This window comes from Haliotis asinina, chromosome 2 (assembly GCF_037392515.1).
Source record: "Haliotis asinina isolate JCU_RB_2024 chromosome 2, JCU_Hal_asi_v2, whole genome shotgun sequence".
Taxonomy (NCBI): domain Eukaryota; kingdom Metazoa; phylum Mollusca; class Gastropoda; order Lepetellida; family Haliotidae; genus Haliotis; species Haliotis asinina.
Genome location: NC_090281.1, coordinates 4,916,609 through 4,988,697, shown reverse-complemented (window position 1 = coordinate 4,988,697; position 72,089 = coordinate 4,916,609). Strand labels below are relative to the sequence as shown.

General features: G+C 40.8%; 3 protein-coding genes across 4 annotated transcripts in view; all 3 read left to right on the top strand.

Annotated features, from left to right (window-relative positions):
- Window positions 1-6,887, top strand: part of LOC137272213 (ornithine decarboxylase-like) — an 11,377-nt gene extending 4,490 nt beyond the window's left edge. Inside the window, exons 5-10 of the mRNA XM_067804572.1 lie at window positions 78-215; window positions 2,445-2,610; window positions 3,092-3,233; window positions 4,041-4,147; window positions 4,404-4,621; window positions 6,199-6,887. Of these exons, the coding sequence (XP_067660673.1) occupies window positions 78-215; window positions 2,445-2,610; window positions 3,092-3,233; window positions 4,041-4,147; window positions 4,404-4,621; window positions 6,199-6,253 (826 nt within the window). The 3' untranslated portion in view covers window positions 6,254-6,887. The remainder of the gene's footprint in view (window positions 1-77; window positions 216-2,444; window positions 2,611-3,091; window positions 3,234-4,040; window positions 4,148-4,403; window positions 4,622-6,198) is intronic.
- Window positions 6,888-19,853: 12,966 nt separating this feature from the next.
- On the top strand, window positions 19,854-33,379 carry LOC137273164 (ornithine decarboxylase-like). The gene is made up of 11 exons (XM_067805652.1): window positions 19,854-20,004; window positions 21,753-21,851; window positions 22,265-22,367; window positions 23,848-23,924; window positions 24,349-24,521; window positions 25,499-25,636; window positions 26,099-26,264; window positions 28,710-28,851; window positions 30,594-30,700; window positions 30,943-31,160; window positions 31,954-33,379. The coding sequence occupies exons 2-11, from the start codon at window positions 21,771-21,773 to the stop codon at window positions 32,024-32,026; spliced, it is 1,278 nt and encodes a 425-aa protein (XP_067661753.1). The 5' UTR covers window positions 19,854-20,004; window positions 21,753-21,770; the 3' UTR covers window positions 32,027-33,379.
- Window positions 33,380-37,661: 4,282 nt separating this feature from the next.
- Window positions 37,662-50,650, top strand: LOC137273163 (ornithine decarboxylase-like). Of its 2 annotated transcripts, none has more exons than XM_067805650.1 (11): window positions 37,662-37,825; window positions 40,262-40,361; window positions 40,573-40,675; window positions 41,271-41,347; window positions 41,777-41,949; window positions 43,766-43,903; window positions 44,232-44,397; window positions 46,923-47,064; window positions 48,261-48,367; window positions 48,910-49,127; window positions 49,507-50,650. In XM_067805650.1, exons 2-11 carry the CDS (start codon window positions 40,281-40,283, stop codon window positions 49,619-49,621), a joined length of 1,320 nt encoding a protein of 439 aa, XP_067661751.1. In that variant the 5' UTR covers window positions 37,662-37,825; window positions 40,262-40,280; the 3' UTR covers window positions 49,622-50,650. The 2 variants fall into 2 exon arrangements, with proteins under 2 accessions (XP_067661751.1, XP_067661752.1); XM_067805651.1 differs by having other exon boundaries at window positions 37,769-37,825; window positions 40,266-40,361.
- The last annotated feature ends 21,439 nt before the right edge of the window (window positions 50,651-72,089 follow it).

Genomic DNA, 72,089 nt, shown 5'->3' with positions numbered 1-72,089 from the left:
TTAACCATAAAGTATATGGGCTCATGTGTTATGTCAGGTGACTGGTTCATCTTCCCTGATGTTTTGTACATGTTTAGATTACTGCTGAGAATTAAGAGTTCCGACAAATATGAAGTGGAGCACCACCTGAGCGTCCAGTATGGGTGTGAGGAAAACGAAGTCCACCATCTCCTCAGGAAAGCCAAGAGTCTGCGACTGAATGTGGTGGGAGTCAGGTACATCCGGGCGCTCACCTTTCTAAAGCTTGTCACATATATTCACTTGAAGGGTGGAGATGACATGCTAGCCAAGGCGTTAATGTTGTCGCTCTTTAAAGATATATAGTCTGGTTCATAATTATTGAGAATTTTTCTTCTTACTTTGAGCTATCCTAACACCTCAACTGATTCACTGATACTTAAAACTAAGTAATGGTATAAGGGAGGTAACTCATCTTGGCCTACTGAGTATAGTACAATTAGAGTTACCTCCCCTGAATTTGTAGCAGACGTCATTTTCCTCAGCACTGTCAACAATGTCTGCTGAAGATAAAAGAAGGTTGATTTTTGAGTTGTGTAATCAAGGAATTGATGATGTAAATACATTGGCAGAGAGAACAGGAACTCCTCTTTCTACTGTGTATAGGATTAGGAAGAATTTTAAAGAGGGAAAGGATTTGGGGCACCAGAAAGGAGCAGGGAGACCCAGAAAATTAGACTTCTCAGATCGCGTCCGGCTGGGAATTTTAGCGTCTAAAAAGCAAAGGGCAAGCATCTCCAACATCAGGTATGAAATGATAGAAAGGGGATCAACAGTTGTATCAAAATCTACAGTTAGAAGAAATTTGATTGATCTTAGATGGGAGAAAAAGACTGGAATTCCTTCTCCTCTCATGAAACAAGAACATAAAGACAGGCGTGTTGAGTGGTGTTTGGCACATGAAAACTTTGACTGGGAAAATGTGATTTTTACTGATGAAAGCTCAATATGGGTATATCCGAATAATGTGAAAATATGGACAAAGTCTGCGTCAGCACCGTTGTATCGACGACCTAAATACAGCCCAAAGTTTCATGTATGGGGAGGGATATCCTTATTAGGAACGACCCCGCTGTGTGTGTTTGAGGGAAATCTGACAAGTCAACGCTACACTAACATATTAGATAATTTTCTCCTTCCAAGTGCACATGTGTTTTATGGAAATGACTGGATTTTGCAGCAACATAATGATCCTAAACACACCGCAGAACATGCCAAGCAGTGGTTTCAGGAGAAAAATGTGACTGCATTACCATTTCCTGCATATAGTCCTGACTTAAATCCCATTGAGAACATTTGGGGGATGATGAAGGAATGTGTGAATCAAAAGGGGTTGACAAAAATTGAAGACATGAAGAGAGAAGTGGTCCGATACTGGGACAGCATAACTCACGAGACACCAACCTCTCTGATAGGAAGTATGCCTACCCGTCTTAGACTGTGCCGTGAAGCTCAAGGAGACTTGATAAAATATTAAATTGTTACCTACACAACATGAAAAGGTCAGTTCACATTCACAATGCATTCAATTTTATCTGATTTGTTCTCGTTTAATAATATGAAATGCTTTAGCTATTCTCAATAATTTTGAACCATACTGTATATGCCAATTCTTGGTTTTACTCAGTAGCCGAACGGGCCAGGACTGTCGGATTTATGTCAAGTACAATTATGTTGCGAGTTTTTTATCCACTTTTTGAATATCAGTGTTTCCAGTTTGTCTCCCGTCTCCTTTCCATTTCCGTATAAGATAGCTGTTGTTTGAGAAAGACTGATAATGATGGAAAACAAGATGTTTGCAAAATGGCGAACGCAACCTACTCTACCAAATCTACAAACCAACTGTTCTCCGGAAAACACAAAAAAAATATGGTACCAGTCAAAATAAGGAATCGGGCCAGACATCATGGCACTGTTGGATCAGATTTGGAAATATCCTCCATTTGCCGGTCATAAATCCGTTTTAGAGCTGTTCTTGGATTACATAACCTTGATCAAACAACGTTTAAGCAAAAGTCATGCGACCCATTTGAAGAACCTGTCCGACTGCACCCAAGTGTGTGAAAACTAGAGACTTAAGGACCGAAGTGCTGGAATAATCCATGTCAGTAGTTGATCATCGCTAAAGTCTTGAAGGTTTTGAAGAGTGTTTGTCACTCGGTGTCGTTAAGCATAGGTATTAAGCTGAATCGACGACGCAATTTCTATTTCAACTGAGTAGGTTAGTGGATTGAAGTGAGCCTATTTTTCAATGTCATGTCATGGACATAACTCATCCCTAAGTTAAAACTTCATAGCTTTGATTTGATAATCCGAGAGAATATTCTTGACATGGTTGGAAATATGCCAAAGTAAAACACATCAATCATGAACGTTTACATATAAACATGATATAACTCAGCATAGTTCATTTTCACTGCATGCAGTTTCCATGTTGGAAGTGGCGTAGTGGACGGCCGTGTTTTCATTGACGCTGTAGAGAGAGCTGACAGAGTGTTCCGCATCGCTTCTGAACTCAGCATCTCCATGAATGTCTTGGATGTTGGAGGGGGCATCTTTGGACATAAGACACCTCCGGTGGAATTTGAAGAGGTAACGTTACGGTACAACTCAGAGTGTACGGTTCCTTACAATCTACCCGAATTACCTTTCCTGATTTTGGAAAAGGTGTTACCCGTGAAGTACCTGGTTAGAATTGGTCCTGAACAACCCATGCCCGTCAAAAGATTCGACTAACGAGATCGGGTGATCAGGCTTGCTGATTTGGTTCAACTTGACACACGTCATTGCATCCCAGTTGCGTAGAGTGTGGCGTTTAAACAACAAAGCAACACGCAAGAAATGAACATTTTGTAATAAATAACGTCATCAAATATAAGGCACCACGAGGAGTGTTTAACAACCAGGAGTCATTTAAACATTTGAAAAAGGTTGTTTCATAGGTTTGTCAGTCAAATGGATGTTTTGTGTCTGTCTAGCAAAACGTGTGAACTCCCAAACACGACTTGCTAAATAATAAGTTGTTATAAATTCTGTAATGACTCACTGGTGCACTTGTGTGTATTGTATGCAGGTTGCAAGACATCTAAACAAGGGCCTAGATGAGTACTTTCCTGAAAAAAGAGGAGTTCAGATCATAGCGGAGCCTGGTCGCTACTTTGTGACTTCATGTGCGACCTTGGTCCTATCAGTTATAGGAAGGAAGATGAGGCATGGTTGGTATAACACTATTGAACACGGTTAACTAAAGAGGTCGGTTTTGGGTGGCAGCTAAAGTTCACACATTGAAGCGAGCATAAGTATCCATGCAGGTTTTTACCTGAAATTTCGTTTTGAAAGGTCACGGATTTACATAAGGCGGACTTGTCACGTTTTCTCAGTCATAGGTGAGTACTTGTAAACTTGATAATCGTTTCCATTAAACAAACATACCTAACCGTGAGCTGTTAAGGTATTCATTAAGAGGTTAGAGAATAACTGTCATACATCATAAGTTGTAAGCTGCTGGTGTACGCCTCTCTGAAGCAGTATCACCCGAGCCGGTTCACGATATCGTTTTAATTTATGTTAAAGATCACTACTGACTCTTTGACGTAAAGAAAATGGCGTCTGCCTCTAGACAGTATGTACATATTCTCTTGTATAAGGGCCCGAGGCCTTTTGTGCAATAAACTTTTTGAGTAGACATGACTGGATGTCAGTAAAACATATTCTGACACGATTAAAACTGCTACAAAAATAGTTACGTATGTTCAGGTTAAGTGTGCAAACGACTCAGTGTAAACAAAACTAGTTTAAATAAAACAGGGAAGGTGCGTAAAATAAAGCAGTACAAAGTGACCTTAAAAACAGCAACAGTTATCTCGGTTGACAGTTTGGCGATTACTGTTGCAGCGGTTAATAGTTTTTGTCCGTTGTCACCTCCTTGGAGGATTGACACGGAAACTTGTAAAAGCGTCATTGACCAATGAAATTAAAGTATTTCACATAGAGGTAAGATAATAATGCGTGTCTCACTTCAGGTGGAGATGAAGACGAGTACATTTACTTCGTGAACGACAGCGTATTTGGAACCTTCAACAGAACCTTCAAACGATGCTGCAGGGCTGAATCACCATCGCTCCTAAATGTAGGAATATAACACTGTTTAGAAAACCTTGTTATCAGAAAAAAAATCGTCTATAAAATGAAATGCACAATACATTTCATAACCAATGTAAAACTGAGTCATCCAGCACAAATAGGAAACCCCTTTGTATAGGCGACAGTGAAAAGGTCAGGACATGTGTACAGTGAAGCGACTGAACATGCACCACACACTCACATGTACGACAACACATACACATACACATACAGCAGCTACTTCCTCAGTATTTCTGTTCCAGGCTCCACGGACTGCAGTTACCTTCAAATCTACTGTCTACGGACAGACGTGTGCAGGTGATGACATCCTCTTCGAGGAGTGTCACTTACCAGAGCTTGAAATCGGAGACCAGTTGTTTGTGGAGAATGTTGGTGCTTACCCAATGTCAATTAATAAAGCCGGGTCATTTAATGGAATGCCACAACCAATACCAATATATGTCTGCAACAGAGGAGCATGGTAAGGTGTAGTTTTAAACAATGAACTAATGAACCAGTGAGCTTCTTTTGTTATATAAACACATTTCAGCAAGACTTGACATATAAGGTGTATAGAACCTAGGCATTTGTAAGGAACCAACCATATGGTGACTGTACATATAGTATGACCAGAAATTATTAAGGATTTTAAGCTTTGTAAATTATTTTTCACTCATTACTCGCGTATTCGATGTAAATATTAGCAGAACAAAACTCAAGATTCAAAGACCGATGAACAGTTAGTATTTTGTCAAGTCACCATGGGCTGCAATGTATGTTCAGTAGGGCGGGGAATATTACTGATCAAAGGAGTTAGTAAGTTGTGGTCCAACCTGTCCCGATTTTGGACCACCTCTCCCTTCACTTCAGCAGTATTTGTCAGATTTTTCTTATTGATACTTGAGTCCCCAAACACGTTTTGTTGGATTTAGGCCAGGGGTATTGCCTGGCCAAACTAATAATGTCATATTTTGGGTCCGAAAACAGGCCTGTGAATGCTGTGAACGACGTTTTGGGTCGTTGTACTGCTGGAAAATCCGAAAATGAACACATGAGTAGATGGAAGTAAATGTCCCTGGAGAATATCTGTGTACCGCTTACTGTTCATATTCCCTTCAAATACACAGAGGGGCATTGCCCATAACACAGATATTCCAACTCAAACGTTAAATTTCGGACTGTACTTTGGGCGCTGATACATTTTTTTTTTACTTTGTTTGGTCCAGAATTTGCTGTAGTGAAACAACCACACAGAACTTCCATCTGAGAAAATCACATTGTAAGCACCACTGTAATCACCAGTTCAAACTTCGCTTCTTTTGTTCAGTTTCATGATCGGTGATGGAATTCCACGACTTTTCTGCCAACCCACATGCATTGCATGCAGCTGTGTTCGAACGGCCTCCCTACAGACAGCCGCCGTTACTCTATCAGTCATTTCCACCCTTAAGTTTTCTAAACTCCTCCGTTTGTTTAAGAAACAAGGACACCAAGCCGCCTCCTGTCTACTTGAAAACACTTTAGCTGATCTTATGTCCTACTTATAACACTCTGATATCAACTTCCGCTTCTCTAAATCATTCATGCTGGGCATCACTGAAAATGTCGTCGGCCAACAAGTGAACAAAGGGGGATAACTCTTCACAATCTAGTGAAAAAGGATTAACGCAGTTGTAGGAGTTGTCTCAAATGAAACCAAGCACTTGATAGCTGGTCAAGGTTGTTTATACTAGAAATCCTAAAATTCTGAATAATTTCTGGTCATACTGTACTTTCATCAATGCATATACATGTACTTAAAATTCCATATGTGTCGTCCAATATCGTGCAAGGGGCGGTGGAGTAGTCTGTATTACGTTTTCCCGTCACAATGAAGACCTATCTTCGATTCCCCACAATTTGTGTCTGGTATCACCCGCCATGATAGTGCTGACATTTTGCAATAAAGCAGATTTGTCAGTGCTACTTATAGCCATGGGAAACTGTACATACTCATACATAAACAAAATGTGAGTCCCTTCTCCTTGAATAATGATAGTCTTACTTGATTACTACCAGGATTTGCCACACCGAGAGCAGAAAGCGAGAGAGGTCCGTTAACAAGCGTGTGTGACACAACTTGGAAAAGAACTTTCGAAGTTGAGGAAGAAACATGGAATTACCTTGATTGTTCGCTCATAACAAATTGCGTTTTCGTATAATATTGCTCTTAGTAATTCTAGAGTTTTCCCAGCTAATAATTTCTTATTGTCACAACGTTTTGCTTTCGTTGTTAGAACGTTATTCTGTGGACTTCATTTACAACGTTGAGGCCTGGCCTTGTGATACGTCATTTTTACGTCGCCATAATGTCCAAGTTATTTTATGCTGCAGTATTTTGTAATATTTTCATCATCGTCGTAACGTTTGATTTACCGTTCGTAGTTGATTAATGTTCCTAGTAATTAACAGTACATGAGAAACAAAGCAGACATTCACTTCAATGTTTATTCGTCAAGTTGCAGATTGTTTTGGACGTGTATTCTGAAGCTGTAGCTGAATAGCGAAGACAGAATCTCAAAGTGAAAAGTTTAACATATACAGTATGGTTCAAAATTATTGAGAATAGCTAAAGCATTTCATATTATTAAACGAGAACAAATCAGATAAAATTGAATGCATTGTGAATGTGAACTGACCTTTTCATGTTGTGTAGGTAACAATTTAATATTTTATCAAGTCTCCTTGAGCTTCACGGCACAGTCTAAGACGGGTAGGCATACTTCCTATCAGAGAGGTTGGTGTCTCGTGAGTTATGCTGTCCCAGTATCGGACCACTTCTCTCTTCATGTCTTCAATTTTTGTCAACCCCTTTTGATTCACACATTCCTTCATCATCCCCCAAATGTTCTCAATGGGATTTAAGTCAGGACTATATGCAGGAAATGGTAATGCAGTCACATTTTTCTCCTGAAACCACTGCTTGGCATGTTCTGCGGTGTGTTTAGGATCATTATGTTGCTGCAAAATCCAGTCATTTCCATAAAACACATGTGCACTTGGAAGGAGAAAATTATCTAATATGTTAGTGTAGCGTTGACTTGTCAGATTTCCCTCAAACACACACAGCGGGGTCGTTCCTAATAAGGATATCCCTCCCCATACATGAAACTTTGGGCTGTATTTAGGTCGTCGATACAACGGTGCTGACGCAGACTTTTCACATTATTCGGATATACCCATATTGAGCTTTCATCAGTAAAAATCACATTTTCCCAGTCAAAGTTTTCATGTGCCAAACACCACTCAACACGCCTGTCTTTATGTTCTTGTTTCATGAGAGGAGAAGGAATTCCAGTCTTTTTCTCCCATCCAAGATCAATCAAATTTCTTCTAACATTAGATTTTGATACAACTGTTGATCCTCTTTCTATCATTTCATACCTAATGTTGGAGATGCTTGCCCTTTGCTTTTTAGACGCTAAAATTCCCAGCCGGACGCGATCTGAGAAGTCCAATTTTCTGGGTCTCCCTGCTCCTTTCTGGTGCCCAAAATCCTTTCCCTCTTTAAAATTCTTCCTACTCCTATACACAGTAGAAAGAGGAGTTCCTGTTCTCTCTGCCAATGTATTTACATCATCAATTCCTTGATTACACAACTCAAAGATCAACCTTCTTTTATCTTCAGCAGACATTGTTGACAGTGCTGAGGAAAATGACGTCTGCTACAAATTCAGGGGAGGTATCTCTAATTGTACTATACTCAGTAGGCCAAGATGAGTTACCTCCCTTATACCATTACTTAGTTTTAAGTATCAGTGAATCAGTTGAGGTGTTAGGATAGCTCAAAGTAAGAAGAAAAATTCTCAATAATTATGAACCAGACTATAGTTTCCTCGGTGTAAATGTGCATCTTTATTGTACCGTTGTGACACATAACATTATTAAATGACATAATTCTAACGTTGTGTCATGACGTTACCAATTTACACACTTCCCATAACTGTGTGTTATGACTTTACCAATCTACAACCTTCCCATAACTGTGTGTTATGACGTCACCAATCTACAACCTTCCCATAACTGTGTGTTATGACGTTACCAATCTACACCCTTCCCATAACTGTGTGTTATGACGTCACCAATCTACACCCCTCCCATAACTGTGTGTCATGACGTTACCAATCTACACCCTTCCCATAACTGTGTGTCATGACGTCACCAATCTACACCCTTCCCATAACTCTGTGTCATGACGTCACCAATCTACACCCTTCCCATAACTGTGTGTCATGACGTCACCAATCTACAACCTTCCCACAACTGTGTGTTATGACGTTACCAATCTACAACCTTCTCATAACTGTGTTATGACGTTACCAATCTACAACCTTCTCCCAACTTTGTGTCATGACGTTACCAGTCTACAAACTTCCCTTAACGTTGTCATGACGTTACCAATCTACAACCTTCCAATAACTATGTGTTATGACCTTACCAATCTACAATCTTCCCATAACTGTGTGTTATGACTTTACCAATCTACAACCTTCCCATAACTGTGTGTTATGAATTTACCAATCTACAACCTTCCCATAACTTTGTGTTATGACGTCACCAATTTACACCCTTCCCATAACTGTGTTATGACTTTACCAATCTACAACCTTCCCATAACTGTGTGTTATGACGTCACCAATCTACAATCTTCTCATAACTGTGTGTTATGACTTTACCAATCTACAACCTTCCCTTAACGTTGTTATGACCTTACCAATCTACAAGACCCGTGAAGGTCCCGGGGTAGAATAGGCCTTCAGCAACCCATGCTTGCCATAAAAGGTAACTATGCTTGTCGTAAGAGGCGACTAACGGGATCGGGTGGTCAGACTAGCTGACTTGGTTGACACATGTCATCGGTTCCCCATTGCGCAGATAGATGCTCATGTTGTTGATCACTGGATTGTCTGGTCCAAACTCGATTATTTACAGACCGTCGCCATATAGCTGGAATATTGCTAAGTGCGACGTAAAACTAAACTCACTCACTCACTCACTCACCAATCTACAACCTTCTCACAACAATGCCAAAGCGTTGTGTGTTCAGTGCATTATCACTGCATTGTTTATATACTGACGTATGGACTGATTAAACAGTAACCTATATTATGTATAAATATCAGAGGTGACGGGTAACTGCTGAAATGCCCTACGGATAAAATGTGACTACTATACATTGTAATAATACATTCCTTGTTGTGGTACACACCCTAACTTGTTTGTTTTCTGTTATATGAATTTATAAACACACATTCATGACACAGTCCGTTCCGAACATGTTATGCTCAGGCATATTTGAAAAAGACCCAAGAAGATCTGAGATAGAACTGACATTCAGTATCCCATGACTGTCGTAAGAGGCGACTAACGGGATCGGCTGGTCAGGTTCGCTGACGCATGTCATTGTATCCCAGTTGCGTAGGTCGAAGATCATGGTTTTTGGTCAAAGGATTGTCTGGCCCAAGCTCGATTATCACAGACCGATGCCATATGGCTGGAACATTGCTGAGTGCAGCGTAAGACGAAACTCACTCTTTGGAAGATGAATCTGCCACTATGTGTATATTTGGTTGTAGCACTTGAGGAAACCTTTTCTTCTGCATGTCAGAGACCATCTAAGGCGGGAAAAGCCCTTCTGTATTCCTTAGATGAGCCACATATGTCTGATCAAAGGTTAGAATCCCTATTCATTCAGGTTATACTTCAAGGTTAATCAACACCAATTCCGAGCTCGCGTATCTCGCCAACAAGACTTTTCCACTTTTAAAAATAAAACAACAAAACCCTTTCCACATCTAAATAGAGGTGACAAAACTTTTTCTCCACATCCATGATCCACATCAGCTGCTAAACGCCGGGTTGACTGCACAACGCCATGAGCTATGATCACAAGGCATGTGTTTATGAAGCACGAACAGACAGTGATGGGGCCAGGTGTTTGCGAAAAGGTGAGCTTACCCTACACCACCGGAGGTATTCGTTATAAACATTAGCACATGTCAGTTAATTGCTCACCTGAAAAATATCGGAAAGGTATGGCACAAGTAAGGGAATTGCATCGAACATAATAACTGACACTGATTCATCAACAGTTGAAATGTGTCCCACGCGTCACGTTTTAGCCAACCCTTTATTTTTCATTATTAGCGCCAAAACCTGAAAGGATATGTGACATGCTCGAACAATATACTTATATAAATGACTATGAACTTTACTAAACTGACCGGCAAAAGAAAGTATACAAGATTTCAAGAGGTCATTATTACACACAAACATAATACATAAATCATCTCTACTCAACTTGAGCTAAAAATCACACGCACACTGCAGAAACACGCAGCGTCTGACATGCGCATGTTCAATGGGGGGGCCTGAAAACCTGTTTCCAAACATATAGAGGACAAGTAGGTTCTGACTTAAACACACAAATGTTCGCTACCACTACTTTAGTACCCTGTATGCCCACTCCTTGCATCAATATAGGCACGCAGCCTCCTTCTGGCTGAAGATGTCGGACAAGGCCACGTGGTATGCGACGCCATTCGTCCTGTGCAAGTTGCTGTCAACTTTGCGGTGGTGGGTGAGGGCGTTTTCACACGCGTCTGTCTAGTGCATTCCGCATGTGCTTGATCGGGCCGAAGGTTCTTGCAACGTTGGCGTGTGTCGACCCCATCTGGAGCATACCTATGGCCCTCTCACGTTCAGCTGCTGACAGTTTGGCATATCTGTGGTGATCTTTGTCAAACTGTACTCGTAATCCCTCTTAGCACATTACCTTTCATACCCTTAGTGCATGTGAAACTCTGACAGAAGACCCAAAACATGGTTTATACAATTGACCACTTCGACGTTTTATTCACTGTGTGCACGTGAATTTCACTGCAGGTATCAAATTAAGACGCTGAGGCGACATGTTTAGATGTATAATTTACCAACACGAATATTTTTTTTCTTACATTTGTGAAATGGTAACTTTTGATATACATTGTTTTGCCAGTCAGTTTACCTTTTTATGCTACTTCAAGTTTTAAATTATGCTTTGTTGTTTCATTTCATAGCCTTGCATAACTCCAATTGGTGAGGCTTGTATATTTTATCAACATTTATATGTGAGTGCAACATGTATATAGAAAGTGAGACTTAATTACAATATTCGGTCTGTCTGTCTGACTGTCTAGAGGGGCATGACGCTCATTAACCTCTTGGTGTAAAGGGCATGCTCGATTTGTAGCTCAAAAGTTGTGAATTGTAAACACCAAAGACTAGGGGTTTTGCAATATTGCTCGACGTGAAATGAAAGTTGATTATAGGAAAGTTGAAATAATTCCCTTTGTCATACAGTGTTGCGGGGGTGTTTCTGTCACCTTGCATCTGGCGAATATGATTTGGAGGTTTTATTGGTATGGTGCGTATTTCACACAAGGGGCTCTGAATACTTATGCATAGATATGTGAAAAAATCCAGGCGGTCTCACTTGTCTCCTTAGGTTTATGTTCATGTTGGTAATCATTTAAAGGGATGTGGCCAGTTGGTGGTAACTGTACGATATTAGATCATCGCCACACCTAAAGCTCAAATGACCTTGTTTTGATTTTCCCAGCCCATGCAGAAATTCTCATTCATATACATGCAGAAAGAAATTTGCTAGGACGGAGGACATTGGGTACCACTACCCACGGGGATACTACGTCTTGTAGAAATATTTTTCTTCCTCATTTCACACTGAGAACGTCCAGCATTTCACATATTGGTTGCTGAGTAATGCCGTATGGTGCGAGGCAAGACTTTTTCCTGTTTGTCTTGTGGGGTAGTGGCGTACAGCATTGAAACACTGATTGTTTCAACAGAACTATCGGAACTGAGATCGTGTGTCAGCTGACCCTACATTAGTTACCTGTGTTACGAGTGTGTATTTTCTGTATATTTTGTTATTAATTAAGTAATAAGTATTATTGGGTCACAACATTTAGTGTTTTGAATAATACCTATGATGGGTCACATTTCGTTTTAATAGCTGGTCAACACTTTCAGGATTCTGGTTTTCCGGAATTTATCTGCTCCTAGTTTTCTATGTGTGTACTTCCGGGAAACTTATTCTAGGGCATTCTACAGTGTTGACGATGTTCGTTTGTGCCCGAACTTTCGGGAAATGACTTAGAATATATAAAAAGGCTGGTTGCCATGTTGAGGGCGACACTCATTCATATCTGCTGGCGTAACATCACTTCCAACGCTTGATCATCAAAACCCGTCAACGCCTGACGTACATTATCTGCTCTCACACCGATCGCTGTGTTGACATTCTGCATAGCTGTTCTCTCTCACACCAAGACTTTGGTGAGTTTGCTACTATATATATCTTGTTACCCACTGACTTAGATTTTGTCTCTCTTGAATTGTAATCAGCATTGCTATATTGACTTGTGACTTTGTATACCTTCCTCTCGTTGCATAATAATACAATTTGTCTTTGTTCTGTTTTGCTGGTTCACAGGGGGATTTCTTGCATCGTTTGTCACGTTAAATTATTAACCGTAACACCTGTACATTACTTAGGCGCCCGACTAAGTATGATCTATCTATCTATCTATCTATCTATCTATCTATCTATCTATCTATCTATCTATCTATCTATCTATCTATCTATCTATCTATCTATCTATCTATCTATGAAAGGTGTGTCATTAAATTGAAACCACATGAATGACGGCCCGACTCGGCTTGGTTTCGGTCTCACAAACGTTTCCATCGCTTTGGTCATTTAAAAAAAACTGCACAGTTTCTACTCAGTTGACCTCTGTAAAGTAGCTTGCGTATCACGAACCTGGTGAGTTTATTTCAATTTCAAACTTTTAATAATTTTGCCGTCCATTCTCGTACGAAGTCCTCAGGCTATAGACACGCACCGAATGGTAGAACAAGTCTCTGATTTGTTAAATTTCCCACTCTTTTCTCATACAACTATATTATCCAATCAGAGACTGGAAGCAAGGGATTTGCTGACTTTATGTTTCAAGACATCTCTACTTGTGTAACTATGTTCGGTGTCATTAATGAAGACTCAAGCTACTGGTAACACGATTTCTTAAAAGTTGTAAAAACTGAATGTTTTACAAACTTTCTTAACAGCATGGAAAAACAGATCAGTGTGTCACGTTTGTCAACACATTAAACATTACGCAGACACTCTTAATTCTATTATTTCTGAGAAATTTACTTTCCATGTGTTGTATATGATTTGACCCTTATTAATGACGCCTAGCATTTTAGCCTTGCATTGTCGGTATCTTTTTGATGTTTTCTTCGAGACTTTGGTACTTTCCGGTAATCGGGTACACCGTGTATACAATCTGTGAAAAGAAGTTTTTTTCCTCGCAGTGCATATTTCTAATGCATCTAACCAATCTGCCATATGTCAATGTCTATACTAACGTATACGTTTGTAATAGCTGATAGTGATCACATGTACTTGATGACAGATAAGTCTGTTATTTAGAATTTTTAAATTACGATTCAGCTTATGCGCTCGGAGACCAGCTGTTGTTGATGAAGTAGATTGTGTTGTCAGTAAACTGGAAGTATCAAACACGGGCTTCTATACCATCACATTGACTTTGCCATATTTTCATGAACCTTTCTCAAGGTTTTACATATTGGATAGACGTGTATATATTTGAGTTGAACGGTTAGACTTGATGATGGTTGTAAACAACAAACAGACCAGCAGATGTGTACATAATTAGTAATAACATTTAACAAGACATATGAGATCGTACCCCAGTTGCGTAGCTCGATGCTCATGCTGTTGATCACTGGGTTGTATAGCCCAGACTACAATATTTGCAGACATCCTCCATATCACTGCAATACTCACTGAAGACATATTGCATAAGCTCTAACAAAGCAATATGATGCGTACGGAATATGTTGTGTTGAAACTTCAGTCAGGGTATACACAACGTAAACGTAAACTGGCATGTGTGTGTGACCAGTATGATAGGTTACATTCATTATTATTATCACTAATTAGCTTATTATTTGATAGTCTTGTATACCCTGTTAGGTATTAGTATAATGGAAGCCTGAGCAATTGTGTGAAGATCACATTTTAAAATGTTACAGTAAAAGCATAGCCTTTCTGTTCAAATATACTGAACCACAAAGGAAACGTCCCATTTTAAAACGAAAAGCATTATACTGTGCTTACAAAGTGGTGTTTTAGGTATGATTGTAGCGTTTTGATGACATGTTTTTCAATCAAAATTGACATTTATTACCAACATCAGTGTGTTTTCTGATGGACAAACAGATCGAGCAAACGCACCTATAAAACAAACGTTGTGAAAGGTTCCGTATGATACTGGTGAAAATGCACCTGCGTATCGATACGACCTTACCAGTGAAAGCGAGTTCCAAACTCTCCCGAATTATTTTTGCCTTGACACAATCGTCATGGCACGAATTAAGAAAGATCAGAGGAACCAAGTTTTCTGACGATTGTAAGTAGGCCAGACTGCCAATCGTTTGAATATCCCTGTTAAGACAATCTACTAACTGCGGGAGTGGTATCAGAACACTAGCAACATCCAAGATCATCCACGCAGTGGTCGACCTTCAGTAACATCACAATTTCAAGTCCTACGGATTGCGCGCTACCATCTGCAGGGTCGCTTCCCCACACTTACCCATCAGTACAGATACTGCGCGTCGACGTTTGCTCGGAAGCAACCTCTGCTGTCACATATCGTAGACCTGTCGTCACCGACTGCAATGGACAATTCTGTATCGGAATTGGCGTTATCGACAATGGAAAACTGTGCTTTGTTTCTCATGAATGTCGAAATTGTCTTCCGACAGTCGATGGCAGAGTGGGAGTATATGAAGGAGCGGGCAACTGTTTTTCCACTGAGTGTATTGTTGAAAGAAACTCGTGGGCTGGTGTGGTGTGCAATCAGTCTGAACCAGATAGTTGGCTCCGAGGTGTTCCAGAATCTCGGCCAAGGCTGAGGAAATGACGAGACAGTTGCTCACTATATTGACCAAATCACAAGACCCTATGTTGTACCACATTTTGAACGTCACAGAAACAGCAACTCAACGATCGTGACCACACTGCGAGAGTGACAGACGACTTCCTAAAACAGCATGACACCCAAACCCTGAAATAGCCTGCACTCAGCCTTGATTTAAGTCAAACAGAGTCGAACTGGTGAAATGTCACCCGTCTAAATCAATTATGGTTATTGTTTGGTTTTTTTGGGGTTTTTTTCGGTTTTAATAATGTTGTCACTGTAATGTGATCAACATGTGTTTAAGATGATATGTTTGAGACGTATTCTAGCTGCTGGCTGACAAAACGGTTGTGAAAATATAGAACGTAGTCATCCATGAAAGTCTGTGATCCCGATCATATGCTTGAAAGCGGTAAAAGGAACTATACCGAAATGTCGACGTCGGTGTGGTGAAAATAAAGAAGCTGATCATCCCTGTGTTTGTAAGATGTTGAACAATTGGCTGATTTTATGGCATGTGGACAGGTTAGTACCATTATGATTGTGTGATTTCTTTCTTGTATCATATTCTACAATTATCCATGAGTAGTGGACACGAGGAACAACGGAACGGAGGCATGACGGAACCGTCAGTCAAGTTGTTATTTCAGCTCACAGTGATAGTGACAATGAATATTTTTCAGACTGGAAGTTTTGAGCCTATCCCTGTTTCCGCGAAACCTTTAGCTGTCCTGTTTATTGTGCTTACCCCACTGATCGTCTGTTAACAGCGTTTAGTTGCTGCAGGGCGCCTTTTCAGAGTAATGCAATAATTATTTATCATTTGCATATCAGGCATACTAAAGTACTTTAATCTACACCAACGGTGCTGTATGATAACTGAACTGTTAGTTATTGTTAAGAGTGAGTAAGTTTAGTTTTACGCCGCTTTTAGCAATATTCAGGCTCTATCACTCATGACACCAGAAGTGGGCTTCGGCACTCGGTACTGAGCGAACGCTTTAATCACAAGGCTATCCCACTGCCCCCATTGTTCAGACTTGTAAAAACATAAGATACACACGTGTAGTGTAAATGATACGACAAGTGGGCGTGGATAGCAAGTGATTGGCGTGTTAAAGATTACTGTTATGCAGATATTTATGCAAATATAATAGCATTGTTTTGAAACTTCGATGGGTTGTTCAACTGATCAAGTGAATACTAATGCATTGCGTGACCGTATCACAACTGGTTGGGTCTACTATTATGAAGGGGTGTGCATTTGTCAGATGATTGTTAACATATCCGAACAACCGAGACAGGGTCTGCGTTTGACATCTCAGTGTCGAGCAATCGACAGCAATGTGCTAACTTTCATAAAAACAACTATCTGCAGATGGTTTAATGTTTCCTATTCTGGCTTTTAAGCACCGAGCTCCCCTATATAATGAAGTTAACTCGACCAGCCTTTTGACCTCCCGGGTTATGCATATGCAGAGTAGCTCAGGTCAAGCTGAAAAAGCGATTATTAATTACGCTTCCTAAACTGATGGAAGCGCACGTACAATCACCACAACACGCCTGCAAGAACGTTTGAAATACATCAGAGTCGTTATCAACAAACGCACGTGCATGCGTTTGAATCGTGCACATTAGACTGCACAATTCTGTTGCTACGTTCTCAGTACTTTCAATCTGGCGATAATTATATATTTTTCATGATTAAAAAAATAGCATAGTGCCATAAATGATTTAAGTAGCCGCAATTATTGATTGTAAAAGCATCGCATCTGATTGGTTTGTCGTATTTTCGCACATAACAAGCATCGAGTGGGGGCGAGTCTTCTCAGACATTAAATAGTACTTTTTTTAAAAAACAAACAAAACAAACTTGACACAAACGAACAAGAATTTATGGCAACAATTGTATTACTCTGTGTATAAAATTGCTCATAAAAGTATACGCCAACTCTATTTCGAAGAGATCCGCTGTTAGTGTAACACGTGTTAGATTTGACGGGGTGTTCGATTCGATACACCCTGGCAAACCAGCCTATGTGGTTTTGTATGCTCCACTGACCAAGACCAATGAGAATTCGGTAAAATCATTTTGAGGGAATTCCAATGATATGTATTATTCTTGGGGTTAGCCATTTGTCATGTGTAAATACTGTTGCAGGGCAGCAATTTGAAATGAAGGGGGGTAGTGTTCGTAATATTGTATTACTATTGGTGAGGCACTTCAAACCGACTACCACCATGTTGCTGAAATATTGCACCGCGTCAAAGAACAAAAAACAAACAAAATCTAACTGACGACTTCATCAGTAAAGCTTCTAAATGTTTAAAAAGAATTATGTTTGATAGAGTGTGTCAACCATATTTGATGCTCTGATTACTGACAAATGGTATATCGAGTTTCTTTACGAAAATGATTTAATAATTAGCAATAACTGCTACAGCTGTGATCCCGTTGTGGAATATTCTACAATAAACGAACACGGCAATCCTCGGTTAGAAATTAAAATACGAGGTTTCTAAACTACCTGCGGACAATATCAAAGCTGATCTCCTACTCTAAACCTTTAGTTCTGTATCTGAGGTGATATTTCATGTATTTAATTATCATAAGTGTGCTGTCTAAAACATACCCCTAAATACACCCCTTGATTGTGGCAGGTGTGGGTGTCGGTATGTTTTACAAATGGTAAAACACAGGGATGTTGTATCATGTTTTTGACCTGAGATCACCTGGCCTCCCTCGTCCTCTCTACTATGTTTAATCTACATGTGCCCCTTACCTTCCATGCATGCTACGTGTACGGCCCAACGTATAAACAGTTTTGAGTCACCCACATTTGAAATAACTATTAACTTAGTTTAGAGAATCCAATTACACAAAACAGGGCAAATATATAACGATGTGCATATGTGCGTAGTGTATGTCATAACTCATAAACAAACCAATAATGGGCGCCTTGAAACTTAAGAAATTTCTTTCTTAGAATAACGGAGTTGCAGCATAAACATTCCAACACTATTGCTTATAGATACGAGAAACAACACTATGTATGAATATCACTGGTACTGATTATGGAAGCCACTAAAGCACTTTTTCCAAAACAGAATATTTACGAAAATATCCAATTTGTTATAAAGTGTTATAAAGGTTTTGATTCCAAGACTATTCCTATTCCATCACACGGAAACTTCTTTCAGAGATTTCTACGTATCAGTAAGACAGTACCCACAAATGCTATCCTCAGTGAGACGGGCAGATACCTGCTCTGTGGTAGACATTATACTCGCTGTGTCAGGTACTGGTGTCGACTATTGTGTATGGAATATAGTACATTTCCAAAGGCCTGTTATGACATGCTTAAGGTATACGATGAAAATGAGAAAACAAATAGGATGTCAAGGGCGGATTTTCATATGTTTGGGTTGCCCAGGATTGTGGTCGATATATTTATTCAGCAGTTTCAACAGCGTTGTGTAGATATTCAGTTGTATGATTGGCATTTTAAGATTAGCAATTCAAACGTCCTGGATGCATACTCTGAGATGCAGTCACTGTTAACTCCTGTGAAATAGTAAGTTTCGTTGTCTTTCACAAACGTTAAACATTCAACAGTATCGGTTTGATGAAATTGTTGAGAGAAGAATGTTAGCGTGCACTAAGTGCTAATAACAGCAAACTGGGGATGAGTATGATTTTCTGCTTATTTGCCCCTATTATTCTGAAGGCCACAAGAAGATTATTCCATCCCATTATCATGTTAATCCGTCTATCAGTTGTTGACATCTATTAACGAGGATCACATACTAGCTTTAAGTATCTAGCTGAAATGAAATCTGCCAGTCTGAGTATATCGACTCTACAGTACCCAATCCTCTTCTTTTACATTGTACACCGCTGTGCACCGTTTTTCTCTATATTAAATGTGCCCTAGGCCATGTGGCCTCCATACAGAAGATAAATTGTCATTGTAACACCATTATGTAAATTACACCACCCCATGATGCATGAATACAAAAACAAAATGTAACGGGATGGAATTCATATCAATTCATGTGAAGGTAATGCGGATTTTCGTTTCCTACCACTCGGAATGATGCCCTTTATGACAAAACGGGATGTGTCGAATTTCTAAACTGTAAAAATAATTACAGATAATCAGTCTGTAATAGCCATTGTCCACATATGAAATAATTCGGTGTGGTCCATTAGATTTGAACGACAGTTCTGCATTGCAGATGTACAAAACACAAGCATTTGAATGCAAAGCCATACACCAATATGGGACTGACCAGGATGCACAATTAATGTTTAACGACATAGTATGTTCAGATAGTCCAGATACACAGATGCATGTTCATGAATGATATAATCCACCCTATCAATATTCGCCAGTGTACCGCAATGCCATATTAGACGCTTCGATTGTCTTGCATACCAGATTAAGCTGACACAGACACAGACAAAACAATATTTGTTTCCATGGTCGCTCATGTGCACATGTGAGAATTTAGAGAACCAAAGAACACACCTATGTGCAGATGTATGTATTCAGATGTGTGGATGTGTGAGTGATCTACAGGAGTACACCTGGTACACACCTGCCGACCAAGGCCCTCCCACCAGTCAGTTAAAGCCAGTTACTAAGTCCCACTCTCAGGAAAACCACAGGTTTAAACAACAGCGCCATTATTCAGCATTGTGTCGTGGTCTGATAACTCTGGCTATTACCGCGCGTTTCAAAGGATCTAAGTGGTGTGAAGGTCGAGATCCCATGTGTCTGTTCTATTTCGAGGTCCTAGCTACACGAATGTAAGTATACATGCCTGCAACTAACGAAGTAGAAGGTGGATGGTCATACACTATAAGATATCACTGCAATGTTTTCAAACTGCTGGAGAAATGTCATAGAACACATTCAGTTAAATATTGTCATGTTGTAAAAGAATCGTGAGCACATGTACCGAATCATACAACCATGATGAAATTGTGTCTCTACTACTGAAGAGCTTTGAAATGTGTTTAAAATGTTATTTAAGAACAACACTCTATATGTATGGGCGAGAATTTTTCATATCACATTCTTATAATGTTTACAGCACTATGCAGAAATGTTATGCTAGCACATATTTGAAATATACCATCATGGCATAAAATTACATGTGGCGGTGGCAACCAATGTCTCTCCCCCACAAAAGCCGAACACAGTAAATTTAAAAACATTTGATACAAAAATTAAACTTATTCTGTTATATAGAGCAGAGGTTTGCGATTTTCTTCGTTTGGAAGCATTGGAAACGTTCACATGGATGCTTGTAAAATGTCTTTGGAGTGAAATTAAATACCCCAGATTTCTACTGAATGCGAATGCGTTTATCCAGACGCAAAAATCAAAAATACTAAAACTCCTCGATAAAACTGTATCAAGACTCCCTCAGAAATGTCATAATATGATGTCTTTGTGAGGCACTACCAGAAAAATGAAATTGGGTAAGGGATGTTAGAAAATTACTAAACTATTGTGGTTTTATTCACAAGAGATTACATGACAAAAGCGATTTTACCATGCCGTATCACAAAGATTAAATGATATATACATTCAGACCTGGAATTCATCTTTACAAAATCCACTGTTTACAGTAATTTTAAATCTTCGTTTCATTATCCAGACTTAGAGGTCCTGCGCATGGTCTCATGATCAAGAAGGGTAGATATTATAATATTCCGGGAGAAAAATATTTTGTAAGTTACGTAATTGAAGATGAGTTACACAGCATGTTTGAAAACGGTATAAGTATCTATACCGAAACGTCGCTATTGGGCAATAAAGAAATTGATCATACATAAAGACTTGTCCTTCCTATTGATCACAAATTTAGAATGCCTTTCAAACAGTTTATACCAAGAAAGAGGAACAGTATTGTGTCGTACTTACGGTTGTCCCGATGTAAAAGCTTGGTAACCTTGTATTTCATATCCATCTATTTCGGATAGCTCGAAACCTCGACAGAAGGAAATTTGACTGTAATTTTACAATGGTCAGATGTAGCACTGCATAGAACGCTGTGGCTGTGTCGAACATACGATTGCCTTGAAGTAAACACTTCTAGGTTTAATTACCTCGAATAATTCGAAATGTTTACGTAACTCCCTTAAAACGTTGACAAAAGACTGTTTGACTGTCATTCTAAATCCGTCACATCTAGCGTCGCATAGGACATTGTGGCGAAAAGGACACGGTTCAGATAACCCCCGTCAACTGGGTTGGGAAATACGAGGGACATTACTGCCTTTTGTCACAGTATGATGGGTTTAAGAAAACTCCCCCAAGAATCAGACGTGTAAACAACATGAGCCAATAAACGTAGATATACGTCAACATGAGAATCTTTAAGTAAGATACTTCATTGAACATTACGGCACAAATTCAATTGTCATACATGTCATATGTCTTCATACTTGGCATATTGGTCTATCATTTCAACCCGACACTCAGTGATTTGCCTGAACTACTGTTGGTTGTCCTTGACAACACACAATGAAAACTGCTCTTCTTTCAGGAAGCAGTAGTTATACCAATGGACAACATGCTACTGTACGAAGATGGCGATGGTGTCAGAGACAAAATCAACAAAATTATTAAACAGGAAACGGAAAAGGTATTCTCTCCTCAGTGTTACAAAGTGATGCATCTCGTTCAAATGCAATCAGTATCTATTTACAACTGAAGACAACTGGCCCATAATACAAGTATATACAAAGTTCAACAGTAGATAAACATCTCTTCCCAACAGCAAGATGAATATACAAAGCGATGTACAAGTAATATACGGTTAGAAGTTGGCGAGAACTGGATAAATATGTGTTTGACGGTCCATCATCCCAACACTATTTGAAGGATACTAATATCAGAATACGTTGTGGAATATTGACTAGATCGACCTTCATCAGTAACTTTACCGATTAGATAAGAGTAAAATGTCTGCCCATACTCTGTGTTCTTATTGCTGGGAATTGATCTGATGGCATTCGATGTCTACGAAAGACTTTCTTAAAATATTTTCTTTTCAAGGATGAATATTTTGAAGAGGCCTTCTTCATGGTTGATATGGATGATGTGAAAAGAAAACTGCTACAATGGCGTACGTACCTTCCCAGAGTGACGCCATACTACGGTACGTATTGTTAGAACTATCAATTGCTCGAAAGCAGTGTTATTTAGTATGTATCACAGTTCCGAATGCAATACATTGTATATGCGAATAGGCAGTAAGGAGCAATGTGATGTTTATATTAAATATGTCGCATCTTGGCTGGTATGTTATTTTTCCAGTAACAGTTTTGGCCCTGTGGATATGTAGGGATACATTCTGCTTTTTATGTTAACTTCGACCACCTGTAGCTCACCTCAACATATCTTTAAAAAAAATAACACACCAAATACAAGCTGAATATACACGCCGGTGGTAATCGAGATGCACTATCAAATGATTCAGAACAAAACGTAAGAGACGAATATACTTTCGACCAAAAATGGATTAGGTCGAAAGTAACACCCTGGACACAATTTCATTGTCGATTAACAGCAAATTGTATAATACTTTATATCATCCATAGCAAAATCGACATGTACAGACACGTGCAAACATAGCTGATAAATTGTGATGTAACGGTTCCTTGCGGTTTCATGGTAGTTGTTGAAAAGTAACTGTAAGTGATGAACAAACAACGACAGCAGTTTGACACTTCCGTCATACGGTTTGCATATCGTAACAGGGATGGGACTGACAAGTATAGATTCATTTGCCCAATGTTTGGAAGTGACGAGAAACACTCGCAACAAAACTGTATGACAGAAGGGAGGGATTATCTAAACTGTTCAATAGTTAACTTCCTCTTCATGTCGAGCAGTATTCCAACAGTTCCACCCTTATGATGTTTACATTTCACAGCTTTTGCTCAACAATCGAAAGTGCTCTTTTTATCAGGATTTCAAAGCATGTTATGCCATTTCTTGCCCAGAAGGTGTGTGATCGAGATTACAGTTAGTTTTAGGCCTCACTCAGCAATATTCCAGCTGCTAGTATATAGTAAAACTTTCAAGAAACTTTATGGTAGACATGTTGGGAAAATTGACCAAAAGGATGTATGATGTAATGCCTTAATTTCGCTTACATCATATGTTACCCAGTTATTTTAAGTGTGCGAATGACTCGACTGTTAATGATAGGTGCCACTGTTGGGGTAGGATACGCTCACCTTTTCGCGAACACCTAAATCAGTGATTCATAAACACACACTCAGTTATCGTACAGAATGGTGACAATCACTGGATTGCCTGGTTCTGACCGTTTACAAACAGAATCATACAGATAGAACACTGCGTTTACAAACAGAATCATACAGATAGAACACTGCGTTTACAAACAGAATCATACAGATAGAACACTGCGGAAACAACATATGCTCATGATATAGTTACAGTTGTACAATCGACTGGGTTTTTAGCAGATATCCTTTATGACTGTAGAAGGCGTTTGTCGTTTCAATTTGACAAGAAGTGCTTTTTGCAATTAATTGGAAACAGATGTTTATCACCGAAAGTATTATGTTAACAGAGTTTTCCAGAAACATTTTTGACTGTATTTATTTCAGCTGTCAAGAGCAACAACGACCCTCAGATCATCTCTCTCTTAGCTGATCTCGGCGTCTACTTTGACTGTGCCAGCATGGTAGGGACATTGTATCTCTAACGTTAGTAACTGACCAAAACAGGCCAGCTTGTTGGCACCTTCTGGAAGTGAAGTGCGCGAAATATTCATCATTCATTGACAATGGACATTGTGTAGATGTAATGTCGAAACGTATCATTGACAAGAAGTCTCCTAACTAATTTTATGTGAATGTAAGTCAAAGTGCAAAGTTCGATCAATGGTAGTTTTATATTTTCCATCAAAATAAAATGGAACGTGTTCTAACTAAAGGCGGAACGCTTGTTGGGACCTTCTGTAAACGAAGTGGGACAAATAACAGTACTGATACATTTGTAATCATGTCTTCATGCAATGTAACGCCCAATACCATCATTGATGATTCTATTAAAACACATTTTGTAGTTAATCAAGCTACTGTAATTCTTTCTATATTTTCCTTCAGAATGAAATGGCCTCCATTCTTGGTCTGGGCGTGGAGCCATGCAACATTGTCTACTCCCACAGTGTCAAATGCTGTAGGGACATCAGATATGCGTCTGCAGCTGGTATTGATTTGATGGCATTTGACAGCCAGCATGAACTCATCAAAATAAAGTCAATTCATCCTAACGCAAGGTACAATACCAAAGTTGTGACATATACACACATTACTAGTTGTCTTAAATGATGCTTAACTACCTAACTACCATAACACTTTATACAATTTGAATGGCGGGGAAGCACAGTTTGTGGTTGGGATGCGAGTAACAACTATCGAGATGCGTCTGATTGAAGATGCCCCGTATGGAAATAATGTCAGTTACTTGAGACAACAGTTCTGCTGTGCGGAGTACCATCTGTCATTCCCCGCACACGCACACACATACACAGTCCCTCTCTCTCTCTCTCTCTCTCTCTGTCTCTCTTTCTCACACACACGCACGCATGCACGCACGTACGCACACACACACCCCTACTTTATGCATCTCTGCCAGTAACCCTTTGTTGGCGTCGGATGATGCAGAAGAGCATGTCTTTGCTACATCATATTGTATTTCTCTTCAGTTGACGCATGTTGTAGCTATGTAGAAAGGACAGATTTGTATTGAGGGGGAAGAGTCAGTTATGCGTGGGTCTCAACTCTCTTACGACTTTCAAAGGTTCTGTAACAGTAACTTATCCTCAAACAGGGATTTTCGAAAGCGGAAGTATAATAGAAGAATTCCATACATGCTTAGATTATTAAGCTTTGTAAAATGATATCACCGCATGGGGACATTTAGTGCTGCAGTAACATATGCAATCTCAGTGTCTGGAGAGTTTGAGGCAAATCCAGGTTTTTTCTGAATAACGCCTCGCATTGTTTTTTAGCTGCTAGTCTGAATTATAGTAAAATTATGAGTTTCACTGATATTTTTAGCACATACACATCGCCTAGTATAAATTCCATAACGCAATATTTAAAAACACAAAACTATAACAAAAACAAATAAAAAAAGTTCACCTGTTCGTGCAGAATGAGATAGAATTAACTCAAATAAACGTATTCTGCCCGAAACAAAATACACTGTCGTTCTTCAATTTATGGTCAATATATTTTGTTTTCCATTCAGATTGTTGCTGAGAGTGAAACCTTCAGACAAATATGACGTGCAGCACCGGTTAAGCATCCAGTATGGATGTGAACAGCATCAAGTCCGGCCTCTTCTTGCAGCCGCTAAGGAAATGGGGCTGAATGTAGTAGGGATCAGGTACTGTATCTGGTTGTCTGTGATACGTGTTGATCTAACGTTATGACACATGCTTAAACCAGCCTGTAAACAAGCCATATTTGTGGATGGAATGCATGATCATGGCATTTTGAATATCAAGCCCGGAGAGTTGAAACTATCATGCGTTGTTTGGATACAAGTGACGATAAATATGGAAAGATGACACTTTCAGTCCTTGAACACAAGCTCTCCATTGTTGAAGGACAAAAAGCGACAATGCTAAACCTCAATGCTCATTTTTGACAAACAGAAAAAAAACCCTTGAAATGCAGTTTCGTTCAGTCTCAATGACACTTATTCATGGGGGTGCACTGACTGTCTAAAAGAAAACGATATTACGTAATAGACGACTCGCCTACCGTTTGATGGGATATCCAATGCACCATTTAACTTGCTGACCCGTCTATAATAATTTGAACTGTTATTGTATACTTCGGACAGTTTCCATGTTGGAAGTGGAGTCGTAGATGGCCGTGTGTTCATTGATGCCATAGGAAGAGCTGACAGAGCCTTTGCCACTGCCTCCGAACTCAACATTTCCCTGAGTATCCTGGATATTGGAGGGGGTTTCTTCGGGAAGACGAGAGCTCCTGTGGAATTTAGAGAGGTGACTCCATTAATATCACAGGCTAACAATAGTACTTTCTTAAAGAATAGGGCTGACCCTCCTTTTTATGTTGAAACAAGCAGTCAGATGATGGAAACCGGCGGTAACACCTGCTGGAGTTTGTTTCTTTTTTCTCTCTGATCACGCAGGGGACTCAGGTGGGGTAATGTTCTCATGCAGGAAGTAGGACATGTTAGCAGGTTGTATTTATGTGAAGTCTATATTCTCAATAGATGCAGATATTAGATCTCTGACAGTATGTTATAATTACTGGGTCCTATGAGATTAGAGACTGGTTTGATTTCATTATTTAGAGTTTCCGCTATTTGCATGTCTTTATTAGAATTCCTTTGCGTAAACACTTGTGCAGCGTACAGGTATAACTTGTTACGGTGAATAAATTGCCGTTACAAAAGGTATAAAAAAACATTTGAACCAGCAAAATACAACACAGACAAATGTGAAATTTTCAATGCTATACTGAGCAAGTTACAATGATTCACAATACAGATTTCTAGTACAATGCAGTTGAGTCACAGGTCTAAGGTAATGGGTCACACATATCAAATATTAACTCTCCAGAATCTTGATATTTAGAGTGAGAGCAGAAATACTAAAAGAAGTTTGTTTCCAATGAGTGAGCAGTCAGGCGCTGAGTGTCAAACTTCAATGTAGGGTAAGATGTTTTGACAGGCAGACGATGACGGTATGAAGATGGATGTACAGAACTCCAGTAATTCCGTGTGTAAGTCCGAGTGTGTCCGTTAACACAACCACCCTTTATATACACTTGCACAGGGCCTGGAACATTCGAGCAAAGTGTTGTAATATCGTCATTGAGTCAAAACTTTCATGAACGGGAAGGAAATAATACATTGTCAAGGGGAGGTAACTGGACTGTTATCAAGAAGGCCTGCCGCCAAAAATACAATTGCCATTGAACATATATGTTATGAAAAATGACCCACATTCCTCACACAAAACTTTAAGCATTGTCACCCAATGACAACTATTACTTAATCAAACGTTATAGAAATTACAGAAAACACACAATCACATCAAACTTACACCATGGATTATTTCGCCCCGTTTCTGTACCCAGTGCAGGGTTTGTTTTCGTTATTGAGAACTTCAAAAAAATCTTTTTGTCATGTTTCAAACTTGGAAATATGTTCACGCGTACGACATGTAAGGGAATTCTGTCAAACATATGTATTCCATCTTTTCAAAATTATCACTTTGTAGTTTAAATAAGTGATGTGACCCAAGTTACTATGTGTCAGAAATTATAACTGCGAGCACTGCCGTGTGTGCTGGTGATTACGTGCCAAAGAGAGCTTGGGATCGAACTCTGGATGGGACATCCCATATTTACAAGAATTTGTACTTTACTGGGAAAGTGTAAATCAAAATGCCCCATAAAGTCCATATACAATGAACACAAAGTCCATGGTTCAGAGCCCTCGTTAATAATCTGAATGTTGGTTGTGATAACACCGAGGTACCGCAGTATTACAAAAGACAAACCTAACCACTTTTCTAAATATAAGTCGATCTTGAGTATAAATATTTATCAGTATCAGTATCAGGAATCCGTCACAGAGTGCCGTTTAAACAACAGTATGTATATGTGAATCCCGGAACGTTATAAAATTTGCACCTAAGAGAAACCGGCTCAAATGTTAAGGCACTAGTACTCGTCCAAAATCCAAGTTGTTCTTCAGCTGAAACTATAAACAAAGTTGAGGATATTACTGAGCTCACTTGACATATTGCCTTGTTTGTTTTCACAAATATTTTCAAAACTAAAGTTCTCCATCTGATATTACCATTCATCTGACGAAAGGGTAAGGAAAAGCACTGAAACAATGTATATAGAATGAAGAAAAAGTTGACATCCAAAATATTTTGTCTTATTATTAATCCATTGATGATATCACTGTTTAATGATTTTACAATGTTATAGCACAATGTGTAATAACATCGTGTGGTTCCGTACGTATGATGTCGAAGTGGTTTACAGTTATGACGTCACAATGGTAATACTTCTGTCACAATTATACAAGAACTTGTTACATGTCCTCTGGTTGCATAATATGATAGCAGTGTCTAACAAGCTCTCCTCAAAATTTTAATATTGATCATGATTGTATGATCACGGAAATCCGATGATAACAGTAGTATTGTTGCCAGAATGAATTAGACTGAGAGCCATGATATTTCTTGGCAGAGGGACACCTTCCATTTATAAGATATCCAAGCTGAGGTCCACCACGCTGAGTAGAGGGTATGAGCACATGACACACTCAGAGTGATGGTCACCTTGTGTTGACTGGTATTGGAGCACATGACACACTCAGAGTGATGGTCACCTTGTGTTGACTGGTATTTGAGCACATGACACACTCAGAGTGATGGTCACCTTGTGTTGACTGGTATTTGCAGGTTGCAGGCCACATCAACAATGCCCTTGAGGACCACTTTCCTGCTAAGAGAGGAGTGAGGATAATAGCAGAGCCTGGTCGCTACTTTGTGTCATCGTGTGCTACTCTTGTCGTCACAGTCATCGGGAAGAAGGTGATGCAAGGTTGGTGCGGTCAACTTTAGACATCAAGTGATCGGTGCATCAAAAATGTCATGCTCATTCTCCTTGTACTATTTCTTTTAGCTGTCGGTTTCAACAGTAATACATCAGCATATTTGTCTGTTAGTACTTTGGGCAAATAACTTTAGCAGGTCTAGATGGTTGAATGTAGAGATCTTAAAACTATTAAAATTAACTCCTGTATGGAGAATCACAGCCGATTTTTGGATGTGTTACATTAAAACACACGACTTCGAATCTATATTTCGACAATATTAAAAAAATATTATTAATAAATCTAGACTTTTTCAGTCAAACATTGTCTTATACTTTATGATTAATATTTCAAACTGGAACGAAGTCGGTGAAGAAATATACTAGCCTTTCAGAAAATTCTACCGTGACACCATTAATATTCTCGGCGTCATTAAACAAGAGTGAAATGACCTATAGCAAATGTGAAGTAAAGTTTCTCAGAAATGATCTAACAGTGTCAGCATAATGTATATATGTTGACAAATGTGACAGATCGTGACGTACATGCAAACATCTGCTTTATAGCCCAACGGAGGTGATCCAACGGAGGTGATCCCAGACATGCTCAATTGGATTGAGCTCTGCCAAGCGTGCTGGCCATTCCATCCGCGCTACGCCCTCCTGTCTAAAAAATAAGGAATTCCAGGACAATCCTGACCTTATATACATATATACGACCCAGTGTTGTCTTCTTGCAGTAGAGAGACTCGAACCATATAGGGATGACACTGCTGCAGGAATCAGAGTTCGACTGTCCTTAAATTACGAGGAACGGTGCTCTTGGATATCCTTACATTGTTAAAACTGGCGTGTCCTGTCTGGAGATCTGCTGTCTCAGGCCTATAGTATACTATATACATTTGGTTATACACATTCAGGAAGCAATATGCTTTCAATATTTTACTTTTATAAGCCTTCTATGCATATAAAAAGAAACTGATACAACTGCATTTGAATTACGCAGTTGAGAAATTTTATACTCTCTATTCACATTTACATATATACCGTTCGAAAGACTAAAAGTTATGTACTTACAAAATTGGCAAGAAAAATTTCTCATGCTCATCCCATGAACCTTTTATATGTTAATCGTAACACAAAAACAATACATGATTGCAAAAGTCCAGATTTATATTTTTCAAAATTATTATCCAAACAGTGAATCGAACCCCTCAGTTGGCATAAGTGATAACTAGTGTCTTCCGTGTAACCGGCGCCAGAAGCAGATGGTAAGCGGTGACTTTAGTTTTACGCCGCTTTTAGCAATATTCCAGCAATACCACGGCGGGGACACGATAAATGGACACCGGGTCTTTGGCGTGACGAGTAAACCTTTAACAACTAGACTACCCCACCGCTCCCAGAAGCAAAAAGGTTATTCATAGCATGTGACACCTCGGTAACGGTTATCTTTAGAATTGTCTTCAAAACACTATTACGTAATTAGATATCCTTTGGGATAACGTTTCTGCTTGCCAAAGGTACAAGAATCTGTGTAGAAAGTCGCAGTGTATAAAAGGCTAAGGTACCACACTCTACAGTACAAAACCGTGGACTAATGACGGGAACTCATGGCCGTGGGTCTGAGTCTTGTTTCCCCAGAACTCTGCTATTTCCCTGGTATACTGAGTGTATATATCTACTGAGAGTTTCATTGAATAAGAGTAAACATTTCAACCCAAACTCGTCAAGATCTTTGTCATCTTCAGATGGCGTTGAGGAAGAATTCCTTTACTTTCTGAATGACACGGTGTTTGGTACGTTTAACGGTTCATTTCGGAAATGCACTGAAGCTAACCAACCATCTTTGCTAAAGGTAAGATTTAATATGTCGTAGTTGATTTATCACTTGTAGAAAATGAGACCAATTGCTGATGTTTGCAGATCCTCAATGGCAACAGCGGTCCATTCACATACCATGTCATGTAACACAAGTAACGAACAGCTTGAACGGAGCAGCAAATCTGACACTGTGGTAGAAGCCTTGACCTTGTTCTGTCTGCTTATAACATACCTGTAGTAAAGCAAGTACCTACCTCCTCAGTGTTCGTGTTCCAGGCTCCACGAAGTGAGGTGACGTTCAAGTCCAGTGTCTGGGGTCAGACATGTGCTGGTGACGACTGTATTTTCGAGGAGTGCCACTTACCACAGCTGGAAATCGGGGACCGGTTGTTTGTGGAAAATGTTGGCGCTTACCCAATGTCGATGAACAAAGGCAGGGCATTTAATGGAATGCCACAACCGATCCCAATGTATGTCTGCTCCAAAACAATCTGGTGAGAAACGTTCAATTTATGATTAAACACAAGGCTAAAGTTATTCTACCTGTGTACCAAATGCAGGTATTTTAAACGTCAAAACAGAGCAATTTATATCTGATTTGCTCTGATGTACATACTACCTGGTATGGCATCCGATCACATCCTTTCGTATCACCTTGTTAACCTTGTTCTGTCTATCTCGTTCAGTGGCATCTCTCGCGTTGTGTATCCAAGGCTGGATAGTCTCTGTCATTTGGACAATTTGAAACAAACACAAATTCGCACGTGCTCTTAACCTATAGGAAACCGAACATCTGCAATTGACCACAGTACATCGTGTCAGGTTAACATAACCTGTTTCCGACTGAGCAACATCAATAACAGCGCTAGCTCATGGTAGGATTATTGCATTGGTTTATTCATCTATTGTCTAGTTCAACAACGTGTATATACTGTACATGAAGTGCGTTTGTAGTCATGGCATGGCTGAAACACTGCTGATATGACTTTACATTATAACCCACTCACTCACTGACCCAAGTTTGTTCAAATGTGGCCGCCACGTGACATGAGTAGCACTGTGCACCGCGGGCAACATGTATACTTCGTTATGCAAATTGTTTGAACGATAAGGCAAGACATGCTCAACCTTCATCACTGATTTTCAGTAATACAATCACGAAGATCACTGTTGTTTTCCATTCACGTTAATTTCTTAGGGTAATCAAATCTCTGGTGATGACTTTAGTAAAAGTGCCCAAGAATATTAAATAGCTGTTAAAGACCTCTGTTTGTTTCTGTCCACTAGGAAATCCCATTACCGTAAAACCAGAGGAAAACGCCAATTCAAGAGCAGAAACGGGGACAGGCGTGTTCTTTGAGTGAAATGAACCAGTAAGCAATCCGATAAACAGGAAGGGATGAAGGCCTCTGGAGACTACTACTGTCCGTGTTTCCTCTGAATTGAAATGAACTAGTACTTGTTTTTGGAAATAAAATGCACCATCACATAATTTGAAAGTGACACGAGTATCTCTCCAAAATATACAACGAAGTTGTAAAGGTGTTGCGAACATATACTTCCATAAAGTCTTGAAATAAGAACGTATTTCCGAAGCAATTATTGCCTCTGCACTTTTTTCAGTTTGAGATATATTTTTCAGGATATCTTGGTCGCAAATAAACCTGGCATGTGTCACATGTTTGCGTTAAATACCACCACGACAGTAGCTCGTATTACGCTTGAGATATCTCAAACTCCGGTTGCACAGGGAGCAGGACAATTCCCACCCGGACAAAAGCCACCCGGACAAATGCCATCTGGACAATTCCCACCTAGGGCAATTCCCACCTAGGACAATTCCCACCTAGAACAATTCCCCCCGTGTTATTTTCACTATAATTCCCACCATACCACATGAAGTGTTTACTTTGTGTGCAATACTCACTTTGATAAAATATAAACTTGATGAAATTTTAAGATCAAATGTTTACAAAACCAGTTTATTTGAGCTTAGGTGCTACTTTAGTACAATATACATATTCTGAGATGGTGCCAAAAGAAGACCTATTTATTAAAATAACATTGAGAAATGTGTATTGTGAGCAGGTGCATAGCAGATCAAGTGTTTTTAAAACCAATTTATTTGAGCTTGGGTGATACTGTTTTAAGTATTTTCAGATGAATCTTAGTGTGAATGTTCTTATAAGGTGAGCACACATACTTTGCTAGAAAAACATTACAATTCTACAGGTTTTATCCTTTTGTATTTCAGCAACTAAGTTGTACATAAAATGGTCTGTATTCCACATGTACCTCATTTCCATCATGGATAACCAAGTAGAGTATGTTATGTCGCAGAGAGGTGTCAAGAAGGTTCATTTCAGGGGGTATCGGTATATTAGACACAAAGATGTGAAGAATGGAGTTGTCAGCTACCACTTGAACATCAAGGTTCTCGACGACCAGTGTGTTGGTGTCCTGCATGAACACTCACGCGCGCATGACCAACTCGTATCAGAGGTATGTTGTATTATATACACACATGCGTAAAAGGTTGCCCACAATGTTAGAATGTAGAGAACTTGAGGTCACGCTACATGAAAACATGGCAATATCATGGCAAATGTGGCAAACATAATATCAGTATGTCAAGAAGAAGGCAATAGTTCATGTTTGTTTTATATGGAATATTGTTATATGGTACAAATGTCAAAATAAATAAATGTTGAAACTGAACTATGTTCTTCATGCTACTTTTATTTTGAGGTGGGAATTGTCTGGGTGGGAATTGTCCTAGGCGGGAATTACCCTAGGTGGGAATTGTCCGGGTGGCAATTGTCCAGGTGGGAATAGTCCGGGTGGGAATTGTCCTAGAACCGGTTGCAAACAACCGACGAAAAACGTCAATGGTCATTTTTCTATACAATGGGCTTATAATTTACTTATCAATTTTATTCTGTTTCACAGGACAGGGGCAAAACAATTCGTACCCTTTCGTTAATTGTTTATTCGGCATTCTAGAGGCTGATGTGTCTGTAATGACGCATGCATCTTTACGTATAACAACTTTCCATGTAAATTGTCAGTACGACCATGTGAAAGGAAGTATACAATATAAATGATTAACATCAACAAGAGCTTGAGTGGATAAAAAGTGGCTCTTAATTGGATGTAGTCAGGAGGAAAATAGTAACAACGAATAGCAACGGTCATGAAGCATGAAACCAATCAACTGGATGGATTAAGTAGTAATTACATGCTGGTAGGGTGCCAATTGGAGTCTGTAGTCTTTGATAAACTCTGTGTAGGCCGGATTCAATTGCACGAATGCGATTTTTTTCGGCGTGTTTAAACTTTGAGCAAATTTTGTTTTCACCTTCACGCGGAAGGTGGTCCAATCACAAAGTAACACGAACACTAGGGAACTGAGTGTTTGTTTAAGCTCTCGATGAGTCCGAAGGGATAATTGGAACAGGTTAAAAAGAAAACTACTATTGAGTTTGGGTACAAGTATTTTATTCAAGGTTACATATCTTTATTTGTTCACATATTGCACAAATTAAACTACATATACATACAAGCATACACTCACAGATCGCCATTTTATTTTATGACATATTTGATATATATAATGTTATGTTACGTTGATTAAAATGGAGATATTCGTACTTATAACACATATATACAGATGACTAGATTAACTTTATAGATTTGAAATACTAAATGGATAAATATTCTCTCTATATACTCATTTAACAATGTTCAAATCACAATATTTTCACAAGTGTAAGGGCATAAGATGATATGACAGCGTAGTCGGAGACGGCGAGATCTTGGGAGTCCACCCTGTCCTACAGATCATCCAGCTTTCTTTGCAGGTCCTGGTACTGTTTCTTTCTGGGTGGGAGCCGCTGCCCTACCATGTACTGAACCAAGTGCACTTCTGTTGTCTTATGTTCATCCAACAAAAAAGCGAATCATCTCGAATCTGTTAGCTCGAATCGGGTGTCCCAACTCTTGGACCGAGAGTCGGGTAATGGTTCTATGATGTCATCGGGAGACTACCTTCGATCTAGGTGGTGGTGACATAGTCGGCCAATTGATGACATCGGTCATCTTGTGGCACATCAGCTAGGGTTTTTGAGCTATAAAGTTTAAGTTGCAAACGCACGCATTTATATGAAACTATAATTGCATTGTTATCATTGTATTATTATTGTTGGGGAAAAACATCACCAACATTACAAGATGAGAACTGTCCACCAACATGTTCAGGTGAGTAAGGCGACAGTCCTTCACTGATCCCTTGTGCAAACAATGTAAAAACAACAGCAATCAAGTACCGCTTTTCGCCTTCCCGCGAATGGTCGAAATTAAAAATTCGACTTCGTGCGAATACCCCGTAGGCCGATATTATGTTGTAGCCTTTGTCTATGTTGATTCAAGATTTTTGAACCTGAATTTTGGTGGTTTCCAAAGGTTTTCTCTAACTGAATTCTTCATTCTTAATGGATAGGATTTAAGCTTTGTCAAAGTGGATATATCTACCTTTTGCATATTCTGAATTGTTTACGTTGAATGCTCTGCCTGCTGTGCACGAAGTACACACCTGCATGTCGCTCTGACGGGTACCGTTGTAGGTAGACTTTCATCTAGATTTAGTGGCATGTATTTGCACAGACGGGCAGTAAGACTGAGGCTCCCTCCTTGGAAGTTGGGGAACAGAACATAGGTAATTAGCTTGTCAAGCGAACATTTCAATAACCATGTTTCACAGTTATTCCTACAGCTGGGCGATTAACGTACACTTAGCAAGAGCCAGTACAGAAGGATTTTAATAGCCGTCTTTCACATTTACCAACCATTAGTTGTAGGTAAACAGTTTACAAGAACACCTACGACAGCAGTATTTTAATAATCCCGTTTCACAGCTATTCCTACAGGTGGTGTAAATAAACAGTTAACAAGAACAACTGTCTTTCGTGGTGATTTCAATGTCTTGAATAATACTTCAGCAAATATCCCAGTCGGACACCAGGACTGGGCTTCGCAGATTATGCCCTGGCAGGGTATCAAAACCGGAACTTCGCTGTGACAAGTCGACACTTTAACCACTGGGCTATCCTACGTACGCCTAATACTAAGAACGGTATATCAGGAACATTACATGAAAGAAAATCCCTAAGTGTCGGTGTATGATGTATTCCTAAGTCAACAACTGTAAAGAGAGCAAATCTGACGTACACATGTACAACCCTTCACTGCAAATGGCGGTACCATCGACGGCTGGATTTCTGTTCAGTGTTTGTAGTAAGTGAGTGAGTGATTTGGGTTTTAAGCCACTTTTTGCACTATTCCATCCATATCAGCTGGGGACACCAGAAATAGACTTCAGACATTGCGGGAAATGGAACTCGGGGCTTCGGCGTGCCGGGCGAAGGCTTTAACCACCCCACCCCACCACTCTTAAGTTTGCGCAGGACCTATGTCCTGTTTACACCTGCATTGTCCCTTTCATGTAAGACCTATACATGTAGGGGGATAAAAAGGGAGTGATTGAGTGAGTGCAGTTTTACACCGCACTCAGCAATGTTCCAGCTATATGGATGTTGCCGTGGAGAGGGTCGTTTTGGATGGTTGGTTGCTAATGTGCGCACGCACAAAGGGCAAGTCATGTCCCCACACTTAGCACAGGTCGTGGTTCTAAATAACGGTATGTGAGTGTTATAGTGTCTGAATTACATGGATAATGTATCGACTACATCAAGGTGTATATGACCAGTCTGAAAAGAAGATATTTTGCAAGAACTTGACGCGTCAAGAGAGGTGGCTTGTTCGGTTATATGGAAAGTACATTTGGCTCATGTAAGTTGCGTTATTAATCAAACCGGTCGTAAAATAGCTTTGTACGTGGGTTTAATATCGGTTATAAATATTTGTGCACCGACAGACAAATTGAACAATAGTTACTTATGACGTCATTACGACACAAAACAGCATGTGCACAACAATATCTAAGAATGAAAGCATGTGCTTAAAATGATTAATTTGAATGTTTAATTATATTTTAACGCGGATATTGCACCACATTTGTCTTGGAAGTTTTACATTTTATGAGAGAATATACACGGTCAGCTTATATTCTAAGTAGATTACGTCTTTGAAGTACTGGGGCAGGGTCCCGTTCCTTCCTTTAAGCGTTCTTGGCGCTTCGCCAAAATTAAGGACAACTGTTGACTTAGGCTAGGTCGTAACGTTAAGCATGCTTTGTGGATCATAACGCAGAATTGTCATGGTACGGATATACTGCAGAATGGGGTGGGTAGAGGGCGTCCCTTACAATGACGTGTTAGTGAGGCTGACCTATTGGGAGTGGTAACAGTGATGTTAGTTTCGAACTCATCTTTTAGTGTACAATGCAACGCCCCACTTGCTCACAGTTAAATTGTCGTTTTATCGAAAAGAGATTAAACATAAAACTGTGCCCATTAATATATACACAGAGAACTTAGTTAAGCAAACCGTGACGTATCTCACGATTGAATGAGTCCCGATGGTAACCCCCCCGGAGCACGTCTGGGACATGACTGGACGTCATATGCGGCAACGGGACGCTCCTGGCACAGGAGGAAGCTGTCAGCTTCTTTGGTCATTCTGACAAGACGTCCGTCTTCGGGTCGGAAGGGCCGCCGTTCGAATCCCAGCACGGGACTCGACACTTTTGTGGCCGCTACATTCGCATTCACAGATATATTCTACATTTAATTTAAGTATTCCGGGCTCATACTTGTAGAGAAATGGTTTGTGTGAAGGTCAGGGTGCTTTTGTTTTCTAAATGAGCAATTATCATGGATCATAATGGATTCATATCATTTTTTTAAGAATCAAAAGAATGATACCGATTCCGATCAGAACAGAAGATGAGTGTAAGCAGCTGCAATAATTTCGCAAAATAACACATTCATTATCAAAATGTGAAACAAAGTCTAAAAGCTTTTCCATACGGCAGTGTGTTATATAAGGAGAGGTGGTTATTTTGTAGGAGCGTCACTGCTCAGAGTGCGCGAGGTGCGTTTTGCACGTGCAAATACTGATACAGTCACGTGACAAGAAGCCCATGACATTTCAAACCACGCTCCAGACAGAAAGAAGTCACTGAGAATGTCAGACGACGAGGGTATGTTTTTCACTCCAAATAGGGTTATTGTGTCATATGACACGAAAGAGGAAGACATTTTAGACATGAACATTTTCGAAATCATCCTGCAAATGAAACTGAGTTGTCTGACATATATGATCACACCGGTTATAGGATTTTCAAAAGCTGTGATATGTCATATATGTATTTGATATATCAAACTATGTTAGATAATGACCAACGCCGAAGATTCTTTGAAGAATGTTTATATGCAGTCAACGCAACACATGTTAAGGCAGTGGAGCCTTTTATGCTGTGTCATGTATGTCGTTATGTGTTTCGCCTATGTAATGTTGTTCACTTCACGCTCGTCTGTCGGATGATTACATCGTCGACTGCACAAGTTACGCTTTGAGTGTGGAGTATAATCACCCTACGTTCCATTGCGTTGTGATGTCAAGCTCAATGCATTTTACCAGTTGTATGCGCTGAGAACCGGTGTCCACCCAGATTGTCAAGTGACAGAGATATTAAACTTCACAGTTTTGCACGAAACAGGGTAAATACTTCCACAAACACTGCCAGTGGATTGTACAATCATAATTACACGTTCCTCACAAACTATACTTACAAATGAGGCCACTGTATTTATAGAGGCAAAGGTTTATGTGGCACGCTGTTTTACTGTGAATGACTTTTTGAAAGAAAAAGAGAAAGTGTTCAAATGGTCGAAGAAACTCAGCTGTTCGAATTTCACGACATTTGCAAGATACTTGACATAGCCGAGACAATTGGTCAACAATGTTTTGTATGAAAGGCCAGACAATCATACGCCTGTCATGCTCACTGAATGCATTCTTGCCCGTCGTAATATTGATGGCGTAAAACTAAACTCACTCAAAGCGGGATAAGAAGTCAGAAAAAAACGCTTTTTATGGTTCTGGTCATGTATCGTTTCTAGGTTTCATGTTTCAAGGACAATGACAGATCGGAAAGCTACAGGTATGCTTCAGCATGGTACAGTGTGTGAAGCCCATTTCTGGTGTCCCCGTCGTGCTATTGTTGGAATATCGCTAAAAGCGTCGTAAAACTACACCCACTCACAGTATGGTGACCACGGCATGGCGTTGCTTGTCGGTTCAACGTCATCAGAAACACCATTTTGCACCTATGGCCACTTCATTTTAGGACAAACAAATTACATACCATCCCCGCACCGGCCGACCAGAGGTAACGACCCCATACCTACACCAATGGATGCGAACCACACAGGCAGCAGTCCTTACATCCCAACATGGTAACTGCGAGAACAATTCACGGTATCTGAGCAGGATGCTTAGCACCGCGGTCAACTCTGATGTCAGAACACCCTCGTGAACGTCTCCAGCATACGTCACGTTTCCTGATTTCAAGTGAAGTGTCTGCAGACTCACAGGTGAACTGTACCTCGGACAACGCGTTCTGGAACGGCATCACTTTGGAGGCGTTGGTATAATGATCCAGGTGGGATAACAGCTGCAGTAAGCACGTCAGTGATTTTGGTAAACGTGAACTTATTGAATACTATGAGGTGTCGACCCGAGATTTTGCAAATGGCCGCATAAGCCGCGTTGGCAACACCATACCGCCAGGCCAAACCTTGCGCGTGTTGTACAGTAGTATCGCAATCAGAACAGTGTTTGTGTTATCCTGGTCCGTCCCTGATTTATCACCCTTTCATCACCTTCAGAACGAAATGGAGTTGCGTGCACGACGCCATCCGAATCATCCACGTCTTCCCCCAAAAGTACGCCCAGTCGTTCCTAAGATGTGGTATGATCTCCTGCGTTTGGTGACTTTAACGAGGCGAAGGTGCGAGACCTTCACCGATGCACAGGGTCAACAAGCTCGCTCCTGACAATGTGAACTTGCTTGTGAACCTGGTCTTGTGGCATGACTGATTTACATATGCCAGGTGCCCTGTTTTTATGGGCTGTTGACAGTTGCTATCAACATTTGCCTTTCCATCTGATAACGGGTACGGTGGGGCAGCTGAGTGTGGAAAGCGTTCCCTTGTCACGCGAAGACCCGGGTTTGATTCCCAACATGAGTACAATGTGTGTAGCCCATTTCCGGTGCCCACCGCCTTGGTATTGCTGGAATATTACTAAAAACACACTCACTCCATCTGACAACATTTCGGTCAAGTCAGTAAAAGCTTGACACTCACACTGCCTGTTGTTTGTGTGTCACAATAAGTTTGGCCTCCGAGTGTATTTACATTCATTCACATTGCTAAATTCGAATTCACCCCGACCATCTGAGTTCGATTCCCAAATGAATGCCTTTTCTCAGAATGGATTTATTTTTTTTTATTCTGCAAATGTTATACTATAGTTGCTATACAGATATATGTGGTCAGACGTTGGTCTTCCACTGTTCTAGCTGAAACGTTCTCTCGTCACACCGAGCTAAAAATGTTTTTCTTACATCCAGACAGGCGGTAGTTGCGGGTATGGAAGGGATGGTTCTGTACGAAAATGGGGACGGCATCAACGACAAAATAAGCAGAGTTATCACCAGGGAAACGGAAAAGGTATTCTCTACCCTCTATCAGGAAGGCCTATGTCTTGTCTACAGGAGTTCATCATGGGTTTTCGATTATGCCTCATCAGAAATGAAATCGGCTTAATTTGAGTAACATGACTCCCTTTTAGTGAATACTCAATATGATTAGGGTTGTTAAAGATTATTCTAATGCCATGTCATCATATGCAAAATATGTTTGTGAAATATTTTCATTAAAGGACGAATATTTTGAAGACGCCTTCATCACAATTGATATGGATGATGTCATAAGAAAAATGCTACAATGGCGCAGGTATCTACCCCGAGTGAAGCCACACTACGGTACGTAAAGCTGTTGTAGGTATACTACATATTTAAGTGACGATAGATATAAGCGACGAAATCAGTTAACTTGTCGGCTATGAAGTAAACTCTTTGCGAGGCCCTCACAAGGAGACACCAAACCACGTCCGTACGTAAAACGCTGTCGGATACAGCACTCATACCAACTTTGGCCCCAATTGTTGATCAAAACGTAACTCTCATCTATCTATTGCTTCTTTGATACAGGCAACTTAAAATTTGTCCCCACTCGTCTGTAGTACGGACGTCTGTCTTTGTTTTCATAATTTTGGTTCGCCCCGAACGTCTGAGAAAACTTCACTTCGGACTTTCTTTCAACACGAAGCACACCAATCAACACGACGTGGTAGAACATGAAGTCTCTTCAAAGTGGGGTTAAATCTTTCTCACTTACTCAATGATAATGTTCGTGATTGTGACAATGACCATCCACCACAATGGATCAGCGAATGTACACCCGAGCTTGAAACTGTCATCTCTCCGTTTTCGGTGATGACGAAATAATGCCTGTGAGAACTGGGTGTAAATGGGTTATTCGGAATAAGTTATAAGAGTCCCAGTTTTTGCATTTCAGCTGTCAAGTGCAACAACGACCCTCAGATCCTCTCTCTCTTAGCTGACCTCGGCGCCAATTTTGACTGTGCCAGCAGGGTAGGTACGGACCAGTGATGGTCCGGGGTAGAGTAGGCTTTCTGCAACCCATGCTTGCCATAAAAGGCGACTAACTTATTCGGGTGGTCATGGTTGCTGACTTCACATGTCATCGGTTCCCAGCTGCGCAGATCGATGTTCCTACTGTTGATCACAGGATTGTCTATTCCAGACTCGATTATGTACAGACCGCCACCACACAGCTCGAATATTGGTGCGTGCGGCGTAAAACTAAACGCACTCACTGCCAAAATAGGAAGGCTTGTTGGCACCTTCTGGAGATGAAGTGTAGTAACTTGCAATCCTTTATTTTAGTATTATGTCGAAAAATATCATTCACAATAATGCACCTTCATTAAACAAAATTGATCTCTAATGGAATGGGTTCAAAGTTTGATGAATCAATTGTAATTATATATTTTCCTTCAGAATGAAATGGACTCCATTCTTGGTCTGGGCGTGGAGCCATGTAACATTGTCTACTCCCACAGTGTCAAATGCTGTAGGGACATCAGATATGCGGTTGCTGCTGGTATTGATTTGATGGCATTTGACAGCCAGCATGAACTCATCAAAATAAAGTCAATTCATCCTAACGCAAGGTACAAAGGACGTTGCTGCCAGGGCCCGCTTTTTGACTGTGTACTTTTATGATCACATTTAGCATTTATGCCCATGAATTAATGCAAAAACTGAACAGGACAGAAAACCGAAACTGAAATTAATTATTCTGCTCTGGTCCGGTTGACAGACGTAGACAGGTTTTTAGTTTTCACACAGCCTAAAGCAGCTTACATTGTAATCAGTGTTGCAGTATTGTCACCCCATTAATTTGTTTGGTCAGTACAACAATATGCAATACACGAGGAAATATGCTCATATGCAGTACGTACATCGGATATCTACCGCCTCAAACATCATCATACGTGTGTTGTAGTAACAATTCAGATTTCTTTTATCATTTTTATTCCATCACAGGTTGTATTACAGGCAGAAGAATGACATGTGTTGGCATGTACATCATCAAATTGCACACGCATGAGTGGTGTACATATATAAGCAGATGGAAGCTGCATAGAAATATCATTACTGCGGAGGGCATATTAGTTGGAGTAGGTCAAACTGTATGTGTGCTTAATTGACGGAAATCAGAGTATCGTCTCTAGATGATGCCATTTCCGAGTAAAACCAATATGATTGTTATTTTTCATTGCAATAAACCTTTCCGTATAGCATTTGTCCTTTCGGAAACTTATGGAATTTTTCAAAGGATATATCCTGCTGTTTAAGATTTGAAGTAGATATTAATCTATTTGCAAGAAGTAAAATGTGATTTACTATTTGATTGCTTGAGGACAGTTCAGACAGAATAATTAATTTAGATAGTTTCATATTAGTTTGGAGGTTGTTATTTAGGAATTCAGCTTTAAGCCGAAAGTTCTGAACAATTTCACAATCGAAGAAGACATGTGATATGTCTTCTGTGGCAGTTTTACAAAATGTACATGTATCGTCATCAACTAACTTCATTTTCAATAGATCCTTTTTGTGTAAACTATTCTGTTTCGACACCTGTATTGAAAGTCTAAGAGCTTGCAGTCATTTCTACATTTCCTATAATAGCTAAACACATCTACCAAGTCAATTTCCTGCTGAAAGACAGTGTTCCAATGTTTTAAAGGCTTGGGTGTAGAATCATTCTTAATTAGTTCGTCATAAAATACTCTTTAGCCAGTAGCATTACAGATAATATATTTGTATTAGTTTTGCGTTTCTTATCTGATATCTCCAATTGTTTGGAGTATTGTTTAGCAGGACTATATAAGAACGTTCCCCGTATTTTGTATCTCTGTTTTAAATTTTCAAAGCTTAGAAAGCCATTATCATCACATAAATCGTTTAGCCTATGTATACCGCGACTAAACCAGTTGTTTATAATGTATGAGGATTTAAACAAATAGTTCAACCAAATCTTTTTAGTCAAGATTTGGCTTACATCATTTTCCCCAATATTAATTTTCCTATAGCATTTCCTCCAAGCAGACAAAACGTCTCTCCAATAAGGATTATCGCGGACAGATAGACAGTCAACAGAATTTGAGCCAAGTTAGGATAAATGCACAATAGAACAGATGTTTATCGGTTCCATATTTATGTTTATATACTTTTTCAATGAGGATAATTTCAGAGCATTAATGAAACATTCTATATCAATCATTCTTAGACCTTCTCCTTTGTAGTTGATCTCTTTATTTTGTCATTTTTGTTTTTCCATAAAAATCCATAAATTATTATATTAAGTTCTTTGATGTTTCAGGTGGGTTGGACAGTGCTGAGAAAATGTGTACAATAGTTGAAATTGCCAAAAGTTTTAATGGCAGTGATTTTTCCCATAAGAGTCCAATTTCTTCAATTCAGATTGTTGCTAAGAGTGAAAGCTTCAGACAAATATAGCGTGCAGCACCGGTTAAGCGTCCAGTATGGATGTGAACAGCAAGACGTCCGGCCTCTTCTTTCAGCCGCTAAGGAAATGGGGCTGAATGTAGTGGGGATCAGGTACTGTATCTGGTTGTCTGGAAGGTCCCTGGATCTTGACATTCTCTCGCTTACAGACCTTACGTCAGTTTTAAATAAGCCCTAGCACGAACGCTATCTCATGATTCTACATATTATGATTCCTCCTAGTGTTGCAATGTGCTCTTTTCCACTGTTTGTAAGAAACCCGATTTCAGTTTTGAAGCTCTTATTAACCAAATATTAAATTTGTTTCCTGAAACTATCTGACTCAGAATGGTATTGAATAATTACAAAATCGCCAAGGTGCCACTAGATATCAATTTACTCGTCGAGAATCATTTCAGTTGTTATTGTATACTTTTGACAGTTTCCATGTTGGAAGTGGAGTCATTGATGGCCGTGTATTCATTGATGCCATAGAAAGAGCTGATAGGGCCTTTACTATTGCCTCCGAACTCAACATTTCCCTGAGTATCCTGGATATTGGAGGTGGTTTCTTCGGACAGAAGAGAGCTCCTGTAGAATTTAAAGAGGTAACTCCATTAACATCCACAGGCTAGCAATACTACTTTACGACCAAAGTAATGTGTTGCCACCATTAGATAATTATTAATAACACAAAAATAATGTTTTATGGTGGCATCATTGATCTCCAATCACAAACTGTTTCACTCAGGTAAGCTGTTTTCATCATTACAATCTCAGCAGCGGAAAACACAAAGAAAGAAAGGTTATTATATTAGTTGTGTTTCTGCTGAAGTAGTTTTTAATCCTTTTTGTGACGCAGCTTTTTCTTACGCCTCTTAATTGAATATACGTTGATGTACATTTGGAGGGGTGGGGGTATACGTGACACTTACCAGTTTGCACGTTATTCTTCAATGCTCATGGACGAAATATTGTCAGTATACAATTTTATATATTGAAATCTTGTATATCTAATTGCGGCAGATCAAATTCTTTTGATCGTCACATATTCTTGCCTGGAGGTATGCTTCCATATAGACAGCAGCTACGGTGAACACAAAACGTAACCTGTCATATCGCATTTTGCCAATCACTGGATTTTCTGGCCCAGGCTCGATTTGATTTCACACAACATCGCGCAGCTGTGATACTGCGGACAAAAATATCTTAACAAGAATAGAAACCTTTCACATATTGTACAGTCAGTGAACATTATCATTAAACATTTGATGCAACACAGCCAAAACTTTTCCCCAAATACATTTACTGCACGTGCACATTGAAAACAAATGGAAAAACACAAACTTGGTGTTACCCTGACAAATCTGCTATCAGTCATGGAACTGTTAGTCTGCACGACTGATGGTGATTGTTTCACACAGAAAAATACCTTAAAACTGGAATAATTTGAAAACTATTGAAATAGTTTTGAACGCTGGACAGTCCGTGACGGATGTTGCACGCGCCTTTACTTGCAGTAGACAGACAATTCATAACCTCAGGAGCAGCTGATCGCCCACGGCCAGGGGTTCCCCGTGTGACGTCACAACGAGATGACGTTGCAACGAGATGACGTTGCAATAGAGCTGCATCATGTGCGTAATCGCTTTGTGACCGCTACTTCCACTAGTAGAGAAATGTTCAGTGGTAGAGTGCAACCATAGACAATACGCAAACGTTTACGACTTGCAGGCATTAGAGCCCGGAGACCATACTGGACCCATTTTGACACACGTCCATCGACGTTAACGTTCTCTCTGGGCGCGACGTCACCAACGATTTACTCAAAGAGAGAGTAATCTTCACGAATCACGTTTCACGTTACATTTTGCCAACGGAAGAGTGAGGGTATGGCGTCGGAGAGGGGAGCGACATGATCAGTGCTGCGTTGGGAACATTTAACAGGTGGGAAGCATCATGGTTTAGGGTGCCTTCATGGAAGATGGACGTACTCAACTCATGACTGTTCAAGGCAACATAACGGCCAGAAAATACAGAGATCAGATTCTCAATCCCGTTCATCCTTCCTAGAGACAACATGGCCCAGGTGTTACGTTTCAGCAAGATAACGCTACACCTCCCACTGCATTTTTAACCAGATAACCAGAACTCGTCTGCACAATGCTAGTGTTGACGTCATGGAATGGCCATCTCGCTCAACTGACCTCAACCCAATCGAACACGGCTGGGATGAACTGGGCAGGCGATTACCCATGCAAAGGATTCAACCACAGATTTTGCAGGATCTGGGACATCATTTCATGAGCCAATGTCGCCGACTTCCGGTACGAATCTTCGTTCAAGTCTTACGGTCAATGAGGAGACGTTGTGCAGCGGTGCTAGCGTATAACGGCGGTCACACACGAAACCAACCGACTTACTTTGATTGCTTTTGTTAACAGTGTGATTTCCTTTCCTGACAGTCACTATACATTGACCTCCTTCGCAGATTTAAGAACAATAGTGTGTGTTTCTTTTCCTGAGTAAATGTTGTTTTTAAGCGCAAGTTAGGTTGAAAATATCGATTTTTAAAAAGGCGTATTTGTGGTGTCGATATTTGCCAGTGTAATTGTGTTGAGTATATGTTTTCATGATATTGGCACAAGTGTACTATCGATGTGCTTTCAGCAGGGGTTTTGTCTGGGTCGTCGACCCGTGAAGGTCCCGGGGTAGAATAGGCCTTCAGCAACCCATGCTTGCTATTAAAGGCGACAATGCTTGTCGTAAGAGGCGACTAACGGGATCGGGTTGTCAGGCTAGCTGACTTGGTTGACACATGTCATCGGTTCCCAAGTACGCAGATCGATGCTCATGTTGTTGATCACTGGATTGTCTGGTCCAGACTCGATTATTTACAGACCGCCGCCATATAGGTGGAATATTGCTGAGTGCGGCGTAAAACTAAAACTGACTCACTCACTCGTCTGGGTTGTCAGTCGCTTCTATTCAGGTATTCTAACACTGACTCTGATGTGGATGTGAAATCAAAGGATGTGTGTGTCTTTCCGTAATCTCACAAGACAGAGTTTCAATTTTACTTACTCAATACATCTTCACCACAGAAACAGCGTGTGTTTACTGGTATTTGCAGGTTGCGGACCTCGTCAACATTGCCCTTGAGGACCACTTTCCAGCTAAGAGAGGAGTGAGGATAATAGCAGAGCCTGGTCGCTACTTTGTGTCATCGTGTGCGACTCTGGTCGTCACAGTCATCGGGAAGAAGGTGATGCAAGGTCAGTATACGAAAGATATGAATGTCTTGAATAACTTCCTCTGGTGGAGGAGCTGTAATGTAGCCTAGTGGTTAAAGCGTTCTCTCGTGTTGCCGAAGACCTGGGTTCGATTTCCAATTTAGGTGCAATGTGTGAAGCCCATGTTTGGTGTTCTTGTAGTGATATTGCTCGAATATCGTTAAATACCATACTCTCACTTTTCCAAGGGACACTATTTTACGGTGTTTGTGGGTAAGTCGCAGTATGTAATTGTTAAACGCTTGCGTGTGACTGAAACCTATTGTCATTTGTTTGAATCCACGTCCCTGTTATTAGAGAAACAAGTTATAATGCATCGCGGTAAAAGTTATCAGTTTAGTGTGAAGGTGACCTTCTGAAGATGTCAAAAAAAAGGCGTCACCCATCACAGATGTGGGCATTGTGGGCGAGCTGGCTAAGGCGTCAAGCTAGTAATCCAGTGAGCATAAGGTGCCGGGATCGAGCCCACCTGTAACCGGGTGTGAAAAGCCTTGGAGTCAGCTTTGTGTACAGACTCTTTCAGTGTTGCCACAACCTCTAGTGCACAGTACACAACCCTGCACAAAGTCGTTGGTATATGCCCAACGTCTAGTTCCGGGTGCAGAAACGTGCAGTTAAACCTGGACAAAGTACAGTGACTATGTCCCTGTCCACCCAGCTGTGAATGTGTACCTCCTAAGGGTGAGTGGCTGCAAAAGTTGTATACTTCCAGGGAGTTGAGATTGATAATACAATGTGCTTTTGAGATTGACATCCAATGATCGAGGGAAAAGTACCGGCGCCTTGAGCAGGCACTAGTTGCGTGGATGTGCGTTGTACAGATGTCCAGTAAAATAACGCAGTATAAAGATTTCAGGATAGGATCTGAACATTCCAAGTCGCTCCCTCGTGTACTGTTTCTTACCAGGTTCATTTAGACACTGGCTTCCAAACCCCATGTATCACATAATTCAGATTCTTAAGTGTACTGGCAATGCAAGTTTCAGATTTACAATTTCTGAACTATGACTGAATTTTTGTGGTTTCGTGAAATCCTCGATTCACATTATCTATGTTTCACGTCAGTTTGTAAACGTTTCAGGTTTGTCATGTTCTAAGGCAATTGAATATGTACAACCTTGCTACTAGCTTAACTGAACGATTTTTTGAAAGTTTGCAAACAAACTTCATACCTTCAGATGGAGTTGAGAATGTATTCCTGTACTTTCTAAATGATAGCGTCTTTGGAACCTTTAACGACACCTTCCCGGATTGTACTGGAGCAAAACAACCGTCGCTGCTGAAGGTAGGCTGTCCAACGGCATTATGTGTATAGCGGTCCTTCTAAAATATCATCATGAGCTTAGGCGGATCCAGAGGGAAGGGGCGGGGAGGGGCGGGGTGTGTTGACAGGGATGTGTATGGGTGTGATAGTTTATTAAGCAAATTTACATATTGGAACAAAAATTCTGCAAAAGCCTCAGATTTGGTATGATACTTTGATTACGACCAGCGTTTATTGAGTATTTTATGTTTATAAGTTTTTGAGTTAGACTGCAATTCATCGGTCTTTAGGGCTTTAGTGTCATGTGTATTCTGGCGCGTAGCAAGCCATTTCTTCCCTTGGAGTCCGTTTGGTTTTGATTGAAGAGATTCACATTTAGACAGTATTGAGAGCTTGTGCATTTTTTTAGCAACAATCATATGTAAGCCCTGACCTTTTTTCAATGTTGGTCAACACGCCGCTGGTATTTTAGTCAAATGTAGGACTTGATTACAAGGTTTATGTGCATGGTGTTTCTACAAGTAGACAAACAGGTTATTACTTCCTCAGTGTTCGTGTTCCAGGCTCCACGGAGTGAGGTGACGTTCAAGTCCAGTGTCTGGGGTCAGACATGTGCAGGGGATGACTGTATTTTCGATGAGTGTCAGCTACCAGAGCTGGAAATCGGGGACAGGTTGTTTGTGGAGAATGTTGGCGCCTACCCAATGTCGATGAGCAAAGGCAGGGCATTTAATGGAATGCCACAACCTACTCCTGTCTATATCTGCTCGAAAACATTGTGGTAAATAACCATTTCTAGAATATTCTGTATTCCACTAAAATAATATTCCATATTCCATTATCAGAATATTTCATATTCCATTATCAGAATATTCCATATTTCATTGAGAGCATTCCGATTGTATCAACACATTTATGAATCACAGCCAATACTCTGATGGGGTGTTTGTGAGCACAACAAACTATTCTTCAAGAGTACATTCAATACATTTAATAACTGTCACTTTGAGCCAGTTTACTGAACCGACTGATAACAAGGGGCAAGTACGCTTGGCATTAGTGTAACCATTATCTCCTATTTCATCCACCAGAATACCAAACAAAACCAATCTGAAAACAGTTGTTACATGGTCGAACTTCTTGTGTTTATGGTTTTCCAGGAAATCCCAATTCTGTCAGAGCAGAGGAAAATTTCAACTGAACTCCGAAACAGAGGTCAGTGCCACTGACGAACAGTTCACCAAAATAATACGGGAAACGCACCATGGAACCTAGAAATGCAGTATCATCCATCTTGGCGGAGAACTGAAACAGAAGTTTCGGAGATTTTGAGACAGAAACCTGACATTAAACACCTTCACTGGCAACTCTACTGTCGCTATTTTTAACTGTTTGTACGTAATGTACAATAGCACACTTGAGATGCGGTGGGGTATCCAAATGTCATGTACGACAGGACACCCGGGTTGTTTGGGGATTCTACGTGCGCTTCCGGCATTTTAGTTAATGCAGATATAAATAGGATGAGTTGCCAAACAACATACATCTTTTTACACCTAATCAACCCTCAGTGTAATCACTGTGCTTACATTTCACATCATTCGGCACATTTTAGCTTTGTGGGTATTCATATTTTCTGAAGCGCATTCATCAGAAATTCCACTTTATGGTATCGCAGCAAGGTTACATGCAAGTTCAGACAACTGGTTGACACCGCGTACACTAGTTCATGATATTACTACTTCTCTCCACAAATTCTCCAGTTCGAGATATGTTAGGTACTTTTTTGTAGTTATATTCTCTTATTAAAGCTAAATGTTATATTAATTGTTTATTCAGGAATGAAAAAAATTCGCAAGCCGTATTTTGTAACATTACGTAAACAGGTAATAATTACATAACAACGTATATTAAGAAAATCACTTTTATTATTGTTTTAATGTTTTAAAAGCAGCAATACACCAGTATGAAATCCTTCCACGGGAGCAAAAGTCGCCATTGGACTTGTTCCGGAACAACGCAAGTTGGTCACAAATGCCCTTGCTGCGCTTTGAAAGAATCCCCTATGCACAACTTGTGATTGGAAACACCGCGTGCGTCAGTTTTTCGATCTGCGGAGCAATTGTTTACAATTGGCAAGTGTTCGGTTTGGAAACTGTTCGCCTCGAAGTTTCAATTATCGACTGCAGGCAAGTCGCAAGGGTATGAGTGCATATGTCCCTATATATATATATATAAAACGTACCGATGAATTTCCCTTTATGCAAAAATGTAGATTGAATAAAGAGGAATGGGGATTGGGAATCATGTTTTACCTTGCCAACTGAAACTTGAAACCTCAGAGACTTCTATTCTGAATCAACTTTTCGTAAAAGTTGAGTTTCAATCGCTATTATTGGTTTGTATTCATTCTCACGTACGTTCTCACTGCAAACAGACTAGTCCCTACTGATGACAATACAAGAAATATAAATACCTTTACATCTAAAACTTCGGTTAAAGAAATACATCGAATTACTTTATCAATGGGGACAGTTATTCCACCACATTGATTGTGTTCAATCCTGGGGATTCTTCTCGTAATAAACACGATCGTCGTGATGCCCCACTTGTATGTACGGAAATATATACTTTACTTTCGGAAGAACCATCTTCATATTCCCATCCAGAACAATTATATCTATACACGGAACTGAAATAATACGTTTACGTTACTCGTACGACGTAGGTGTATTGCAGAGGGAAGTGAAGTCTGTAAATACCTCTATGCTTGTACATTTTTGGCTGATGTTGCATTGTCATATTCAACATTACTACGTTATTGGTTGTCAGATACGGGTTGTAACATGATGGGATCTGTCGGGCATGAGTGCAGTAATTGTGACGGCATCCAACCTGCTGCAAAACTGTCAACCTCCACAGAAACATTATCGTCCCACGTTATGTCTGGACGATGACAACTAGATCAGTCTTAGAACATGTATAGTAGTATAGGGAATGGGGAGAAAAACCGGTAGCGGGTACACTTTGCTCAGAAGCTTCTGAGTATAGCTAATTCTGCTACCAGCATATATATTCAACAAGACCCATTCGATAAGACCACTTTTCGGCTGCTCCCAATTACTCCCAATTATAGTGTATTCCCAATTAGAGCTATGCGGGTACATAGACATAGAAATATGCCAGGAACCAAGCTCTCGCGAGAAGCATATACCGAGATCCGATCGGGTCGTTTGTCCATTCGGGAAGCGAAGAGGAAGTATCACATATCGCAAGCTCGATACACACGAATCCGAGGTGGTATAGACAAACCCACAACTCCCGATATATCCGAAGACTTGGAGGCCCTGCTGCAGAAGTGTCGCCCCATGTTGCTTTCCGACCGAGAGAAACAAATCCTGGAGCAATCGGGACACACCTTCTACGAGCACTACCAGATCCCCAAACAGTTTCTCGAACTCTACTTGCTGTGCTTTCGTCCACTAGTAGAAGCCGGCAAAATAGTTGATTTCGTCTACATCTACCCACCCAACCAATTTCGACCCTCGGCGGGCAAACTCCGAATCATTCTCGCTGATAACTGCTATCCGGGCCCCAAGGACAGACACAACCGATGCACCGACTGCCTAGCCACTCTATCGGAACTGCCTGCTCTCTTCGGACCCGACAACTCTACGTGCAAGTGTGGTGCCACCGACCACTGCGTCGACAGCAAGAAATGCATTCTCTGGGAACAGAAAGCGATAGACTACACACCCCAGGAGCGACTTCCACTCGAGGTTCCAGAAGAGATCGAGGTTGGCAGCTGTTGTGTGAATATAGAGAACCTATATGACAACGCCTGCCTTTTCTGGAGTATACAATACGCACTCCTCATCAACAAATTGATGGACCGTTGTACGTGTAAGGAGAAAGAGTCTTGTATCTTCTGGCTGTTATCGGAGAAAGCAGAGGTACCACAGGGGCGGGGTAATATTTGGCATACCCCATTACCCGACTATGGTGGACCCAAGCATATGGAAGTAGCACCCCCTCCATGCAGCGAACACAAAAAAGCTGCGAACGTCCCAGAAGGAGTCTACTTATGCAAAAAGTTTGCTGTAGCGGGACACGAAGGGAAGAACCGGCTGTTATTGCTACTCGATCCCCCGACTGGGGAAACGATTCCAGTCTATGGCTACAAGATACGAGAAACGATTCGGGCTGCCGGGGGAATAGAACGCCTACGGTTAGTGCGGGAACCGTTTCTATGCAAGCTCGGTAAAATCTGCTACTCACCTATATCAGAAAAGAAAGACGATAGAGAAATCGAATTACTGCTTCCAGACATTGGACGAGAATAGGTCCGGCAGCTCGCCTAGTATTTTGGTAGATGCAGTCGTGGGCTTACAAAGGACGAATACTTATCTAGGCTAGTTTTTCGTATTCCAACTGCTTTTCGTGGTACCCTACTACTTTTTTCCCCTCAAAAAACAACACTCTACTGCATAATGAAGGGATCCCCACGTTTCGTCTTGGGTGTTTCTACCTTCTCGGTCGGTGTGTGCACTGATTTGCTGTGCTTCCAGGTCTTGTAGACGACCTTCCAGAGAAAAACAGCGGCTAGCGAAAGGTAGGTCCACCTTTGGGCTGTTTCTAGTATCTGCCGCACCTTCTGGATATCCAGATGGGTCTCTTCTTGTTCCTCCTCAACGTTTTCTATTTCCTCTTCCTCATTGTCCTTATCCAGCATCGACAAGATGTCGACCAACAAATTCGTGGTTTGCTCCATATGAGCCGGCAACGTATTCGTGGTTTGTTCCAAACGAGCCGACATCGCTGCAGTTTGCTTCACACTAGCCTCTAGCCTCCCCAAGCGGTTGTAGAAGTCCTGGATGGTGGACACAGTCGGCTCTGCAGCAGGCAATACGCTCTCGCTAGGGGGTAAGATGGCCGCAGGCAATACGCTGCCGGCAGACGTCTCACTAGCGGGAGCAGGCAATGCGTCTGTGCTGGTCGGAGGTTCTACAGCAGGCTCTCGCCATATGTCGTAGAGTCTTGTGGATCCAATACCGAAGCGCTTTTTGACCTCGCTTGCTGGGAGCACCCCTCGAAGGGAGCGTATTTCTTGGACCTTTTCCGAAGACAAATCTCTTCTTGGTGGCATGGGGTGTTTTTTTCCTGGGAATATATATATATATACCATACTTCCTACTTGTCTATATAGGAACCAATCCTCTCCCAGGAAACTTCTAATAATGCTTAGCAATGCTTAGCAATGCTTAGTAATGCTTAGCAAATGCTTAATAATACTAAGCATTTGCTAAGCATTACTAAGCATTGCTAAGCATTGCTAAGCATTATTAGAAGTTTCCTGGGAGAGGATTGGTTCCTATATAGACAAGTAGGAAGTATGGTATATATATATATATTCCCAGGAAAAAAACACCCCATGCCACCAAGAAGAGATTTGTCTTCGGAAAAGGTCCAAGAAATACGCTCCCTTCGAGGGGTGCTCCCAGCAAGCGAGGTCAAAAAGCGCTTCGGTATTGGATCCACAAGACTCTACGACATATGGCGAGAGCCTGCTGTAGAACCTCCGACCAGCACAGACGCATTGCCTGCTCCCGCTAGTGAGACGTCTGCCGGCAGCGTATTGCCTGCGGCCATCTTACCCCCTAGCGAGAGCGTATTGCCTGCTGCAGAGCCGACTGTGTCCACCATCCAGGACTTCTACAACCGCTTGGGGAGGCTAGAGGCTAGTGTGAAGCAAACTGCAGCGATGTCGGCTCGTTTGGAACAAACCACGAATACGTTGCCGGCTCATATGGAGCAAACCACGAATTTGTTGGTCGACATCTTGTCGATGCTGGATAAGGACAATGAGGAAGAGGAAATAGAAAACGTTGAGGAGGAACAAGAAGAGACCCATCTGGATATCCAGAAGGTGCGGCAGATACTAGAAACAGCCCAAAGGTGGACCTACCTTTCGCTAGCCGCTGTTTTTCTCTGGAAGGTCGTCTACAAGACCTGGAAGCACAGCAAATCAGTGCACACACCGACCGAGAAGGTAGAAACACCCAAGACGAAACGTGGGGATCCCTTCATTATGCAGTAGAGTGTTGTTTTTTGAGGGGAAAAAAGTAGTAGGGTACCACGAAAAGCAGTTGGAATACGAAAAACTAGCCTAGATAAGTATTCGTCCTTTGTAAGCCCACGACTGCATCTACCAAAATACTAGGCGAGCTGCCGGACCTATTCTCGTCCAATGTCTGGAAGCAGTAATTCGATTTCTCTATCGTCTTTCTTTTCTGATATAGGTGAGTAGCAGATTTTACCGAGCTTGCATAGAAACGGTTCCCGCACTAACCGTAGGCGTTCTATTCCCCCGGCAGCCCGAATCGTTTCTCGTATCTTGTAGCCATAGACTGGAATCGTTTCCCCAGTCGGGGGATCGAGTAGCAATAACAGCCGGTTCTTCCCTTCGTGTCCCGCTACAGCAAACTTTTTGCATAAGTAGACTCCTTCTGGGACGTTCGCAGCTTTTTTGTGTTCGCTGCATGGAGGGGGTGCTACTTCCATATGCTTGGGTCCACCATAGTCGGGTAATGGGGTATGCCAAATATTACCCCGCCCCTGTGGTACCTCTGCTTTCTCCGATAACAGCCAGAAGATACAAGACTCTTTCTCCTTACACGTACAACGGTCCATCAATTTGTTGATGAGGAGTGCGTATTGTATACTCCAGAAAAGGCAGGCGTTGTCATATAGGTTCTCTATATTCACACAACAGCTGCCAACCTCGATCTCTTCTGGAACCTCGAGTGGAAGTCGCTCCTGGGGTGTGTAGTCTATCGCTTTCTGTTCCCAGAGAATGCATTTCTTGCTGTCGACGCAGTGGTCGGTGGCACCACACTTGCACGTAGAGTTGTCGGGTCCGAAGAGAGCAGGCAGTTCCGATAGAGTGGCTAGGCAGTCGGTGCATCGGTTGTGTCTGTCCTTGGGGCCCGGATAGCAGTTATCAGCGAGAATGATTCGGAGTTTGCCCGCCGAGGGTCGAAATTGGTTGGGTGGGTAGATGTAGACGAAATCAACTATTTTGCCGGCTTCTACTAGTGGACGAAAGCACAGCAAGTAGAGTTCGAGAAACTGTTTGGGGATCTGGTAGTGCTCGTAGAAGGTGTGTCCCGATTGCTCCAGGATTTGTTTCTCTCGGTCGGAAAGCAACATGGGGCGACACTTCTGCAGCAGGGCCTCCAAGTCTTCGGATATATCGGGAGTTGTGGGTTTGTCTATACCACCTCGGATTCGTGTGTATCGAGCTTGCGATATGTGATACTTCCTCTTCGCTTCCCGAATGGACAAACGACCCGATCGGATCTCGGTATATGCTTCTCGCGAGAGCTTGGTTCCTGGCATATTTCTATGTCTATGTACCCGCATAGCTCTAATTGGGAATACACTATAATTGGGAGTAATTGGGAGCAGCCGAAAAGTGGTCTTATCGAATGGGTCTTGTTGAATATATATGCTGGTAGCAGAATTAGCTATACTCAGAAGCTTCTGAGCAAAGTGTACCCGCTACCGGTTTTTCTCCCCATTCCCTATACTACTTGTATTGATACGCTGAAGACCAGGGTTCGACTCCCCACATGGATACATTGTGTACAGTCAGTCCATTTCTGGTGTCCTCCATCCGTAATATTGCTGAAATACTGCAATACAACTCACTGACTCGCTCACTTCTTACACACAGGCACCCGTGGCGAGCCACCTCCTCGTGGTGGGTGCTGGGTAACGCCAAGAGCTCGCCGACATCCCCGTAGTGGACCCGGGGGGGATATTTGGTCCACCAACCCGTTTGCCGTGGGTTGCAGCCCTGTGTCGGCGGAGGAGGGGATCCTGGTGGTTGAGAGCAATAGGAGCTTGCAACCGTGTTCCTGTTGCTCAATACACCACTTCGGCCCTGACTTCGCCTAGACGGGTGGTCGAATAGGCCCGGTTCGACCAATCGGCTGGTCATGCCAAGCCCTGTGCATGGGGCATTATTATATTTATCAATGCACATATATCATTTGGACTCGTTGTAAATTTGGACTTGGCTATATAATCTAAAACATTTTGAATTTGAAGTATGTTGTTCTGTAATTTGCCTAGAGTCCTATGCCAGAAGGCGGTGGCTCATGGGCCAATCTGGTAGAATTATTAATCTCTTAATTCTTCTGCTGGAGTATATCATCCGGGTATCCTTGGTGCTGCAAGCTGGAGGCCCGCTTGCTTTAGCATTGTCCTTGTGATACTCCGTGGTGGGTGGGGAGCTCGGATGATGAATCATATGACACCAATCATGGCTTATGAAATACCCCCCCAAAAAAACCAAACGTTCACTTGAAATTGATCCCGTTGATACTTCTCATAGACCGTCTCTATCGATTGAGTATTGGCCACGTTTCCTCGTTATTGAGACTCCGGACAAGACACCATTGAAGTTGAACCCTTTCGCAGTATCTAAGGGCATTCAAGGTATTGCTGGGGATGTCAAGAACATTAGACGCTTGCGTTCGGGTGCATTACTAATAGAGTGTGGCAAGAAACAGCAGACAACCAATCTGATGAACATTGAATCTTTTGTGGGCATTCCGGTCACGGTCTCTGCTCACAAGACCTTGAAAACAAATAAGGGTATCGTCAGAGATCGTGATCGGTTGTTTGCTGACATGTCCGAGCTTGATATAGCATGCGAAATGAAGGATCAAGGTGTGCTGTATGTGAAGCGCTTTTCCACCCGAAAAAACAATGAAACAATCCAAACAAATACCTATCTGTTTTCTTTTTCATTGCCAAATGCTCCCAAATCAGTAAAGGCGGGTTACTGCAATATCCAAGTTGAAACCTACATCCCCAACCCGCTCAGGTGTTTTAAATGTCAGAAATATGGACACGGTGTATCTACCTGCACATTGTCTGTTGTGTGTGCTCACTGTGGTGAGAAGACACACACAACAGAAGATTGTGACAGTGACTTTAAAAAATGCACTAACTGCTCTGGCGACCATTCATCTTCGTCAAAACAGTGTCCAATATGGAAAGAGCAAATGGCGATTAACAAAATAAAGTTCACCCAAAATATCTCTTTTTCTGAGGCAAAGAAACTGGTGAAGAGATCTGACCTTCTAGAAAGTTATGCTACAGTAGCAAAATCATCATCTGAATCCAGCTCTAAAATAACAAAATCATCCACAGGATGCCAAACTACCTTGACTTGGGTCAGTTCCGACTCCCCACAGGTTTTATACCCTGCTATATCATCCCAGACTGAGGAATCACTTCCTACTACATCAAAGTCCTCTGATCATAAGTCATCTTCACAGTCACGCTCTGAGTCTCATTCAACAGCTGATAGACAACAAATTGTTAAAACTAAACCCAAACCAAAGTCTGATGCTTCAAAACAACAAAGTGGCAGAGCTCCTAAGGGGTCACAAAATAAAATTCAATTGTTTAATAAATATGGGTCTCTTGAAGATATGGACGTTTCTGAAAACGTCCATTCTAGGGCACATAGCTTGTCGCCCTCCAAAAGAGTGCGGGGTAGATCCCCCAAAAATCCCCCCAAAAGATAGTTTATTCCAATAATATTGTACAATGGAACTGCAGAGGTTTGAGGACTAATTTACATGAATTACAGCTATTAGTCCAAGATTTCACACCTTCAGCGTTATGTCTCCAAGAGACATATTTAAAACAAACAGATGCATTTGACCTTCGCCATTTTAATGCATATCATTGTTTTTCACCTCTGGGTGATAGGGCCACTGGCGGATCATCCATTCTAGTCAAACAAAATGTTATTCAAAGCCCTGTTTCACTTAATACTAATATGCAGGCTGTTGCAGTGAGAATTATTTTACATGTAGCGTTTACGCTATGCTCTCTTTATATTTCACCATCTTCGGCTTTTGCCAAAACCGATCTTCAAGCTCTATATGATCAGCTCCCGAAGCCCTGTATTATAATGGGAGATTTAAATGGCCACAACCCACTCTGGGGTAGTGTAAATACAAACACTAGAGGTAAATTGTTGGAGGACTTTTGTTCTGACAATGATTTATGTATTTATAATGATGGTTCCAACACATATTTACACCCTGGTACAGGGACTTATTCTGCTCTCGACTTGTCACTTACAAATTCAGAACTATTAAATGAATTTGAATGGTCAGTCCACGATGACCTCTGTGGAAGTGACCATTTTCCTACTATATTAAAAGCTGTAACTCCATCTGATGTTCCTCCATCATCAAGGCGGAATTTTACAAAGGCTAACTGGACTTTATATGAAACACTGTGTGCTGAAAAACTTAAACCCGAACTTTTTATTGACGTTCCTGATGCTATTAAATGTTTTACTGATGAACTGAATTCCATAGCTGATGAGTGTATACCAAATTCCTCTGTAGTTCCACACATAAGAAAACCATGGTTCAACGATGAGTGCAAACAAGCTAGGAAGGCAAGGAAAAAGGCAGAACATTATTTCCGTCGCCATCCTATGGTACATAATTTAAATAAATTTAAAATTTTAAATGCTAAAGCGCGGCGTACTTTTAAACAAAACAAACGCCAATCTTGGCAAAATTATGTGTCCAAAATAAATTCTCGGACACCCATGTCCAAGGTATGGAACATGGTCCAGAAAATCAAAGGTAAAGGTACTAAATCTACTGTCCATCATCTCAAACATGGAGATCAATTGCTTACTGATAAATCAGATATTGCTAATAAACTAGGTGAAACCCTTGCTAAACACTCTTCCTCTTCAAATTATGTACCAAAATTCCAGCAATATCAAAAACAACAAGAAAAGAAAACTATTAATTTCAATTCTGATAATGGGGAAGATTATAATGAAACGTTTTCTATTCATGAACTGCATACTGCTCTTGATCAAGCTCATGACACTGCTATTGGAGCTGATAACATACATTATCAACTCCTGAAGCACTTACCAGAATCCTGCCTAGAAACTCTTCTCAATATTTTTGATGATATTTGGACATCGGGTAACTTTCCTCCCTCATGGCGTGACGCCATAGTAGTACCCATACCTAAACCTGGACGTGATCATACGGATCCATCCAATTATCGTCCGATTTCATTAATTTGCTGTGTTTGCAAGACCATGGAACGCATGATAAACAATCGACTAGTTTGGTACTTGGAAGCAAATAACCTTATAACTGATATACAGTGTGGTTTCCGTAGAAACAGAAGTACTGTCGATCACTTAGTGCGACTGGAATCATTTGTTAAAAATGCACTAATTAATAAACAACATGCTGTGTCTATCTTTTTTGATCTAGAAAAAGCATATGACACAACCTGGAAATATGGTATTTTAAGAGACCTACATGACTACGGCTTGCGAGGTCGTTTACCTCAATTTATAGCAAATTTCTTAAAGGACAGACAGTTTCAAGTTAGAGTGGGTTCTACAATGTCTGATCATTACAATCAGGATCAGGGTGTTCCACAAGGCAGTATTTTGTCTGTCACACTTTTTAGCATAAACAGTTTATCAAAAGTTTTAAACGATTCAATTGATGGATCGTTATTTGTGGATGATTTTAATATTTCTTGTGGGAAAAATATGCATACTATTGAACGACAACTGCAGTTGTGTTTAAACAAAATAAATAAATGGTGTCTTGAAAACGGCTTTAAATTTTCTAAATCCAAAACTAACTGTATACATTTTTGCAGAAAATATAAACCAATAAGGACCCTGAACTATCTCTAGATGGCACTCCCATCAAAGTTGTAAAGGAGGCCAAGTTCTTGGGCCTAATCTTTGACTCCCATTTAACATTTCTGCCTCATATCAAGTCCCTTAAAACTAAATGCTTGAAGGCTCTTGACTTGTTGAAAGTTGTTTCCAACACAAAGTGGGGAGGGGATCAAGCAGCCCTCTTACACCTGTATCGATCACTCATACGTTCGAAACTCGATTATGGTTCCATCGTATATGGTGGAGCCTGCAACAGCAACCTTAAACTTCTTGATTCTGTCCACCATCAAGGCTTAAGACTTTGCCTTGGGTCTTTCAGAACTTCACCTATTGATAGTCTCTACGTTGAGGCCGATGAACCATCTCTTACTCAACGTCGTATAAAATTGTCTTTACAATACACTACTAAATTATATTCTGATGAATCTAACCCTGCCTATAACTGTGTGTTCAATCCCCTTTATGAGGATTTGTATAACAAAAAGTCTTCTCTTGTTCCACCTCTTGGGCACAGAATTAAACCATTTATTTCTTCTGCCGGTATTGAGCTGGAAAGTATATCGCCTTCCCGTCTTCTTTCTTCTCCTCCTTGGCAGTTGGTTAGGCCACAAGTTGACCTAACATTAACATTTTTTAAAAAATCAGAAACAAACGACTTACAATATAAACAAGAATATCATCAATTAAAGCATAAATATAGCAATTACAAACCTTTATTTACAGATGGGTCCAAGGACGGTGGCGCAGTGGCTTGTGCCACTGTCATTGGATCCAGAACAATATCTTCTAGATTACCAGATAATAGTTCTATTTTTACAGCTGAAGCTAACGCCATATTAACAGCTCTCAAATATATTCAAAGACACCCGAAACGTAAACAATATATAATCTATTCCGATTCTCTTTCTTGCCTTCAGGCTATTAAAAATATTTCTTGCAAACATCCACTTTTAATAGAAATTATTGAATTGTATAATGATCTTGCTACTGGCCAATACGACATCGTCTTTTGTTGGTTACCCAGCCATGTAGGCATTTCTGGTAACACACTGGCTGACCTTGCTGCTAAAGCAGCACTCAACAAATCTGTGACACCACTTCTTATTCCTTATAGTGATTGCAAAGCCACCATTAGATCTTATATCCGTGATCTGATGCAAAAGAAGTGGGACACCCAAGTGGGTATCAATAAATTACATGAGACAAAACCTTACATTGGTTATACCCACTTGGGTTGTCAGTCCAGATTTGAAGAGGTTATTTTGCGACGATGTCGTGTTGGCCACACTAGATACACTCATGCGTACCTGTTAAAAGGTGAAGATCCTCCATTTTGTATCCCTTGTGATGAGAGAGTCACTGTCAAGCATATTCTGCTTGACTGTGTTGAATTCTCCATCACAAGGGATAAGTATTTTACAGTTAAAACAATTAAGGATCTTTTTACCAGCGTTAATTCTCATTTAATTATAGGTTTTTTAAAAGAAATTGATTTTTTGGGTGAATTTTGAATAATATGTTTCTGTAAATAGATGTATTTTAATGACTGGTAGTTTGAATTAGTAACTTGAATTGTTGGTGGCTGTACCCTCAAAGGGGGTTGAAGTATTGTAAAATTATTGTCCTCCTGAGAGGGTACGTAAGTCCACAAACATACAAAGTAAATTCTAAATGTCCACGTTTTTAATGGTAGTATAAGTGTATTTTTAATGTATGGCTAGATTTCCGAAATTGCTGACGGCTGAGGGGATGATGTAAATCCAGCTAGGGTCCATGCAGGTAGCAAAAGTACTGTAAGTCCCCATGGTCCCTAGTATGGTGATCTACCTTCAGTTGTTGGCAATCTATAGCCCGGTTTTATATTGTATTGTCCTCTATAGATAAATTGTTTTAGGCATAGCTACTAGTTATACATTCACTTCTGTGATGTTCTAGTTGTTTTACTGTCCTTCGTCGACTGATTGTTATAATACTCATATATTCCATTTTAATGTTCCGTTCCCGTCACGATATGGCTGAAATGTGACATTAAATTTTAACTCACTCACTCACTCACTTACACACATGTTTACCGATTTGAGAGTTTTAATGAGTACCGATACACGCGATATTTGAGGTTTGAACTCTGAGTGACGTCTTCGGTTCTAAATGAATTTTCCTAAATCAACATGATATGGCTGCAATATTGTCGATGTGACGTTAAATATTAACTCATTAACCCGTAAATCAAACATTCACTAACCCCCACATATCTGAAAACACTAATGCTTGTTTCCCAAATTAATGTGTATTCTCCAACTCGAAACTGTCCTGAGAAAGCTAGCTTATGCGTGTAAATGGATTTGGTCAAACAATTACTAAAAAGTTATTGGACTGAAGGTAGTTGTCATAAACATTCGAAAGTTGAGGTTGAAGACATAAGCAATCGCGATGTTTTCAAGCATCGAATAATCATTTAAAACATATTCGCGTCATATCAACCGCAGTCCGCTTGGGTTCAAATAACTGGTGTCTTATTAAAATTTTGTGCACTTATCCCTATTTCGAGTTATTTAAATATTCATTGTTCTCATTTAAACCCAAGCGGACTGAACGAGGGCGTATACTGTATTCTGCTCGCTACTCCAAAACACACGGTAGTGTACATGGTGGTAGAGTGAACTCGGTTTGAAATGAAGAACGGGGCGGTGGGGTAGCCAAATGGTTAAATCGTCCGCTCGTCACGCTGATGATCCGGGTTTGAATCCCCACATTTATAGTGTGTAAAGCCTATCACCGCAGTCCCACGCCGTGATATTGCGGGAATGTTGCTAAAAAGGCGGTAAAAATATATTACTTACTCACTCATTTACTGCAAGTGTTGAGTTAAAAGTGATAATCTTCATTAGATGCACACGTGTTGATATAGCAAACATAGTATGATCTATAAATACCACACTTGTGACTACACAGCTGGGGAAGTAAGGTCGCTGCTGTTACGTGTCAAGAGTGGAAATATTTAGGGAACATGCTTCACCACTCTGCGTTCGGGCAGTTTGGTAGTGGATGCGGATTTTCATGGCCAGACATCCTGTCCTAATGTGAACATGATATCCTCTACGCGAACACGAAGATTACGCTTTTGTTTTTGTACGTGACGTGGTATAAGGATGGTTTGGATTTTTGGAACTCTTTTTTGTCTCGTTTATGTTGCTAGCAATCAGAAGATTGCCACTGGCATATCAGGGTTAATGGTATATTTGCAGGGTTAACTGTATATCGGCAAGGCTGTCATATTGGCAGGATTCACTGTATCGGCAGAGTTCAGTGTATATCTTCAAGGATAAGCTTTATACCGGCAGGGGAGGTTTAACCGTATATCGGCAGCACTTACTATCTAATCTTCAGATTAACTCCATAACGGCAGAACAGGATTCCATATATTTCCGGAAGATTCACTGTAAACATTCAGGATTAACTGCATGTGACCAGGGTTCACCTTGGGGTTAAGCCGGCATGTATTTGTGTTTACATACATTCATATTACGTTACCTTGGTGATCGGGACATGGAACAAGAAATAAATGCCGCTTAATTCTTTTGAACTCTTCAAACAAATGAATCCGAGAAACTGTAAAGTGCGTGGTCAGTGATGCACACTGGACCCCGCGGCATACTTCCAGTGAAGAGATGGAAACAGACTGCATGTTTAAATAGAAAAAACCCAGCTAATTTCCACCATGTCACACTCAGTGTTGCATCTTAGACAGTGAAACAGCCTGCGTGTGGGAGGACTTCTCAGCGGTTTTGGAAAGTACTGTTTGTACTTGATCACATACTGCATGCGATAATATAGGGTATTTTTATGAACCTTTGATGTGAACTGCGACGTTTGGTATTTTTTCTGAACGCTACGCACCAGAATTACATCCTGGTGACATCCAACCTGCTGTATTCGTCACAGGCGTCAACACACTCCACTGATACAGCCGTGATACCATACGCGCGTGTGTGTGACGTCACCGTTCTCTCAGCTGATTGTGAACTTTTCTGTGACGTAATAATCGGAATTCCTGGCATTTGATAAGTCGATCTGTTAACAAAAGGAAATTGCCATGGTCAATATGTTAACACAACTCCTAACTAACACCAAGGTTTGTCCTCCAGTAAACCATATATTAACAGAATATCAAGAAGTGTCAGTGTTACTAATGAATAAAAGGCTGAATGCATTATTTTTTATAAGGGATACTGATAGAGGTTTCGTACTATTAAGTACTTTTGGTATATTTTTTTCAATAATCAACTTAATGTAAATTTGCTAGTAGAAGATATAAAGTTCTTCCCCAAACCTTATGGAATTAAAAATCGACACCATGAAAACATAAATATAGTCCTTATTTCATTCTTGCATTATTTACAATATTTGAGTGAGTGAGTTTGGTTCCCATGACCCAGTGAACAGATCGTTTGCTCAGTGTCGGGAATGTCATAAACGGAATCAACGGATCACGCCGAAAGTGAGTGAGTGAGTGAGTTTTGTTTTACACCGCTTTTAGGAATATCCCACCAATATCACGGCGGGAGGCACTAGAAATGTTGATTAGCAGTCTGTTAAAAGGAGGTTTAGTGATTCCAGTGGTAGACATCGTGAGCATCAACGCACGCAATTATGAACAATGACAAGTCTCCCACATTGACCACACGTCCGCAGTGTCGGCTCAAGCTTGAGGATCCTCTCAATATTCGCCGGAAACCCTACTAATGGCCTAGTGTAGCATTCCTCGGTAGGTTGGGTGAAAGCTGACCCATGCATTAATCATATATCAAAATAGTCGTCCCGTTCCTGAAACAAGACACCCAGGACAGTAGCAAATATGTGAAAGCGTGAGCCGCATGACAGTAATAACTTTTTGAATTCTGAAAGCTCGATCCACGCTTAGTCAGTCTTCCTCCAGAACGGCGGACGTCCTCGGAGCTCACGCCGAAGTCCTGAATTCTCTTACCCCTTGTATAAATGTCGCGAGCTATGACAGTGTTCACACACAGTACGTCAATACTATAGCAATGGACATATTTGCAGTCTCTCTTATTCACATAGTAGCAGTCGTGTTGCTGACACCGGCTGTCTCAAGCATGGCCGTGATCAGCTCGAGCAGCCTTAACAGCAGGGGAAATTTAACATTGTTTAACAATAAGAAGATAAATGGAAACATCGACACCCAATCTGTTATCAGTGGGAACTGCTCGGTGATACCAGTGTACGTTGGACACAAACCCTCTGATATATTGGGTGCCACACAGACGCCTGGAAAGTATGACGACTCTTCTCAGAACAACGGTTGTATTTTGGTTCCAAATTATCTGGGCGAGGAAGGAGGATCCATACCAACAGTTATATCTACTGACCGACCTGGTCCTTCAGCTTCATCAGAGTCGAAACTGTCTGATGGTCGGTCAAATTCGCAATCTGTTCCTCTGAAAAATAGATCTCAATACAATACGGCACTGGAACCAACATCCAGTGTCCTTAACACAGGGCAAACAGACTTGACCCGTGGAACAGTTAGTCCAACGATCAGTTCGAACTCGGTAACTCTGGCTGTAGAAGAACTCAAGAAAGAAATTGAAACCCTCAACAAGCGAACAGGGACGCTTTCAGTGCATGTCAGTGAAATGGAACAAACCTTGTCCCGCCGGATCGACACAGCAGTGGGCCGCCATGTACAAACACTCATAGACTTGAATGGCGTTCAGAAGAAGCTGCAACCTCTTGGTGAAAGCTACCGAAGTTCTTTGCTGTTCAATCCCAGAAACGGTAAGGTATACCTAACACATGCACGAGCAACATATTTCACGAGCAAAGTAACATTCGAGGCCACACGTGTCCCCATCATGTTTCTCTACTTCCACCCATCGCTGACTTCAATGACTGGTTGGTTTAACACGACAATACTTATAATATATAATAATTTTCCAAGACCAGCAGGTTTCGTAAGAAACTGAATGTGACATGGGGTAATTTCATAAATGAAATCTGGAAAACAGATCAGATTCCAAATAATAACAACAAAGTTTCGCAACCATTTGCAATCCATTTATGGTCGTAATAATAGGTACAAAGTTGAATAAAATGAATCCCCATTGAATATCTTAATTATGAACAGTTAATTAATTGTAGTAAGAGTACTGGGTCAATCAAAGTATTGTTACTGAACATGCAAGTTTGTTTCATTTTTGCTAATGTCTTTTTTCTGTTTTCTGCTACGCAACAGGCTGTCCGGATCGGTATGTTCTGTTCCCAGACAAGGGGAATTCCAACCCGTCCAGCTGTTTCTGGTTCTCCAACTTTGTCGGTTCGTGGGCAGAAGCATATGTACGTGTATCCTACCTACTTGTATGTATCTTGCATGAAGTAAACAATGGTCTGGCATGGATCTCGGGTCATTGGCGTGGTGGACATGTGTGGAGTAGGAGAGGGTTTGTTGGTTGAGGAATAAAGATCCCGGGTCGGTTGGTGTACTGGACATTTGTAGGGTAGAGGAGGCTTTGTTGGTTCAGAATAAAGACGTTATCCCCATATTTGCGCAATATGTCGACGGGGGACACCTAAAACAGGCATCTCATGATAGTGAATAGAAAGTGGACCTTTGGTGCGACGAGTGAATCACGGGGTTATATGTGCCGTGCCTCCACTGCGGATGGCTGGATCCCTCCGATGTGGTCAGAGTCGCAGACTCACTGAGATCAGCTGATCCTCCATATCGCGATACTTTTATACGTTTTAGTCTAGCTATTAACATCAAAATTATGTCATATTCTCCCCACCTTACAGACCATAGTCCGCCTACCATAGATATACAACTACGTAGTGCATGAAGTGTAGATATAGCTGGGAATCCGTCAACTCACAAACTGTAGTCATCGAAAATATAGCGAATGCAACTAACGCTTGATTATGGCCAGTTCGATGTTCGATTTCTTCTAAAGCTGTATGGTGTGATATGTTTTTGAAATGACGAAATCTTTGTGAACGGTTAGTGATGTTAAAACATGACACATTCACAGCTATATATTTGTATGTAATGATACATAGTTTAGTTGGCCTAGTATGTGCAAATGTGTAACTGTGCACTGTTCCAGACTTACTGTCGTATGATGGGATCTAACCTAGCTACGATAAACAACCGCTTCCTTCGCAGATTTGTCATCTCTGAAGTGAAGAAAAGACACGGTGAGTATAAAGTAGGTGACGGTGTGTGTTTTACGCCCCTTGTAGCAATACCACAGCGGTTAACACAGGAAACTGCCTTCACACATTGTACCCATGACATTGTGAGGAATGGAACCCGGTTCTTAAGGGTGGCGAACAAACGCTTTAACCACTCGGCTACCTCTACCACCCGAGTTAAAGAGCATGCAATGTGAATGAGTGAGTGAGTGAGTGAGTGAGTGAGTGAGTGAGTGAGTGAGTGAGTGAGTGACCACGATTATTTCGGTTGCCTTTCACTAACCTGTGATGCTCGTAATCAGCGATTACACGCCCTCGATTTTCGTTAACATTTTGCCAGCCATAAAACGCCTCGATAGCAATACAGAATGGGTGATGGTGACTGCTTATACAGCTTGACAACTATGACTTCTACATATACTCCAACAATCTGTCAACAGGTAAGTTTTACTACCTGGGCGGGTCGGATCTTCCCAGAGAAGGAACTTGGAGGTGGTTTGCGTCCAAAAAGCATTTCTTCCATCGCATGTGGAGGAAGAATGAACCTAACAACGGTGCCGCAGCTGAACACTGCCTAGCCATTGGTCCAAAGAAGAAGTGGGTCGACATCAAGTGTGACAGGAGAATCAACTTCATCTGCCAGATAGATCAGAGATCCAGAGCGCAGGGGAGATAACCTCTCTATTTATCATGCAAAGATCTTTGACGGGTTACATTCCTCGTTGATGAAACATAAAAAAACCCCAAAACATGAAGTTATAACATCATCATTTTATTAGTTTAACAAAGTGCGGAATGTACCTATCGTGTAACTATGTTATGCCGCATGAAAAATAAAATGTTTCTCGGGCACGTTTTTTTCAAAAGTGACGGTGGCGGTAGGACGTTTTTAAAAAAAAATCATAAAAAAAACTGACGAGGTACGAACACATTTCTATTTTTTTTTCTCTCTCAGAAATACGGTTTGGAAAGATTAGCACGTGTTAATGAGTTGTAGATTCAGTTACACTCGTCCTTACAGACACTCCTTATAGTGGACAAATGGATGATCAGGAGGCGACCAAATCAAAATCACAAAGTGACACGCCGATGCCCGAGAAACATTTAACTTTTTTTTAATATAAATTTCTGCATGATAGATCTCACTCGGAAATGGGCTTATTAGAATAATTGATATACAGCGTCATCAGAGGTACGGGCTCTGAACATCCTCAGCAAACCTAGCTAGTCGTCCACGCTTTAGCCTGTTAAGTTAGTTTACATTAAGCAACCTTACATGTATCGGTTCCAAAACTGTTTCATTCAAGCCATGCATGTTTGCCCGCTTTTACCGTGTATCACTCGTCTGAAATGATTTTTCACAAATACTTAGTTCACCTTTATCAGTTACGTATTACTTGATGGCGACACACAAACACTTGCAGTAAAACCAGAAAACATCTACCAGAAATTATCCGACATGTTTGAACATGATGTACAAACGTTTCATTTGGTATGATTCCGATTTATCGCACGAGCTATGTTGAATGAATGCACTAGACATGATGTTTCACTGATCAAACACAAGATCGATGGAAGGTTATTAAAATAGCAATGTTAGTTTGGTCAGTGTGAAAGAATGTTGCTCATTAAATCCGGGTATGAAGGAATTTCTACCTCGAGTATTCGTTCAGTAAGAGCAGAAAGAGCTACTGTCTGCTGAACACAAACAATGTTTCCTGAAAGTGCCCTGAAAAAATATATGTTGTGATTTTTACCAATTGTGAGAATCTTCCTTTCACGAAAAATATTGTTTGTATAGAATCAAACGCCTCACAGTGTCTTATTTCAAACATATCTCCCTGCAATGCCAACGATGATAAGGGACGAATCTATAATCTGAACCAACAAACGAAACCCAACGAGAGATAAAGCGGTCTCTGCAATAAGGAGCCCAATGTGAACAGGCACTGATAGTAACATTACACCGGCTTGACACGGGAAACGTGTGATGTTTAACCATCCCTTTAATTTGTCTGTACTTCAAATCACCGTCGTTATATATATATGTGTTGTCAATGATTACAGGATATAACAGAGCGAAATAGCTACACTGAACAAATGGCCATGGATGATGTTGTTACAGTTGCGTTCCATTTCTGTTGAACCGTTGTAACTGTCACCGATAGTGGTCGCTGGGGCGTCGTCCTGGCTTCAGAAGCTTCTCACGTGACCACAATGCCATGAAATAAGGCGAATAAAACATCAATCACGAGTTATCTCCCTTTAATCACACGTTCACCCTTGATTCCTGCTCCGATCGCACCTAGAACAGGAAGAGCATGAATGCATGTGTGGCTTTCACTTTAACTAGTACACTTCGACAAACAGATGCCTTAAGGCTGCCATGTGTTTGCATATTTTAAAAATTGCAATGATACTGAATAAACAGAAAGAAAATGCCGATTTATAATGCTGTGATTTTGTTGGTGTAAGTACTCACGCACACACGCGCACAAACACACGCTCTCTCCCTCGCTCTCTCACAGGCACGCGCACACACGCGCGCACATATGCAGACAGACAGACAGACACGCACACATACGCACACACACACACGCGCGCACACACACACACACGCACAGACACACACGCACTACAACAATGCGCTTAATGTCACATTCCGAGCAGCCGTATAGAATGTAGGCTATATCATTAATACGAAAGGGTTGTGCTTATTTAGATACAATGAAGTATCCGAGTATCCCTATAATCAGTTGAGAATATACACGATGTACCATGGGATCGGTACAGATTACATTAAGGGTGACTGTGTAATTGTACAACGCAGATGTCATATACAACTGTACTCTCAATAATACGAAAAGTATAATCTTTTGTGAAAAATACCGTATGCTTGTATATATGAGATTCTTTTTGCATTACGAACGATTGCTTGTCCGCCATATTTGTTGTTATGTCTCTTCTGTATTTGTTTTACTGAGTAGGGTACATCTCAGTGTGTCTCAATATAACGTCAAAAGAAAGAGAATACCTTGTATCGATTAACTTCAGAAAATGATTCCATTTGACGTAAAGGCTAAAAGAGTGATGGAATAGTTACGAATGGATCTCTGTCAATGATGGTACCAGTAGCTCGCCGCGAAACGGGAAGCAAACCTTTACAGGTTGTACCCGCCTCACACAACTAGTACAGGACAATTTACCACGCAGTTATTCTATAACACATCTCTCAGCTCATCAAGATCACTACACGTAGTTTGCCCCGTGACTTAACAAAGAGACATGTAAACTCGTAGGTGCGCCATCCATACACGTATGATCAATGTGACGTCACTCTATGAAATAACCACAGAGAGAAACCAACATTCCCAACAGCGTCTGGACGAACCAGTCGCCCCATGAAACAGACTGATGATGGATACAATATTTCAGGTAATGGAATCGACCATTCAAACGTTTCGGAACAAACAAATTGCATACGTACTCGCAGCAGGAGAGACCGTTGTCGTCACACATACATTCGAAACACGGGTCTGGGTGCATGGTAGCTTGGAAGTCGCCTTTGCTAAGGAATGGGAGCTTCGGTAAGCCCGGGGTACAGAACTCTAAGATCTGTCCATTATCCACTGAAACATAAACACGTTGGGTGACATGGACAGAAGTTCACTGATACAAATACGGACATGTGCTAGTGTGAAGGTATTGGTGTGTGTGTGTGTGTGTGTGTGTGTGTGTGTGTGTATGTGTGTGTGTGTGTGTTTACTTGCTTTCATGTGGGTGTATGTGGAGAGTTCTTGTCCACTGAGATAAGATGCGGCTACATGTATTTGATATGTATACCATACACAAAGTAATACTAGTAATAATCCGCTTATATGGCGCTCATATCCAGGTACATTACCTACTCATGGCGCCAAGCACATTACTATCCCCGGTCACAGGACGCTATCGTACTTTCCGGTACTTTTTCAACTCATGGGGAGCGTACAGTCATGCTGCCTGTTAGGCGCAATGAACTAAACACAATTTAAGGTACATATGTTAGTTTTCCCGTGGATGTATCATAATGTAAGGAATCCGAATGCGCACTGCAGTAGCAATGTTTGTTAGACGTTCCATCTAATTCCATCCATGTCCATCATTCCATATCTTCATTCTACTGTTTTATTACTAAAGATTTAGGGATGAAATAAATCAACCCTTCTTGCTGTATGACACAAAGGTCGACTGTCCGTTTATTTGGTGCAATATTCCAGTTTCGGCAGCTGTAAAGATGTAGGATCTCAGTAAAGCTTTCACCAAGACTTTAGATTTATTGTAGATATTTTGAGTTCATTTGCAAAGCTGACGTTTAACTCTTTCGTGAAGATCACATAACATCACCTTTCCATGGCGATGGAAGAGCACATGTCCATGGTGTAGTCCTAAACGTGCTATGGCTTCTACTAAGAGAAAGAATACTGACTTGTTTTTGTCGCTTGCATCTATTATCACACGGTGTATACGGTGTACACTCTCATCACATACCTTCACTTTAACATTGACTTCGCCATCACTCCCGCCTCTCTCACCACTAGCTTGGAGTGGGTGAGTGGATTTAGTTTTATGCTGCTTTTGCCAAAATTCTAGCGAAATGTATCCAAGTGGGGAATCGAAACACGGGTCTGGGTGCATGGTAGCTTGGAAGTCGCCTTTGCTAAGGAATGGGAGCTTCGGTAAGCCCGGGGTACAGAACTCTAAGATCTGTCCATTATCCACTGAAAC

What these genes read in the sequence shown, in the direction of transcription:
- LOC137273163 (XM_067805650.1), top strand. Translation starts at nt 40,281, where the DNA reads ATGGAAGGGATGGTTCTGTACGAAAATGGGGACGGCATCAACGACAAA. An exon ending in TCAATTCATCCTAACGCAAG is followed by an intron (nt 41,950 to 43,765) that starts GTACAAAGGACG and finishes TCTTCAATTCAG; the next exon opens with ATTGTTGCTAAGAGTGAAAG. An exon ending in CTGAATGTAGTGGGGATCAG is followed by an intron (nt 43,904 to 44,231) that starts GTACTGTATCTG and finishes TACTTTTGACAG; the next exon opens with TTTCCATGTTGGAAGTGGAG.
- LOC137273164 (XM_067805652.1), top strand. Translation starts at nt 21,771, where the DNA reads ATGGACAACATGCTACTGTACGAAGATGGCGATGGTGTCAGAGACAAA. An exon ending in TTAAACAGGAAACGGAAAAG is followed by an intron (nt 21,852 to 22,264) that starts GTATTCTCTCCT and finishes TTTCTTTTCAAG; the next exon opens with GATGAATATTTTGAAGAGGC. An exon ending in CTGAATGTAGTAGGGATCAG is followed by an intron (nt 25,637 to 26,098) that starts GTACTGTATCTG and finishes TACTTCGGACAG; the next exon opens with TTTCCATGTTGGAAGTGGAG.